The 70,343-nt window shown below is 52.9% G+C and overlaps 1 protein-coding gene across 3 annotated transcripts; it reads right to left on the reverse strand.

The window, feature by feature from the left end:
• Positions 1-35,746: 35,746 nt before the first annotated feature.
• Positions 35,747-59,142, reverse strand: FOSL2 (FOS like 2, AP-1 transcription factor subunit). Of its 3 annotated transcripts, none has more exons than XM_054568414.1 (4): positions 58,238-59,142; positions 48,191-48,442; positions 43,301-43,408; positions 35,747-40,999 (listed from the first exon to the last, which is right to left on the reverse strand). In XM_054568414.1, exons 1-4 carry the CDS (start codon positions 58,337-58,339, stop codon positions 40,481-40,483), a joined length of 981 nt encoding a protein of 326 aa, XP_054424389.1. In that variant the 5' UTR covers positions 58,340-59,142; the 3' UTR covers positions 35,747-40,480. The 3 variants fall into 3 exon arrangements, with proteins under 3 accessions (XP_054424389.1, XP_054424398.1, XP_054424408.1); XM_054568423.1 differs by lacking the exon at positions 58,238-59,142 and adding an exon at positions 57,592-58,225; XM_054568433.1 differs by lacking the exon at positions 58,238-59,142 and adding an exon at positions 56,230-56,935.
• Between the last annotated feature and the right edge of the window lie 11,201 nt (positions 59,143-70,343).

The raw sequence follows: 70,343 nt of genomic DNA on the forward strand, positions 1-70,343 counted from the left end.
ACTTCTCAACAGAAACAATAAAGGCCAATATTTGCTGAGGGGTTAATACCAATATACAAGAAATTTCATACAACTAAATAGGAGAAAAAACACAAATAACCCAATTTTAAAAATGAGCAAAAAAACCTGAATAGACATTTTTCCAAAGAAGACATACAAATAGACAACAGGTGCATGAAAAAGGTGTTCAACAACACTAATAATCAGATTAGTCATCAATATCACAGTGAGTTATTACTCCAAACCTGTTAAGATGATTATTATCAAAAAAATACAAAGAACACATGATGGTAAGGAGATGGAGAAAAGGACCCTTGCATACTGTTGGTGGGAATGTAAATTGGTACAGCCATTATGTAAAACAGTACCAAGGTTTCTCAAGAAATTAAAAATAGAGCTACCATATGACTCAGCAATCCCACTTCTGGGTATTTATACAAAGGAAACGAAACCATTATCTTGAAGAGATATCTGGACTCCCATGTTCATTGTAGTAGTCCACAATAGACAAAGCATGCAAACAACTTAAGTGTCTACCAACAGATGAATAAAGAACATGTGGTGTGTGTGTGTATATATATATATATATATATATATATATATATACACACACACACACATATGAATATTGCAAAGTTCAGACTTTAAAAAGAATAAAATTTTGTCATTTGCAACAATATGGGTGAAGCTGCAGGGCATGATACTAAGTGAAAATAAGTCAGACAAAGAAAAACAAATATTGAGTTGGCCAAACAGTTCATTTGGTTTTTTCCATAAGATGGTTCTAGTAGTGCTTAGTTGTCTTTAACTTCATTCGAGACTATTTTGTTAGATTGTACTGTGACAGCTATCATATCAGCATGCATTAAAAAAACTCATCAAAATTGGTGAATTTTTGTGCATCCACTTTAATATTGAAGATAGAAGAATATATGCAACATTCTCAGCATATTATGCTTTATTATTTCAAGGAAGGTAAAAATGCAACTGAAATGCAGGAAAAGATTTGTGCAGTGTATGGAGAAGGAGCTGTGACTGATCGAACCTGTCAAAAATGTTTTGTGACGTTTCTTGGTACTATTGACATTTTGGCTGAATAATTCTTTCCTTTGCAATTCTTATGCATTGTAAGATGTCTAGCAGCACCCCTGGCCTCTACCCACTAGGAGCCAATAGTGGGAGATAGCTAACATACTCAAAATATTCAAATCAAAAAAATCACTGGTGAAAATTAAAAATATGTCTTTTATGGAAAAAACTAAGTGGACCTTTGGCCAACCCAATACTACATGTCCTCACTTCTATGTGGAATCTTAAAAGGAGAGTGGTGAACTCATAGAAACAGAGAGTATAAAAGTGGTTGCCAGAGAGGGAGAGACTGGTTAAAAAAAATATATAAAGTTTACCTATATGATGAATACGGTCTAAGGAGCCAATGTACAGCAAACATAGTGACTAAAGTTGTAACGCTGTATTGTGTAATTGAAATTTTCTGAGAGAGAATTTAAATGTTCTCACCCTTCCCCACACCCAGAAAAGGTCAATTATATGAGGTGATAGATATGCTAATTAACTCGTTGGGGGAAATCCTTTCACAATGTATACATATATCAAATCATCATGTTGTACACGTTAGATATCAACAATTTGTTTATTCTACTGTAATAAAGCTGGGGGGGAAAAAGGAAAATCAATAGAAGCCAGAAATCTGTAGACCAACATCTCTAAAGTTCTAAAAGTAAAAACTTTCAACCCAGAATTCTATATCCAGCAAAAATATCCTTCAAAAATAAAGGTAAAATAAAGATATTACCAGATAAATAAAAACTTTAAAAAATCACCATTAGCAGATCTACACTCCAAAAAAAAAAAAGCTAAACAAAGTTCTCAGGCTGAAGGAAAATAATCCAAAAGGGAAATTCCAATCAATTGAAACAAATAAAGAGCATGAGAAATGATGAATAACTAGATAAATAGTGAACGAGAACCCTAACTTCCACTCTGCTCCACCCAAACCTGCTTTCCCGATGGCTTTGCCTATCTCAGCGGTGGGAGCCATCCTCCCAGTTCCCTGGGCACAAACCTGGGCATCAGCACCTTCTCTCAGTCCCCAGCAAGTACCCTCAGCTCCACCTTCAAACTGTATATTCAGATTTGACCATTTCTACTACCTCCACTTGCCTTCCATATCCAAGCCACTATCGTCTCTTGCCTGGATTACTGCAATATCCCACTATTCTGCCTCCTTATTTCTACCCTTGCTACCCTGTCATCAATAATAGATGCAGCAGCCGAAGGGATCCTTTGAAAACCCATGCGAGTTATTTCACCCTTCTGCTCAACCCTCTCCACTGGCTTCCCGCCCCACCAAGACACAAAGAGAGTATTGACCACAGTTTGCAAAGGCCCCATGTGATGTGGCCTCTCCCACTTCTCTGCTCTTCCTCCCTCCCTCTCTTGCTCACTCTGACCAGGCCATCTCGCCTTCCTTGCTGTTTCTTAAGTACACTGGCCTTCTCGTGCCTCAGGGACTTTGTTCTAGGCCCAGCAATGTTTTCTGGGACCTACAGGGCTCACTCCCTCAGCTCTCTGACTAAGTGATGCCTTATCAGCGAGATCTTTCCTAACCCTCCTGAATAAACTAACAATGCAACACACATTCCCTTCCTCCCTTATCTTGCTGTAGTTTTCTTCATAACATTCATTGTCTTCAAACTCAATGAAATATTTGTTGAATGAAAGAATGGATGAATGGATAGAAAAATACCTATGATGCAAGGCTGAAGCTCAGATAAAAGGCTATGAGAGTTCATAGGAAGAAAATTATTATTTATGGAGCACCTCCATGTTCTAGCGCTGTTGGTTATATCATTTCACCTTTATTACCATCCTGTTAAATAATTCATTGCCATTGATTTGCAGAGAGATGTTGAGGCCCAGAGAGGTTAAGTGTTTGCTAAAGCCAAATGCATAGTAAATAAAGCCAGAATTCAAAGCTAGGTCTTTATCATTTCACCTGTGTACCTGTTGCCTCACACAGCAATGAAATCCTGTCTGGCTAGGTGAGAAAGAGGGAGTATCTGGAAAGGCTTTCTGGAGGGGGTGGCACTTCAGTTTCTGTGAGCTAATAAAAAATTGTTCTCAGTCCCCTGGCTGGTGTGGCTCAGCTGATTGAGTGCCAGCCTGCGGACCAAAGGGTCTCCGGTTCGATTCCCAGTCAGGGCATATGCCTGGGTTGCAGGCCAGGTTCCCAGTGGGGGGCATGTGAGAGGCAACCACACATTGATGTTTCTCTTCCTGTCTTTTTCCCTCCCTTCCCCTCTACCTAAAAATAAATAAATAAAAATCTTAAAAACAAAATTGTTCTCAGGCTCGAGTTCCTGGCACAGAGCTCCTAAAACAAACAAACAAACAAACAACAAAACCCTTAAAGTTTCCTAAGTGAGAAGAGCACAAGGAACATCTTTCATTCTAATATTTGGTCTTTGACCCCAGTTCCTGACAGAGTTCCTAAATCCTTGGACTTCCCTGAGTGATAGCAGTGTCCTTTGTTCTGATGAGGCAACTTAGTGGGCTCCTGGATGGAAGTCAATTCCCAGAAAGATGAAGCCATCATGAGAAGCTTGGAACTTGCAGACCCACCTCCCATCCTCAGAAAGGAGAGAGGGGCCAGAAATGGTGTTGGTGACCCATCGTGCCTAAGTGACTAGGCCTGCATGAAGTCCTCGAAACAAGGGTCCAGAGAGCCTCCAGGCTGGTGGAGGTGCTCAGGGAGGGCGTGGCCACCCCTAGCCCCTCCCACATACCTTGCCCTGCACAACTCTTCCATCTGGCTGGCCCTGAGTTATAGCCTTTTATGATAAACTGGTAAAAAGTAAGTAAATTGTTTTCCTGAGTTCTGTGAGCTGCTCTAGCAATTTAATCAAACCCAAGGAGGGGGTTGTGGGGACTTGTGATTTATTGCCAATCAGTCACAGCACAGGTGACAGACAACCTGGACTTTCAATTGGCTTCTGAAGTCAGGGAGGGGGACAGCGTTGTGGGCCTGAGCCCTTAACCTGTGGGATCTGACATCACCCAGAGGTAGACACTGTTGGAATTGAGTTGACTTGTAGGACACCCAGCTGGTGTTGCAGAACTGCCGGGGTTGGGGGTGGGAGGTGGCGGAGGAGGGGGATAAATCCCTGCACATCTGGTTGTGAGTGTGAGAGCAGCGTGAGAGTGAAGGAGACACACAGGGCAAGTGGCTTTTTCCTAACACAGTTCCAAAGGGATACAACATGGGCAGGTCAGCCTTGCTCGCGGTACCAAGGGGCTGGGGTGGAGTATGAAGTTGCTAAAGGAGACAGATGTTCTAAGGCATATTTAGAGGTGAAGTGATACCAATGGCAACCTTTGATCCTTCATAATTCTGCCTGAACCTTCCAACTATTAGAGTTGTCCCCAAACGGAGGACAATGTCCTAGGGAGACAATAAGGATGATAATGTCAACAATTCCTTATCTGTATAGAGCGCTTTTGAGTTTACAAAGTACTGTCGCGTATGTCCCTTCAATGATCCTGTGGCGTTCTGTAACGTAGGGTAGGCCAAGTATTATTTCCTGCATTTTTTTTTTTTTTTACTTTTAAAGATTTAATTTATTCTTAGAGAGAGAGGAACACGGGGAGGAAGAGAGGGAGATGAAACACTGATGTGTGAGAGAAACATTGACCCAGTCTGCAACCCAGGCATGTGCCCTGACCAGGAATTGAACCGGCGACCTTTCAGTTCATAGGGGAGTGCTTAGTCCACTGAGCCACACCAGCCAGGGCTCCCCCATTTTATATAAGAGGAAGCTGAGGCTTAGCTATTAAGCACTAGCACTAACACAGATCTTGCCACTTGAGTTTCAATTTTCTTCCAAGGTAGTGAGATCTCCATCCTTGAAGTGGTGGGTGGAAGCCGCGCTACCCCATCAGATTGTTGTAGAGGGAGGTTGTGCGAACAGCCAGGAAAACACAAAATGGGCTCTGTGGACTTTATGATCCCAGTTCAATCAATTTTTTTAAGAATGTTTTTATGGTAGTAAAATATATATAACATAAAATGTACCATTTTAACCATTTTTAAGTATACAGTTCAGTGGCATCAGCATACGTTCGCATGTACAGCTATTATCACCATCCATCTCCAGAACTTTTTCATCTTCCCAAATGAAGCTCTTTTTCCATTAAACACTAAAGCCCCATTCCCCTCCCCCAGCCCCTGGTAACCAGCATTCTACTTCTGTCTTATAAATTTAACTATTCCAGGTACCTCATAGATGTAGAATCATACAATATTCGCCCTTTGGTGACTGACTCGTTTCAGCTGGCAAAACGTGTTCAAGGGCCATTCATTTTGCAGCATGCATCGGAATCCCATTCCTTTTGAAGGCTGAGTAATTCTCCACCGCACGAGCAGACCGCAGTTTGGTTCCCGTTCACTGCTGCCCCGTTCAGCCTTGCCGACAGCGCTATTACTTGCAGCAACAGCGTTGCCCTGGGCAGCCACTTCCAGAGCACAATACACCAGCGCCCTCTCCTCTCCTTACCCCGGGAGGCTGTGCGTTTGTAAACAGCACTATTTGCACAGGGAACTACCTACCTGGGGTCCGATCCCGTTGTGAAGACCAGAATTTGGAAAGTTCCCAGGCTTCCAGAAGACAGGGCTGTGTGAGGGCACTATGACTTCTTGTTCTTTCAAAGACAAAAATGACAAAATGCTCCACTCCAGGTTCTGTCCATTTCCCAAACCATGTAGCTCAGCTGCCCAAGTTGCCTGGAGAAAGCGAGAGAGGGCAGCCCATGGGGAACAACCACTGTTTCTACCTTGGACCCTCCCAGGATGTCCCAAGAGTCCCCTGTCCTGCAGAGCCCCTGCCAGCTGGAAGCTGGGCAGAACAGGGTGGTGTGGCCACCTGCTGGGCGCCGGGGGTAGTGCAGTCTCGGGGGTAGTGCGTCTCTCCCAGCTGGGCCAACTGCAAGGAAACCCCACATCCCTGTTCCCCCACCCCCTCTCCGTCCCCATCACTGAGGAATGAAAGCATTCGCAGGCTGAAATTGCTGCAGAAAAAGCTCGATAAAAGTCCAAATTTAAAAACAAGCCTAAACAAAAGCAGCCCCTATATCCAGACAATGGAATTTTATTCAGTGCTTTAAAAAAAAAAAAAAAAAGCTATCAAGTCATGAAAAGACATGGAGTAACCTTAAATGCAAAGTGCTGACTGAAAGAAGCCAATCTGAAAAGGCTGCACACTGTATGATTCCAGCTATATACTATCCCAGAAAAGGCAAAACTATGAAGACAGTGAAAAGGCCGGGGATTAGGAGAGGGGCGAATGAAGAGGGGGAGCCCAGGGCATTTCTCAGGCAGTGAAAGCTCCTCTGTGATGCTGCAAAAGTGATACAGGTCACCATGCATTTGTCAAAACCCACAGAATGTACACCACCAAGGTGAGCCCTGATGAAAACTAGAGACTCGGGGGGGCAGCGACGTGTCGGCATAGGTTCGTGGACTGCAACACATGTACTACTCTGGGGCTGGATGTTGATGGGGCTGGGGGGGGGCTTTGCATGTATGGATCAGGGGGTATGTGTGCAACCATGGGGTATATGGGAACTCTCTGTACTCTGCTCAATTTTGCTGTGAACCTAAAACTACTCTAAAAAATAAAATCTAAAAAAAAAGAGCAGCCCCAGGCCCCCAGAGCTCGGTGCAATAAGGAGGGCCACCTTGCTCCTCATGCCACGGTCCCCTACGCTCAGGAAACCTTGCTCCGCCAAGGGGGCTGCAGCTCCTTCCCTCTTCTGCTTTTTCTTGTCTCCCCTGGGCAGCGATGGGAGACACTGCTTTGCCTTGTGAGGGTAGGGAGGGTTTCTTCGGAGCCCTTCAAGTCTTCACCTTGGTTTCTCAGCTGAAATGTGCCCTCCTTAGGAGGCCTCCCGTGGCCCCCCTAATCCCCGGTCACCCCCTCCCCATTATCCTGTCTGGTTTTCTGCCCAGCACTCAGCACTGCCTGAAATGAGCTTCCTTGCTTACCTTTTTCTTTTAGTCACCTCCTAACAGAATGTAGACCCCACCAAGGCAGAGCCTGGTCCCCAGCGCCCATAAGAGTTGGGGACACAGAGTAGGAGCTCAATATCTGTTTGTTGACCAACTGGGTAATTGTGTTACTGACCAGTTGCAAAATGTAGGGCAAGGCAGTTGACTTTTCTGGACCCCAATTTCCTCATCTGGAAAATGGGCAATTAGACTTAATTGTGTGTGCTATCTTCGAGCCACGACGCGGTAAATGTTTTGGCAAGTATCAGAATGACCTTGTTTTTCCACTTGAGGGCTTCTGTCAAGCCACCAGGTGACTGTGAGGTACTTAAGAAGGGAGTTCCTCCTGGCCAATGTTGCCGGACCTTTCCAGCTAGGTCTGTGAATACAGGAGAGAGGTCAGAGTGCATGCTGGGCAGATTGGGGTGCAGGGGCGTTCCTCCCCTAGAGTGTGAGCTCCAAGACAGTGGGGCTCTTGTGTTTTAGCCATTCAGATACAGCGCCTGGCACGCAGAAGTCTCAACAGAAGGTCACCAAATGAGTAAAGGAGCAGTGCCAGGCGCTTACGCAGCCCTTGGCTCTCACGTTTCCATTCCTGGGCGAGGGTTCTGTTTGGGTCACGTGTGGTGCGGGAGCCACGACAACCCCGTCCACTGGCAGAGCCCTCTGCAAAGTGTCTGCACGTGCATCATCTCACTTGAGCATCATGGCAACCCCGTGAGATAAGGGCCATTGAGCGTTATTATCCCCAGTTTACAGATGAGATAACTGAGGCTCAAAGAGTTTGACCTGCCCAAGGCCACAGAGCTGGTAAACGGCAGAGCCTGATCCACACCCAGGATTTTTTGCTCCAGACCCAAAGCCCAGGTGTGTTGCAGATGGTGCAAAGCTCCACGTGAGCAGAAGAAAGCCTTATGTTGGAGCCAAGGCCCCGAGGAGGGAAAAGGTGGAGCAGAGAAAGGGGTGCCTGGACGGGAGCCAGGGTGGGGCAGAGCCCTCAGCAGGCACCTGTGGATTGTGACAGCCGTTGGCTGGGGTGGGGTCAGGGTGGGAGCTGCGTGAGGAGCAGGGGGACATTCCTTTGCCCTTTACATATAGGACAGCAGGCGGAGGTCGACCCTCCCTGTGCTGTGGCTCGCGACCCCGCGGCTGCTGGAGAGAGCGCTGGCCTCATGTAGGCACAGCGGCCCTTCAGGCCCAGACATGCATGGCTCCAAACAGGTCGCTCACAGGGCACAGGTGCCAAGGATGTGGGCAAACTGGTTTGAGGAATACAAAAACCAACCCAAATCTTTCTTCCCTTTCCCACACAAGGCACCAGACCTGCCCCGTCATCCCTATGCCAAGGAGAACCCAGCATCCAAATCTCCCTGACTTTGCCAAAGTCACTCCTAACTCTCTCTGAGTCATACCCACACAGACACACATGCTGCGCCACCCCCGATGCCTCCCCTGAGAGCCCCCAAGCTGAGCCCTTTGCTCCCCTCCTGTGGGATCCTCCCACTTCCCTCTTCTGCACTCCACAGCCTGCTTCGGTCCCCCTGCCCTGGCTCTGGCCCGGGGGCTTTCCAGGAGATTCATCTGCATGCGTGGCTGCTTCCTCTGCAGCGGACTGCTCCCCTGGCTAAATGCTCAGGCCCCCACACTGGGCCCCGCGGCCCCGCGGCCCCGCGGCCCCGCCTGGTGCCCCTGGTGCTGGGATCGCGGCCGCTTTCTGCCTTGTCCCCAGCCCACATCTGAGAGCCCTGGGGAGTCAGCAGCTCTCACAGCTCCCCAAGACCTGGTCCTCACAGGCCAGGAGGCAGTGATGGGGACATGGAGCAGGGAGGAGGGGATGGAGGCCAAGGCAGGTGTCAGCCCACACACTTACCTGTGTTCGTCACCAAGGGCGCCCAGCAGAGCAGAGGCCATCTCTAAAGCTGGTGCAAGGGGGACGGGTGACGAGAGGGAGGCCCCTCACAAATCCAGGGTGGAAGGGCACTGTGTCACAACAACCTTCTCTTGCCAGAGTGTTGGTTTTCCTCTGGATTCCTCAGGAGACCCGAGGTCACAAGAGGAGGGAGGGATGTCTTGGGTTCATTCTATCAGCCACCATGTACCGAGCCCCACAGCCAGCCCTTCTGTGAGGCACCAGACTCTAGAACTTGAGAGTCCTCCCTGCTCCACAAGGAGCTTCCTTCCCAGTCCGCCCGGTGGGAAGGCGGCTGCAGAGCTAGGTGATTACTACCACCACATGGAGCTGAGAGCCGTTCTTTGATCACCTGCTCTCCAGACCTCCTGCTAAGGACTTCACACGTCTTGTCTCATTTACTTAATTGGGTGGCTCCCAGAGATGGTTCTGGTGGCAGCTGTCGGCAGGGGTGGGGGGTGCTTCTGACCTGGGTGGGGGTGACCAGATGCCCAACTTGCCTGGGACAGTCCTTTGTGATGTCTGTTGTCCCAGTGTTATTATCCACAGATCCCCTGCCCCTCCCAGGAGTGTCCTGGTTTAGGAGATAAGTGGTAGGTTTGGGGGACTGTCCACAGGGCCTGCCTCAGGGCAGTAGTGTGTGATTGTACCAGAGGATGCGACTGGGGCATGAGATACAGGCACTAGAGGGCGCCAGTTAGCTGTGTTGGCCAGGTGGCACTGGGCGGGCAGCCCCAAGAGCCGCAGGCAGAGGTGGGCAGGTGGAGGATGAGCTTGGGGCGGGCCCAGCCTGGCCGAGGCCCACCTGTCCTCACTCCCCACATCCGCCCAGAGTGACTGAGCAGGGGCCCTCTTGCCCCACGGACGTGGGAATCTGGCAGGAGAGGGGGATCCTGGCATTGCGTCCCCCTCCTCCTTTTAGCCTGGCGGCTCCTGCCAGGCTCTCGAGTGCAGCATGGTCCACCCTGAGCCGGGGCCCGCAGAGCCCCGGGCCTGCCCTCCTGGTGGGCTGGAACGGGGCCGCAGAAAGCCTTTCTGGGAAAACGGCCAGGTGTCAAGGAAATTCCACAGTCCTCCAAGGGGTGAGGGTGGGAGCGGGGAGGGCAGGAGGCAGGAGACAGAGCATTGGGTTAGGAGTCAGATTTGCCTTCTCCTCCTTAACCCACCCTCACTCTCGGTGAGGTCCCTGGCACAACCTCGAAGTCTCAGAGTTCTTACCTGTGGGGATGTTGGAGGGCTAGCAACCCATGAAGAGCCATCTCTCGGCTTCCTGGCCTGGCCACTGCGCCATCCAGGAGGCCGCCTGCAATCAGACATAGGACAGGCCTCGCGGGGAGGGGTGTGGGGCCGACTCTCTGTCCCCACGTGGACAGTACCCTGGCCCCAGCCCTGATAACTACTCTCCAGCCAGTTGATTGGAGGTTACAGAGGCACAAAGCAGGGGCAAGCGGGCATGCTGTTCTCAGTGGGGCCCTCCCAGACCTCTGTTCTAAGTTCTCTCCCCAAGAGAAGGCTCCACAAAAGCAAGTGCGGGGACTATTAAAACCACATACTTTGGTGACCAGCAGTGTTGCGCATGGGTTGCAGCTCTGATATTGGTGGCTGTGTGACGTTGGGCATATTATTTAACTTCTCTAAGCCTCAATTGTCTCGCCTGCAAAAGGTAGCAAGAGCTTCTACTTTGCAAGGCCACGTGAGGATTAAATGCAATGGAGAACAATTAAATGCATCGCTCAGTGCCTGCCAGCTGGGCAAGCCGGGGCGGGGTGGGGGGGGCGGGGGGGACACTCTGAGCAGCACCGGCAGGGCCCCTCGGGCTCAGCCCAGCTCTTCCCTCAGCGGTGGGAGCCCTTGTCTGCAAGGGAAGAATGAAGACAGACTTTAGAACACAGTCCGTACACAAGTGAACTTTCTATCTAACAGTGACATCAACAGATGAGGGAGGTCATGGGTGCCTCAGTGCCAGCAGCCTCAGTCTCCCTAAGAATCATTCATTCATCGTGCACTCATTTATTCGTCAGTCCCAGATTACACCTGCTGTCCTGAAATCATTATTAATAGCCTCCTTTCACTCTTGAAGTGTCCCAGTTTGGATGATAATTTACATGATCAGCCTACCTGCTGTGCCAGGTTCTGTGCTAGGCACCGGGGACTGAGAGAGAAGATTTACACAGCCCGGCCCTCCAGGCTCACCGTCCAGCGAGGAAACAGACCAGGCGGCTGGAGAGCAGAGGGAGAGGCGGGGCCGGGGGCGCTGCTCTGTGCCCAACCAGCACCCCTCTGCCCCTTAAGAACCTACCAAGAAACATCCTTTGGTTTATCTATCTTCTTTGGTTAATTTACTTATTTACAAACCAACATTTAGGGACTAATTCATGCCATACCTTTCCCACCAGATAGACACCTGAGGTAGCAATCCTTTTATTCATTATAATATTATTTTTCTCCAGCCCCAGAAGCTGCCTTCTGTTCAGATATTTGTGGTCTTTTTTAAGAGTCACAAATATCACCTCTGTTCTCTTCATGGTCCCATAAACATCAATTTTCCAGAAGCAGGGCCCTAATTTATTTTTTTATTTTCAGGGACAAGTACACAGTAGGAAAATGGCAACGGTCTGGAGGCACACTCTGAATGACCAGCTCCTCATCACTTGGGCCAGAAACACCTCTGTGACATTTAATGAAGTGAAGAGAGTCTTTGGATGAGAAAAGGGGAGAAAAATGAGCTGAACGGGGCAGTGGCTCAAGTCTGGAGAGGTCGCCTCTGGGCTCTTGCCTGCGCCTCTGAGTTGGGTTGGGGGAGACAGCTGTCCTTCCCCAGGGAATGAAGGCAGCCAGCGTGAGCTCTATGGTTGAGGGTGTGCCCTTCCCACATGCCAGAACCAGGGGTGCCTTGGCGTGTGGAGGCTTTGAGAGACCAAAACCTTTCTGCCCCTTCTCCTTGGCCCGGGCCTTCTCAGTGAGAACACCCTCCTCCTTCCCCACCCCGCTGCCCCCCCCCCACATCCTCCTAGGTCCCTACTCAGTTAGCACAGCATCAGGGTCCCGCACTGGCAGCAGAGTCTCCCTATCAGTCCAGCTCAAGGCATCCCAAGATCTTATCTGTCCCAGCTTCCTATCTGGGGATCAAGCTCATGATTATATCTCACCATTACCCAAGGGTCCTAGCTGGGCGAAAATCGTGACAGCACAGGGGAGGGGGGGAGGCAGGAGACAGCATTGCCTTATTTAGATGAGCCGCCCCCAGAGAAGGAAGAAAAGGAAGGAGGGGGAGGGGGATGAGAAGCAGATAGGAGCAAAAAGAGAAGAAAGACGGCAGGGGTGATTCTGAGAATTAAGGGTAACTCAGAACGTCATCTCGGGGAGCGTTTCACCCAGGTCAGTGGGTGGGGGCAAGGCATGGTGCCTCGGGCCCTGTGACTCATTTATGAGAGTGGCCCCCATATCCAAGAGAAGTCACTCACTGAGTAAGTCATTAATTCTTCCAACACACGTGTTTCGAGCTGTTATGTTTCAGATGCTGGATCGGGCGCCGGGGAGGGAGGGAGAACTGAGAGAGCCTGAGAGAGAACGGCCGAGGAGAGAAAGGCCGTTCCACCGCAGAGGGAAGGTGTGCAGGGCCCGGAGGGACGTGACTGTAGGCCAGCAGGCCTGGCTCCACTCCAAGTGCCTCCAGGAGGGAGGGGGCGGGGGACTGCGGGGGCGGGGGCGGTAAGTCGTGTGGGAGGAGTAGGCAGGAGCCAGACAAGGGAGGGGAAGAGAGTTTGGGCAGAGGAAGGAGCATCGTGCTTGAAAGCACGGAGGTTGGGGTGGGGGGGAGGGTGAGGTTTGGGGAACTGTAAGTAGTTCCTGAGAGGGTGAAGCAAGAGGTGGCAAAAAACAAGATCGAGGAGGTAAAGGAAGCCAGACCCTAAAGGAACAGAGCCGCTGTGCTCCAGGCAGCAGGGCCCCCGGAAGGTGTACACCCCAGAGAGTGGGGACAGAGGCCCTCTGGGGAGAGGAGCCTCCTCTTGCAGAGTGGGCGGGGACGTATCCTTTGGGGACTGGCTCTCAGGAGACAGGGCTGGTTCCGGCTGTGGAGCTTGTGCAGGGCTCTGGCCCGTGCTGCAGGCTTTATCACACATGGTCGCCCCCTGCCACCCTCCAGTGACCCTCGGAGGTCAATCCAATTCCCTGCAGTAGAAGGATGAAAAGGAGCTGGCCCAGGTCTCTCTGCCCCCAAGGGGCTGAGCCCGACTCAGAAGCCTGTCTGAGCTCTAAGCCGTTTCCAAACTCGCCATCACCAGGCCTCCCGAGGACCCCCTGCTTGAAATCTCTTTCCAGGATTTTTTACAGCTCCTCCATGGCCGCGGCCAGGTCCACCGGATACCCTTAAAAGCCGCCGAGCTTCCCTGCAACGCGTGACCCACCCGGCCTCAACGCTCCCACCCCTGCCCTGTCTGATCCCATCACGGGGCTTTGTGATGGGATCAAAGGCTCCCTGAGTCAGGGGCTGGGGGGCGGGCTCCCGGCTGTGTGCTCTGTCCATTTCAAACTCATGAGGGCTTCCTCCTGGGGACACTGGAGCCAGATCCCTCTCTAGGCCACAGCCCATCAAGGTGATGAGGGACCCCCATCCCTGGAATTCTGTATTTCAAACGGGAGACTCTGGTGAGAACCATGAGGATGGGCCCTGGGTACCAAGAGGTCCTTCTGCCTGAGCAGCAAGTCCTGCCCAAGCTGTGTGGCATCTGGTCACGCAGAGGGAGGAAAGACCACTTCTGTGTGGCTAAGGGTGCCAACATTGCCAGTATCTCCCTGCTGGCAATAAATTCCCAAACACATCTTTGCTTCTCATTCTAACATATAACCTTAGGTATATTTCAAGGGAAACGCCACTCTGCCCGCTTCTGATTCATACCCACTGAGTTCATCAAAACCAGAATGATTTGGTAAGAGCTGCCGGGTTTACTGGATGTCCTCCGGGATCTGCAAAAACCTCTGTTCCTCAGAAACAGGAAGTTTCAACAGGCAGGCAGAGGCTGGTTGCAAAAATCAAACTGGATCCTCTCAGCCTATTGGAGGGGCATGGTGTTCGGGGCTCTGACTCCAGCCTGTCAACAAATGTGGATTCAGTGCCTGCTGTGTGCAGGAGCTAGGAGCACAGGGGTGCTTTTTAGAGTGGATTCTGCATGAATTCGCTAGGGCTGCCGGAGCAAAGTGCCGCAGACCAGGTGGCTCAAACAGATGTGTATGTTCTCACAGTTCTAGAGGCAAGAAGCCCAAGAGCGAAGGGTCTCCATGGATGGTTCCTTTTGAAGCCTGTCTCCTTGGCTTACAAAAGGCTGCCTTCTCCCTGTGTCTTCACATGGACTTCCCTCTGAATCTGTGCTCCAATCGCTTATAACACACACCAGCCACATCGAATACCAGCCCTTCTGACCTCATTTTAACTTAATTACCTCTTTAAAGACCCCATCTCCAAATTCAACCATATTAGGACTTCAATGTATACATTTTCAGGGTTGGGGGGCATCAGTTTAGCTGGTAGGAAGCTCTGATCTCAAGAAGTTATTCTCCCATGACAATTCTCTTTGATCTTGATCTGAAGACAGCATCTGCAAAGAAGTGGTTTAGGATACATTTCTCGTGCCGTTGTAGGCTTTCTAAAGCAGGATGATTCAGTAGAATAAGCACTGAGCTATCAGATCTAGATTCAATTTTTGCTTCCTTCACTTATTAGTTGGTGATGTAGCTCAAGTCACATAAGTTCTGAAGCCTCAGTTTCCTCATCAGTATAAAGAGGATGATCCTATCCACCTCACAGGGGATTTTTGTGAAGATCCAATAAGGTAATTAATGTAAAACACAGCACAATGCCTGGGAATGGAGCAGGTGCCCACAAAATGGGAGTTCCTTTTCCAGGGATTTCCTGCAGGGTTACCTCTTCCAGGAAACTCCGGAAGCATTCCAGCCATTCTCTGGGGAGGGGTGTGCCGGAAACATCAGAAATTCAGGCACCAGGGCGAGGGGCGGGGGTGGGGGGGCACAAGGGTTACGCCAATCATAGCTGAAATGCCTGACTGCTGTACCTAACTCCACAGGCTTGGCCAGAAGGGCCTTTGGTCATCTCTCACAGCCTCGGCCGACTGGCTCACCCACTCTCCATTTTGCACGTGGTCTCCTGGCTCTCCCACCTGCTACTGCCTTGGAAAAGGCTCTCCCCTGAAGGCAGCCAAGCCCTGGAGCAGGAGGGGAAACTTTTCTGGGATGGAACCTCCCCAGGGTCACCCACGGTGCAGACCTCTGAGAGCGTGACATAGGAAAGCATGAGGACAACTGTCGGGTCCACGCTGAGCACAGCTGTGGATAGCTGATCTTGAAGAGAAAACAAGTCCAAATATTGGCAATGCCCTCTGGTGAGAGGACATCCTCACAGCCCAGAGGTGGAGATGCTGGACTAGTCAAGAGACCTGGGTTCTAATCCCAGCTCTTCTATTTCCCCAGGTGGGACATTAGCAAGTCACGTGACCTCGCCGAGCTTCAGTTCCCCTCACAGGGACAAATGGGACCTATGTGAGTTAATATTTTGTTACAAAGTCCAAAAGGTACCCAGCTGGCATGCCTCCTTGGGGCTGCCGCACTTTCTCGGCTACCTAGGAATGAAGGGAGAAGTTGCTTTGGTCCCAGTTTCCTTAAACTGCCACCATTCTACACGCATGTATTTTGGAGTAGATTAAGGATACATCTCTTTTCAAAAAGAGTAGCATTTCCAGTTTTGGAGTAAGAGGGATGAGGGCTCATTCTGGGACACACGGCCTCTTCAACATCGCCCCACCCCCACCTGGAGTCCTTTTTCCCTCCCCCGCCCTCCCCGAATTACTCAGACTCCTGGAAACATGACTGATGACTTCAGGATGAGTAAGAGGCCCATGCGCGTCACCGCCCGACTGTTGGGAGGTGAATGGGTTCAGAACTCCCTCGATCAGGGCACTTAGACATGTGCCGGGGCACTGGCTAAGGGAAGGACCCTCGGCTTTATTTGGCAATGAGCTCGAAGTCCTGTGACCCATTCCCCCTGCTTCCAACCCTCGAGTGGGGGTGGCCTTCCCAGAGAGGGTGACAGCCCGACACATGGTTCTGGGGTGACCGAGCAGTGGGTACAGGGACTCTCACTGAGCTCCAGAACATTGTGCTTCTTTGACCCAAGCACCCCTGGCCTCACCCCAGCACAGCTAGGCCCAGGGCAACCCTGAACTTGGCAGCTCAGCCTTGGCTGCTTTCAAAGAGCCCTAATCCAAGGCCCAACCTGCAGGGCGTGCAGTGGGTGGGTACGCTCACGCTCTCCTGTGCGCCCTAATCCACAGTGCCAGGCAACAAATATTTTTGGTCTGTTTTTCACTTTCCATGTGCCTCACTTCTGAACATTTCGTAGAAATGGGATCACAGCAAAGGAATGTATTCATTCAATGCGTTTTGAAATGCCTATTTTACATTCTTGGAGTTAAGGTGCAAGCCGAACCTGCTAACATAAGCAAAACAACATGCAATCTAGACTCCCTGCACTTAATAAGCAGGGCTGAGGCATCAGTTTCCCCATACCTAGAATGGGCGTAGCCAGGGCAGGGATGGCATGAAAAATAACTCCAGGGCTGTGAAGCACGAGGCAGCCCCACCTTAAAGTGCCCTGTACCCAAGACAGGACGGCGTCCTCGCTCGGAGCCTCAGCTCCTCGGACAGGCACTACCTCCAATGAGATGGGGTTTGCCCCCAAGCTGTGCTCCATGAGGGTATCAGGGGTGTTACTCAGGACCTGGAATTGCTCGAACAAGAAGGGTGCATTAAATGGAAAGACTTCGTGAAGGCGTTCCAGCACAGGGCAGCTAGAGATGAGAGGACCATACGAGGGTGAATCCTGATGCAGGCGGGGGGCGGGGGGCTGGAGCAGAAGTGAGGAAGACAAACCAACTGGATGGGGCGCCCTCTCGTTCCTCCCCACCAGCTCCTCGTCCGTCAGAAAGGATGGGTCCTCTCCCCGTCCAAACTCTTCACTAACATTAGGCTTAGTCATTTCAATGTCCTTTGTTAGAAGCTGCATATAAAGCCTGAATAAAGTAATAAAGTCAGGTGTTGAAGAGCGATTACTTTCTTCCGTTCCTAATACTCAGGTGAGAAACACTACCCCCGCCACCGTCACCAGAGTGGGAGAATATTAATCACAGTCACTTCAGGGTCGCCCTGCCCCCTTTTCTTAGCTTCAGGACTGGTTTTTTCTGGGAGGTTTACAGAGAGGCAAAGCCCTGGGGCCACCTTCCGCGGGGCCACCTGTCCTACCTCCACTGGGCGGCCGCTGTTACGACCCCACAGCCCGTTCAGGGCATGGCTGTCCCGGAGCCACAGGAGGGGCCCAGGATTCCCACTGCCACCTCTGAGCCATCGGAGCCAGGAGAGGCTCTGCAAGGCTGCCACATGTCCCCTGAGGTCTTGATGGCTCCTGAGTCTGGGTGTAAGGGCGCATAGTCCTTCCACCCAGCCCAGGGGATTTTCCTCTAGTCTTAGCCGGGTTGTTGACTGGAAGTGGAGGGGGAGCTGCTGGCTATCATTCTCTTTCCCCAACCATTCGTCTCTGTTCCCCTAAGGACTTGGTTTTCAAAGCCCTGCCTCTTAGGATTGTGCTCACTTCCCCTCAGCATTCAGTAGAAAAGTGCTTGAGGGTCAAAAGGCAAAGGATAAATACTAGGGGAATGAGTTGGTATTTCAAAAACATGCTCCCCTGGAGGATTTTCACTACCCGATTTAGGACTTCCTGTAGACCTATAGTCATCAGACAGTGTGGTCTCGACATAGAAATAGACGATGGGATCAAGGGAACAGAGCCACACATATGTGGTTAATTGATAATAAACAAAGGCACCAAGGAAATTCAATCGTGGAAGAAGAGTCTTTTTAATTTTACATGAGGCTAGAACAACTGGATATTCATTTGTAAAAAGGTGAGCACAGACCCTTAATCCCCCATCACACTAAAAAATCATCTTGAGGTGGATTATAAACCTAGGCATACAACCTAAAACTTCTAAAAGAGAACAGGGGAGAAATTCTCATAATCTTATGGAAGGCGAAGATTTCTTACACTGCTCGCATGGATTTCTTACACAGGTCACAAAAGGCAGGAACCATTTTTTGGAAAAAGACTGATAAGTTGGACTTCATCAAAAATTTTTTAAAAAGCAAAAGAGACTGTTTTAAAAAAAATAGGCAAGCCAGTCTACAAAGAAATATTCAGAAAATATATATCTCATAAAGTTCTAATATCCATAATATATTTTTAAAAATACCAACAAATCAATAACAAAAGACCAAAAAAAACAAAAAAACCTCTGCAAAAAATGAAAGGGAGCAAAAAGACTTGACCAGACATGTCATAAAAGAAGATTACGAATGGCCAATAAATAAATGGAAATTGCTCAACGTCATTGTGTTAATCAGAAGATGCAAATTAAAACCACAGTGCAGTAATGTTTCACACCCACTGGAACGGCTAAACCTAAAAGGCCAACAACACCAAATGTTGGTGAAGACCTGGAGTAACTGGAACGCAGACGTCGTTTGTGGGCGTGTAAAATGATACAACCATTGTAGAAAACTATGTGGCAGTTTCTTATAAAGTTAAATATAGACCAACCCTGTGATTCACCAATTCCATTCCCAACTATTTACTCAAGACAAATGAAAACATATGATAGAGCCACAAAAACACTGGTCCAAAAATGTTCACCGCAGTTGTATTCACAATAGCAAAAACTGTAAACAACCCAAGTGTCCATCTAGATGTGGATAAATGAACAAACTGGGAGCCTTCATACAATGGAATACTGCTCAGCAAGAGAAATGAACTAACTGCTGATCGATGCTACCTGGATGAATCTCAAGAAAGCGATGCTGAAAGAAGTTAGGACAAAAGAGTACATTCAGTGTAATATTATTTAAATGAAGTCTTAGAACAGGCATAACTAATCTATGGTGATATAAATCAGAACAGTAGTTGCCTCGGGGTAGGAGGTGGGGATCGACAGAAAAGCTGTGAGAATCTAATGTATAGTATTATAATTATAATTAATAATACTTTTTTTAAAACAGAAAGGGAGGGTAAGGTAAGTTTGTGATGGAAATATACTATATCCTAATTGGAGGTGTAGCTACATGAGTGTAAGCATCTGTCAAAACTCATCGAATTTTGGAGAAAGGAGAAAATGGGAAGTTGCGTTTAATTGGTAGTTTCAGTTTTGCAAGATGAACAAGTTCTGGAGATATGTTGCAAAACAATGTGAATATACTTAACACTATTGAACTGCACACTTAGAAAGAGTTAGGATGGTAATTTTTATGTTAATGTGTATTTGATCACAATTTTAAAAACAAACAAAATATGCTACCACGTACAACCTAACAGACCTTAGTTATGAGGATTCAAACACAATTTCTTATATAACTTATGTAGTTTCTTGAAGTAGAAGAGTCAAGGTAAAGTATGTGTTATGTATATTTTAGCACAATACAGTACAATCTAAAAGAAAACAAAACAAGCCAGTATCTCCATGATCCTACTCTCAGAGCACCCGAGCCCTGGCTCTGTCTGACAGTGGACAGTGAATGTGTCCCAGCAGGGTCCCAGCAGTATCACAGCCTTCTCTGTGGCACCACAATGGGCTTTGAAGTGGAGAAGTTCGCAAACATTGATATGGCTTGTGCAACTGGAAGAAAAAGTTCCAGAAGGACTGCTTGATGAATTCTACCCTGAGGAGCCTGGATTCTTGTGTCTCTGCCCCATTCCTACCCCACTCCCTACCCACATATCGCCTTATGCAATGACAGCTAGCCAAGGTGCCTGGGCCGCCCCATGTCCTGCCCCCTGGGCGCTGCCAGCCGGGCTCCGGGAAGGGCTGGCCTGCGGGGACCCTGGGCCCTGAAGCCCTCTGGACTGTGTGCACCATGTGAGCCTCCCTGACAAGGATGCAGGTCTGGCCCACCCTCTCTTTGTCCCAGACAGAGGACAAAGTCGTTCTGTATGTCTGATTGCTCCCTTTGCTGACATTCAGGAGACAGTGGAGTTGTGTGTTGGGGGAGGGTCTTGAGCCTCTAGAGGTTGACCTTGCTCTCTCCTTCAGTCGTTGCTATACCTCTGCGCTCAGCCAGCATCTTCTCCACCCACAGCGGCGTCATGGCGGTGTTTTACTCAGCTGCGGGCCTGGGAGGTGGTGGAGAAGTAAGACAGCACCAGGGTGGCTGTGCAAGGCCTCTCTGTAGGGTGTCTGGCTCTCAGGCTGAGGGACAACAGGGCCCTGCCTACGTGGGCTTCCCAGAGGACAGAGAGGGATGGCCCTGGAAGGTTCAGGAGACCACTCCGTAGGAACCCATTTCTGACACGCTGGCCCCACAAGCCCAGCCAGCTGCCAGAGGTTAGTACATACGAGGAAGGGAAGGCCCTGTCTCAGGCGCGCGTCCTGTGCAGTGGGGCTGAGGGAAGGACGTAGGTAAGGGTGAACCCCACTGATAACATGCTACGTGGCCTTGGCTAAGTCCCATATCTCTTAATAAAAAGTGGAGTGAGGGGCCTAGTTCTTCTACACCGAGTTCCTCAGCACTGGCTAGAACTCCCTTTGAGCTCTACTGGTCCAGGAGCGTGCAGGGCTGGAAAGCCAGGGGGCTGAGGAGAGCGGATGCCTCCCCAACAGAGGGCTGACTTCTAAGCGTGTCCAAGGGGTGATGTGGATGGTGGAATGGCTGCAATTGCTGGGCGCAGGTGGGAGGAAGGCAAACAGAAAGGACATGGTTAAGAAGCAGCAAATCATGAATCATGCTGTGCGTGAACTCAGGCTCATTAAGAGACAGGCACAGTGACCACGGTGACGGGCAATTTGTTAACACCCAGTTTCCCCAGTCCCCCCCACCCCTGTGGATTAGACCCTCTACCTCCTTGTGGGCCTAAGAGTGCTCCAGGGGAAGTAAACGGTTTGGGGACACTTACAGGCTCTCCCCCCTCTGCCAGGGACTGCTGCTGCCTTATGGGAAACGGGAAGAGAACTGGCATTTATTTACTATGCATCTCTCGTGGGTCAGGCCAGTGTTCAAAGCTTTCACAAGAGTTATGTCATCTGGTGCTCACAATACCCAATTTGTAGACAGGTAATTGAGGCTCAGGATGGGCTGTGGTCTTGCTCAAGGTCTCCTACTAAATTAGGGGCAGGCTCTGCCCCCCCTAACCTCACCCCTTTCATCACAGTCTGTAACTATCTCACTTGCAAAACTGAACCTATTTCTAGATTTTCTACTCTGACCCCACTCTGTGGTTGTCCCCGCTCTAATGATTGGCGTCTTTCCCACAACCCCTTCCTTCCCTGGCGGGAGATGGACGTTCCCTCTACTGAGACAGATTTTAAGGGCGTGGCTGAAGAAGGATCCCCAGAAGAGGGAAGGTGGGATTTTTAACTTCTGCACAGCTTGGGGAAAATAGAGGTAAGGACGGTGAATCCAGTGTGCTGCAAAGGCAGAGAGGAATGAGCTTAGCACGTCCTGGAGTCTGAGGGGGCCATTGTGTTTGGAGCCCAGGGAGGGGTGGAGGGTGGGGGTGTGGACAGGGAAGACGTGTGCATTTAATCCCCGGAGTTTTGAGCAGAGGCGATGGTGTTCCCCAAGGGGCAGCCCGACAAAGACTGGATGTATGGGCAGCGTGACAGGGTCTGAGGCTCAAAAGACAGGTCTGAGCTAGAGCTAGATGGGAAACTCTGCTGACGAGGGCCCTCGTGAGGATCGCTCCGTCTTTCAGTACCTCCAGCGCGCGCAGCAGCAAACTGCACAACTGTTTGGTGAAGGAAACGACTGAGTGTTAGCAGATGCGCTCACTGCGGCCAAGGCACTTAGAACATCGGCAAGGTCCTGGAGGGACAACCTCTATTCCAGGCCCCACACAGAGATCCAGTGTGTCCGTCTTCCCACTCGGCTGCCCAGCCCGGCAGCACCCACCTGGGGAGCAAGAACACACTCTTCCCATCACAGTTTTCTTCTCAGGCCCACCTGCCCTTATTTTCTTCTAAACTGGAAACCTCCCAAGTGAACAGCAGGACCCAGAACACAAAGCTCCTAGCACACAACCCGGAGGGGGTGCCCTCTGCCGTGGTTCCCGACAGACCCTCATCCCAACCAAACGAACCTCTGCTGAAAGGTGGCGGCTGCTTCCTACAAACAGAGGAACGTTTGCGAGACACGCAACCCCAAACACACACAATAAAAACTCGACAGCACCCTGAGTCTACTTGGTCATGACTTGAAACACTGACTGGGTCCAAAACTCCACGCTCTGTTAGGGGTCGGAGGTGACAGCTCTATGCCCAGAAACCAGGCAGGCCCGGGATGCCACCCTCCTGCCCACAGTTCCCACCCAGGAAAGGCCAGCGGGAGGCAGCGTGGCCCTCCTGTTTGCCCATAGAGCCAGAGAGCCGGACGCCTGTCCTGACAGAGGCGCGGGGGACGGCTGGGTGTGAGGCCCAGAGTCCACCGTCGCCCAGTGTTTTCCAAGCTTTCCCATCGAGGTCTCTAATTCCACAACCCAATGTCTAAATTGGAAACCCCCCGAGCGAACAGCAGGACCCAGATCGTGAGGCTCCAAGTGTGCCCAGAGGCGGGCAAAAGTCCCTTCCTTTCAAAAATCATGGAGGAGTGGGCTGCGGGAGACGGGAAGCCAGGCCATGTTTTGGCATCTACGCTTTTTGTAATTGGTGAGAGGCCTTCCAACTTGCATCAGCTTCCCTACTGCAATAGATATGGGAATTTTTAAAATGTTAGCATGGTGTCCTTTTAAATATTTGAAAATACTACTTACTCCCACCACCAAAGTTGGATATTTGTTTTTTTAAAAAATAAACACAAGGCGGGGATGCCGTGCTGTGCCCCTAGCACAGGTGACTGTTGTGTAAGCCGGCCCACCCATCCGCCGTGGGCGGGGACCTGCCCACAGCTGTCACCCTGCTCCTAACAACTCCTGGGGGCACGCCCTGCTCATTAGGCCCCAGCCACACCCAGTCGCCCAGACTCCTGGTTGAACCAGAATGCCAAGAGCGGGTGGCGGCTCCTTGAACCCTGAACAATGGGCTGCAAGGAATGAATCCAGGCCCAGGGCCTCGGGCCTGAGAGAGCTGGGTGCTTGGCCGTAGCTGGGCGCTCAGCGGGTGCTCCCTCAGCCATGCCTGGGATGGGCCTAGGGGACCTGCAGGCTGTCCCTGGGGCGGCGGGTGCACCAGGGGCCTCCAGAAGGGAGCCAGGCAGAGCTCTAGGCAGTAAAACAGACGCTGGGTTTGGAGGCTGCCTCCTTCTGTGGAAGGCTGAGCCGGGCAGACATTATCTCACTCCTGCTCAATGTCCCCTCAGGCAGGTAAGGGATGGGACTTGTTCCTGCTTTATGGCTGGGCAGCCCAACCTGAAAGGACAGGCGAAGAAAGGAGGCCACTGGCTCTGCCCAGCACCTGCCCCGTGTCTAACTACAGCTGGGCAAAAGTCCCTACCAGCCCGGGCTGCTGCCCCAGGGATGGGGGCTGCCCCCTGGGGCGGCCAGCACCCCAGTGAGACAGGCGGCCTGACCCCCAGCCTCCCCGGAGGATAACCCAGACCTTGCTCCCCAACCTCCAGGACCCCCCTGGTTTGCAGCACTGTCACCTCGGGGTGGCGTGTGGCATGAGGAAGGACAGGGCTGCCCTTTTGGCCCCGCCTGGGAAATACATCCCCCGGGAGCTTCTGCTAACTCAGGATAAACCAGATTGGGGTTAGGCGGGTGGCGACATGCTGCTATTTGTGGAGGCTCCTGGCCTTTCCGCTCCCATGACAGAGGGAGGGCGAAGGCAGCGGCCGTCTCTGCCCAGTCACGGGACTCGGCCTGCCAGCGAGCCCGGACAGAGCCACAGGCCGCAGGCTGGAGGCACAGGGCCTTTCGAGAGCAGCAAGCTGCCAGGAAAGAGCCCTGCCTTGGGGCACGGGAGACCCCAATGCTGCAAGCTCAGCCCAGCCACCGCAGGGTAGGGGCAGCCTCCCCGCTCCACCCCCAACGCCCTCCCCTGTCCTGTCCAGGGAGGGGGATGGATTAGATGAGATCCTCATTTCCTAAGTCCCCCTCTGTCATTAGGCAGGGTTTCCCGACTCCTAGTCCCTCCATGCTTCTCTCAATAAAACCCATTCTAATTGGCAGATTAGAATTAACCTCTGTTAAATTAAAGGGTGAGCAGGAGGTGATGGCAGCTGCGATGCGCAGGCTGTGCAGGTGCAGCTCTGCGCGGCCGCCCTGGGGCCTCCTGAGAGAGGAGAGCCGGCGGAAAGCCAGGGGACCCCGCCTGGCACCCCCCGCCCCGCCCCCCACAGCTCCCCCTCCAGACCCAGAGCCGTGAGACTCACCCACTCTCTCCAGGTCTCCCAAGCAAGCGCTGAGGCACTTGGGCAGGATGGGGCCTGTGAGCCCTGCCGTGGGGAGCCCCCGGGCTTGAGGAACAGCCAAAGTCCTCTTAAAAGGAACTCTGCTATCGACACTTATTCACTCTCGCTTCATAAGTCCACCCGGAAGGCCCAGACCAAAGACCTCCCGACTCCACAGCAACTTGAATTGGTTAATTATCTGTAGAGCTTGTTGGGGTTGACACGTGGCCTTTTCCCACATGTGCTGCTGTCCTGCATAACCATACAATAGGATATTTTCTTACTGTATGGAGGAGAAAATGAAAGCTCAGAAAGGTCAAGCAACTCGTGTAAAGGATCCCAACCAGGAAGTCATCCCATAAGAACTGGAGCCTGGTGGTCAAATTCCCAGGACAGCATTTTTTCTAGGACGCTGTGTCCCCCTCTCCAGGCAGTAGGGACCCAGAAAGGCTCCACAGTGGGCGAGACCCTCCCAGCTCGCAAGGCTATGTGGCTGCCATGCAAACAGCGTGGAGCCACCTCACTCTTGCCCTGGGCCCACGTGTGGGTTTCTTTCCTCCTGCTAAACCCTGTGATGTTCTGTCTTAGAGAAAGAGACCCATTAACTGTCTTCAAATCTCTGAAAGCCACAAGGAACAGGGACCAGCCATCTCCTATGGGGACCACAGATGGAAGAAGCAGAAGGCAGATGGGACACAGTTGGGGGAAGGACCAATGCAAGGATGAACTCTCCAGCCATGAGAGCGGCCTAGGACTGCTTTGTAGGGTGGTAAGCTCCCTGTCACTGGAAGGATTCAAGCAAAGATTGGGTAACCATTCTGACTTTAGAATGTTATACAGAAAATTCAACCCCTGGAATGCTGAGAACATGAAAAGAATGGGCTCCATGATATTCACACTTCCTCATACCAAGAGCCTGGTATGAAAGGGGAAGTTTTTCAGATTCTCTTTAGGCCCTGGATTCCTACCCCCCGCCCCCCGCTGCCGCAGGTGCCATATTGGATCGAGATAGAGTTGTTACTCAGTGTCTCTACCTCCTGCTGCTACAGACTGGGATAGAGTTGGGGGTAGGGGTCAGGAGGCAAGGATGAGGGGTGTGTGACAGCCTGGATCGGACCACACAGGCTGAGGGTCTGACACCAGAAGATTCTTCGGGAGCTCCATGCGCTGAGGTCCGAGTGCTCTGAGGCCATGATTATCTGCCCTCCCTGACATGTAACTGGGGCATTCCCATGGATTTGGGCAGCCAGCCAGAGACCTGCCTGGGCCTCTTGAGCAGTTGTCCCCTTTGCCACAGTGACCAAAATGAGTTGTTGGGCTGGGTCAGGATAAGCCTTGCCAGCCACGGGTGTTGACCAGCCACCTGCATCCAGGAACCAGCTTGCCGAGACCTGGCCATCCCTCCTTTGCAACCAGCCTGCGTCTTCCGTGGGACTTCCGAGCACCTGGAGGCCAGAATCTGGATCTGCAGGTAGAGGGCTCCGATGCCAGCATCCCAGAGCAGTTCATGGGACGCCCAGCACCACAAAACTCTCTGCTGTAGGTGCCCCAGGGCTGGAAGAAAGCAGACCGACCCCCTGCTCCAGAAAGTCTCCCAGGATTGCGCTCGTTGGTGAATGGAGGGCCGCCTTTCCTCTCCAGTCACAACCTCCTGGCCCCGCACCTCCTGCTTGGAATGCGGTTCTCCCCGAGGCACTCCCTGCCAGCCCAGGGAGGGGGGTGCATCCAGGCTGTAGGCCTGGCCCAGTGCTCCTAGGGGCCCTGCAGCTGCCCGCACTCATATCTTCCATCGAATAATGCTGCCTGAGTGCTCATGCACCTTGCAAGCCCAAAAGCACAGACAATTAACTACCACAGTAGAAGAAATGTGCCAAGGATACAAATAGGCAATTCCTTGACCAGGCTTGGCCACTTCCTTGCTGTGTAGCTTGGGCAGGTACCTTAACCACTTGGTGCCTGTTTGCATAAATTAGTGGCAGAGCTGAGAAATAGTAGCAGCCCGTGGTTTTCTAATTCCATTGCCGAATGGGGGTGGGGGTAGCTGTTAGCGTGGGACATGCAGGTTATGAACTCATCTGATCAGTTAGGGGCTCTCAGAAAAGGCCTGACCACGCAGGTGGAAGTGATTGCAGAGGAAGCGCCGGCCCGCCTCGAGCTGGCTGGGTGGCCCTGAATAAGCTGCTTCCACTCTCTGGGTCCCACCTTCCTCGTGTTGTAATAAGGAAGGATGGCTGCAGAAGGGTGGCATTAATCATGACGCAGGGCTGGCTCTGTTTGAGTCACCTTGAGTACTTGATGTCACATGATCCCTACAACAACCCTATGGAGCAGGTATTTCTATCCTCATTTTGCAGATGAGAAATAGGAAGTTCAGGGAAGTTAAGTGACTTGTCCAAGGGAACCTACCTAATGAGTGACTCAGAGGGGACTTAAAGTCTTGAGTGCCTGATGAATCCTGCCATCTGGTCCCCATGTCTGAGAAGCTGCGATGCTCTTGTGCAGTGCCCAGGTGCCTGCAGGGGCCAGTGTCCTGGTGTCCCGAGCTTATGTGTCCCTAAGAAAGAAGCTGGTGGCTCTGAGAGGCCCTTTCTCCTGTCAAAGCAGACCCAGCGAGCGCCAGAGTCTGAGGAGTCTCACCTCAGGACCAACAGGGGCAAAGAAAAGACACCCACAGCCCCTCCCTCTGGCTCTATATCCTTCTCTTTCTCCTTCTCTCCCTCCTTCCCTCCCTCCCTTCCTTATTGAGGTGAAATACACATAACATAAAAGTAACCGTTTTCAAGTGTACAATTCTGTGGCTTTCAGTACATTCACAATGTGTATGTGGCATTCGCAATGTTGGGCAACTACTGCCTCTACCAAGTTCTAAAGCATTTTCATCACCCCCAAGAGAAAAGCTCACACCCGTAATCTGCCTCTCCCGCTTCCTTCCTCTTCCTAGCCTCTGACAATCACCAACCTGCGTTCTGTCTCTGGATTTACTTATTCCGGTAACAGAATAAACAGAATCGTACAACATGAGACCTTTTGTGTCTGGCTCCAGGCCCACTTTGCAGACCACACTTTCTGTAACTCCCTGAAGAAGGAGGAGGAGCAGGGGCCTCTTCTTTCGTCTTTACCTCCATCTCTGTCCCTGGCCCACGTTGTCCGGGTCCCGGCCCACAACCTCGTATGGCCCGGCTCATCCATTCTATGCCATTTCCTATTTCTTGTAACTACCCTGAGCAAAGGACTTTGATGGTGCATAGATTCATTTAACAAACAGCTCAAGGACAAGCAGGGGAGATGGAGAGGCCAACAGTCATCACAACAATGTGACAAGCCAGCATCCAGGGTTTTTCCGAGAGTGGAGAAGCCCAGAGGAGAGACGCATAGCCCAGCCTCAGGGTGAGAGTGGTCAGGACAAGTAACGCAGAGGAGACCAGGGGCTCAGTCTGTCTTGTTCACTTTGTTTCCTCTAAGTGACAGTTCCTGGCACCCAGAACAGGATGAATGAATTGTTCAATTCAATCAACTAATCAATCAATCAATCAATCATTCAATGCAGCTCTCAACTAAGAGCTAAGGAATGAATGAGAGTTGTCTATACCAAAAATAAGAGATCTAGAGACTTATAGGCAAAGGTTCAGCCCCTGTAATACACTGAAAGACGGTTTAGCCTGGGTCAACGTGGAAGGCTGGGGAGGGGGGCAGGGCAGTGGAAGGAGAAGGGGCCGGATCAATACAGGGCCTTGGGAGCTACATAAAGCAGCTTGACTTGGACCTGAGTGAAAAGAGGAACTTCCAAAGGATTTCAAGCAGATTTGCATTTTAGAAACTTGTCTTTTTAATCTAGATGAGAGATTATGATGCTCTAAGGACGTGCCAGAAGACAGGACAGACGTTGTCCTTGCTCTCCTGCAGCTGATGTTCCTGCGGGCAACAGAGGGGCCTGGTACGTCCGTAATCACAGGCAGCAAGGTACTCCGCGGGGCGGCATGGGCTCAGGGAGGCCCTCCCCAATACAGTGGCCTCTATTTAAATTAAACCCCAAGACATGACTAGGAGTCTGTCAGTTAAAGAGGAAGGGAAGAGCTTTCCAGACTACACCAAAGTTTCTAGGGAGGTCCTGAGCGAAGTGTGTTGAAGGAACTGAGAAAGTCCAGGGTGGTTGTGAAAGTGTGAGTCCGGGAGCTTGATCAGATCAGGCTGGTAGATAACCGGGGTCAGACCCCAAAAAACCCTCTTACACATTTTGGACTTACCCTAAGCAAAGTAGGAAGTCCTTAAAGATATAAGATCCTATTTTGAAAAACAGGATAACTTGCATTTCTCTTTTGCATTTCTGCGCATGTGACATTCTTCCTCGTCCATGCAATAATCTGCTTGCCGTGGGAGTAGAGTTAAGATTATCGAACAAATGTGTGCAGAGGAGATAGTAATATGTAGCTTCTGACATCCAATATAAGATTTTTTCAGCTAGACAACAGTGTTGAAGGACAGTCTTTGTTAAGAAAGAGGATATTTTGGATATCTTTAACTTCCTCTTGAAATTCCAAGAAGCAGGCCTGACAGATTGACTCTAGAGCTTTACCTAAATGAGAAAACAGACTAGAAAGCCCTGGTCTTCGGTCTGAAGGAGAGAAGGGAGGAGACAGAGAGGAAGCATGTATGGAAGTCAGGTGTGCATCCTGATTGTTGTCTTGCAGCTTAAGTCCCAGGGAGCGAACGTGTCTTCGATGTGAATCTCAGAGATTTCCTCATGTATCTCCCTAGAAGTCTTTGCATCCAAGTAAACTTGGGGGTTTGGTGTGGCTAGGCACAGGGAAGGTTTGAATTGCTCCTTCTCAAGCCACCCTGGGTTCCCACATGGTGTTCAAATCTAGACCTTTAGCTGTGGGTTTTAGATGAGAAATAAACCGGAAGCAAACAGATGGAAAGCCTGCTAAGATTTTTTTTTTCATTATTTTAACTTTTATTTTAGGCTGACCTTATGCACTTGTCAGCCAAGCACCTGCAGCATTGTTTTTCTAACATTGCTGACAAAAGTCACAAGGTCTAGTCTCGATGTGGCTGTTTCTTTATATCCTTGTAATGGGGCTTCTGTTCAGCTAGTCTTCAGGTGGCTCTTTATTTTTTTTTTTTTAATTTTTATTTATTCATTTCTAGAGGCAGGGGAAGGGAAGGAGAAAGAGAGGGAGAGAAACATCAGTGTGAGAGAGAAACCTCCATCAGTTGCCTCCTGTATGCCCCCTGGAGACCAAATCAATTGCCTTCCTGTACGCACGCACCCTGACTGGGGACCGAACCTGCAACCCAGGCATGTGCCTTGATACGGAATCAAACTGGCGACCCTTCACTATGTGTGGCAACGCCCAACTCACTGAGCCACGCCAGCCAGGTCTCAGGCGGTTTCTGAATGATGGTTCTGTCATTTAGTCGCAATTTTTATGTGGTTGTGGAAAGAGATAAACACAGCATTTCCATACCCCCCATCTTGACTGGAATCCTCCTAAGCTTTTAAAGAAAATGCACTGGACAACAAAAAGCATTGACAAGGGCCTGCCGTAGTCTTAACAGGTAATTCCTGCTCTACCCCCTGGACCCCGGAACGTGCAGCGGCAGGAAGTGAACTGAACACACACAACCAGGCTGAGGAGTGAGGACTGGAGGTGGCGATCCTTGTCCAGGTGAGGGACGCTGGGGGCTTGTGTGAAGATGACGATGCTGGGGCTGGATGGAACGTGCAGACGGGTCAAGGGCAGGCAGGCTGAGATGTGTCTGCAGGGCTTGATCACAAGGAAGTTGTCGCAGGCCAGTGGGGGTGGAAGCCAACAGGAGTGGGTTGAGGGAAGAGTGGGGGGTGAGGAAGTGGTACAGTGAGAAAGATAACTCCTCTGAGACTCCTGCCTGGGAGGCTGAGGTGGCGCTGGGGTCCAGGGAGGGTCTTTGTCGTTTTAAAGATAGGCAACACTGGACCTCGTTGAACACTGACAGGAAGGGGCCCCTGTCAGTGGCAGCAGAGACCAGTGGCAGGAGGAGAGGAGGAGGAAACTGGCTGAGAAGGGTCCCTGAGGATTTAGCAATGGCAGGTTGAGGAGATCCCCTTCTGATAGCTTCCATTTTCTGAGAAGTGGGAGGCGACCTCATCTGGGGAAAGCAACAGGGTTGAGAGAGAGGAAGCAGGCTGAGCACCCCTTCTGGGGAACCAGAGAAACAACTGGCCAGGAAAACACAGAGGGCCCCGGCCAGGTTGGAAACGTGAACTGATACCGGCGCCAGTCCGCAGGGGTCTGCGGCTTCCTCCAGAGGGAAGATCCTAACCGGACTCCCGTCCTGCCCGCACTCTGAGCTGCAGGCCTGCCTCTGCCCCGCGGCAGAACATGCACAGTTGCAAATCCGGCAGGTTCTTAACCACAGGCCTAACACTGAACTCAGGACCTGGGCCTCCCTACCGGCACGCAGCTCCTTGTCTGCCTCCAAGCTTCCATTCCTGGAACCAGACAGCTTGGACTCCCAGGAGCACCTTCTTGCCCTCCAGCTCCACGGCCAGCTCTGCGCCTTCCTTCCCTGGGACATCGCCTCGCAGATGCCTGCCTCCAACATCCCTCCTCCACGCGCCCCCCTCAGCCTGCCTTCCGAGGGCGACTATGGCTGGGTCGCCCACCTCCCGCCCACTCCACAGCTCCTTGCAGCTCCCGATACCTCAAAATAAATCTCCCCATTTTAGGAAGCATCTCAGTGGTACCTGCACCAACGACACTGTTGACGCAAGAAACGTCCAAACCTGTAGAGAATTTTTATGAGTTTATTTGAGCCAAACGGATGACATATGCCAGGGAGAAGCTCTCAAATGCTGCCGAGAATAACAGTTTTGCAGCTTCTGTCATGCATTTGAAAATTAAGGAGGGAGCCAACATGGAGGTAGAAGAAAGCGAGGTGGGACTGGATTACAGGATAGCTAACAAGACTGCGTTGTCTGGAGAGTTTACACCCCCTTCGAGGGTATTACTTCTGGCATTTCAAAAGTGTGTTAACCTAGTTTTACAGAAATAATGGACAGGACTTGCTTAAGGCAAAGATAAACCTTCTACTGAAAAGTTACATGCCTGAGGCGTGTCTAGGCACCATGACCTGCCCAGTTAGGAATTTATTTTCAGATCGTCCTGTTGGGTTATTTTCCTTACAACCCCTTTATTTTCTCCGCAGCACCTTGTATATCTTCTTTGAGAGACTCGGTGCACTTATAATTAATTGACCCTACCCCCCATTAGCAGATGGCAGGGCTGTGTGTGTCTGTCTGTTGGTCTGTCTGTCAGCTCTGTCTCCCCAGCGGGGAGGACAATGCGTAGCACAAACAGGCCCTATGCCGGGCTGCCGGACCAGCTGATGGAAAGATTCAAGCCTGTCATTAAGGCCCTCAAAGTCTCAGATTACACTTCCATCATCCCCTAGAATCAGCCCATGCCCCCAATATTGGGGACTCCTGCCCGGTCCCCAAAGGTGCCCCACCCTTGTCTTTCCCACCAGGTCTTTGCACACACTGTTCCCTCCCGGGGCCGCTTGCTCTCCACGCCACCTCGCACAGACATCGGCCCCTGCCACTGTGGAATCTTCTTCAAACACCCCCACTTGCCTCAGGCCAAACCACACAACAGCCTTCTGCCATAAATGTCTACCTTCTCTGTGTCACCACCCCTATCAGATTGTAACCTCCTGGCGGGAAGCTTCTGGTGTGTACTTAACAGACATTTTAAACGAAAACATCTGACTGTGAAGCAGAGACGCCTTATGTACATAACACTCACATAAATAGTGTCTTCCACGGTGCCCTGTACTTAATAGGGACACAACAATATCTTTGAATGAATGAGGTATCTCCCCCCTCAAACCTGCGAGAATATGATGGCGACAGTCTCCGCCTACACGTTCATTTTTAAAAGTAATTTAAACGCCGTTCTCCTGTGTTTACAACATGGAAAAGGTGTCTGTTTTCACTGGTGAACAAAGTCTGTCTTTTCAGGGTTATTCCATCTTTATTGGAGAAACAAACGCAGGCCTTATGCAGCAGATCAAGGCAGGGACTGTAGCTGCTGGTGCACCAGACACGCCGCTGCGTAAGGGAAAAGGAATTTCTCCCAGAGCTGATAATTGCCAACACGCTCGGCCGCGTTTGTCTCTCAGGCTTCTGAGCGAGACCACAAATGGGAGGGCATGTGAAATCTATGAAGCACTGAAATAAGGAGCAAACTATATTTCTAGTCATAGCCATTAGTTTATTTTCCATGCTAACATTTCATGATTGTTTTTAGTTCAGAAGATAGAATCTCTGGATGCTCAAAAATACTACCTAAGTATAGATCCGCAGAGACAGAAAGAGGTGCCGGGGACTTGGGGGTGGATGAGGGGATGGGGAGTGCCTGCCTCGTGGGTCGGGGTTTCCTTTTGGGGTGATGAGAATGTTTTGGAACTAGACAGAGGTGGTGGTTCCGCAGTACTGTGATTATAGTCCTAAATGTCACTAAATTTTTCACTTTAAAATGGTTGCTTTTATGTTATGTGAATTTCACCTCAATAAAAAAAAAATGACGTATCATCTAAATAACACTGAACACATTCTATATGCCCTACAGGACAAGGCAGGGCTATACTCCAGCAGAGTCCCCGGACCTAAGGTCCCACAGCCCCCTGAACTCGGATAAAGAATGGGCTCCCCCAGGTGGGAGCAGGGCTGTGTTCTCCAGGTGTCCTCGTAGGCATCCGCTGAGCCCATTACCAAGTAGGCCAAGCGCTGTGGAGTATTTATGTTTTGGTTTGCTTCTCCTCTGGCTGCCACAAGGACGTGGGAAGGTGTTTAGTTCGATTAAGGACTTTCTAGTTCCAGAGGTGTAGCCTGAGGCAGGTTTATATTATTTTTCCTTTAAACACGTGGAAGTTTCCAGAGACAATTCGCCGACAGTGGACAGATGGACACCCTATAGCTTTGCTGAGGCGTCTGCCTCCAGGGCCAGCGCAGAGGAAGGAGGGGGATCTTGCCCGCAGGGCAGAGTCGCAGGCCCCAGCTCCCCTCTCCGGCAGGCAGCGTCCGCAAGGGCTAAGGCTGGCTACATGTAAAGAAGGGTGAGTGGACTTGTCCTCAGAGCTCACAGCTTCTCAGGAAACTGTCCTTTGTTGTCCCGTCAGGAGAGGAACACACTTTGTCAGGGAGAGCAAGGGCAGGTGTAAGAGCAGCGTCCTGGTGGGTGCAGAGCCGGCCTGGCGGGGAGGCCGCCGGCCCTCCTCCCCTCCCCACCCGGGCCTGCGGCCTGTGGGTCCAGCAGGGCCTGGGCCAGCGGAGGCTGGGCTGCCCACGGACAAGCACCCCATCCACCCCTTAAACACACAGAGCCCAAAGGGAAATCACACCCTACCATTTCCCATGCGGCTCTGGAGCCCAGGGCCCAAGGGCTGTGCTATAATCAAGTTGCATCAGTCAGCTTTATAACCAAGGTCTGCGGGGTTGAACCACGTAAGCGTCCTCATTTTTTTAGCACCTCACCCTTTTTTATACGCCTTCACATGCATCGTCTCAGTCGCCCAAGAGACAATGTTGCTGGACGTCTTGGAAAATACTGACTCCAGGAGCCATTTCCTTTTCCCTTACGTGGTGGCAGTCCAACGAACAGAGACAGCCTGGTGACAGAGCTGTGCTCACAGAGGGAACCCTAGGTTAGGCAAAAAGGGACAGTCCTCGGAATCCCTCACCGAGACATCTTTCCTGAGGGACTGGACTCTGCGTAATCCCAGAACTCCACCTTTGTTGCAAATGCAATCTGTTGAGTTTGCCACCAACCCAGGCTCCTGAACAGGTTTGGACCACGATAGCTCAGACTGAGAGGTGACCGCAAAATTTCCTGATGAAGCCTGTTAGGTTTGGGAACCCAACAGAAATGGCCCCTTATTGTTTTTTTTCCTCACGAAAAGACTAAAACGCCACCGGATGCCTTTGAGGCATGAGCAGCTGCAGAAAGCAGGTCTGCGAAGCCTTTCGGTCTAATCAGTGCCTGGCGATCACCGACCTCGCTCCAGGTGCCGCAGGGATGAAGAGGTGGGAATTTGAACTGACGAAGCAGATTTCAAAGTGTTACTGGAGGGTGAAAAATGCTGTGGGAGCGCCTAGACAAGGGAGGCAAGCACAGACACAGGCACGCCGGCTTCTCCGCACGGCCGAGTGCCCGGCTCACAGAAGCCGGAGCGACCACTGGGGCAACTGCGTCCGGGACGCTTCCACCACAGGGAGGCACAGGGACCACTGCGACGCCCCAGACTCTTTCTGTGTTGGCTGCTCAGGCAGAAGAGGTCACTAGGAGGCCTGGGGCTGAGACTTCTGAGCGCCCCGTCCCCTAATGCTCCAGGTCCTCTCAAAAGGGACAGGTGGGGATATCGTAATCCTTCCGATTACGCTCAGGATGCCATTGTTACTCTCCCCCTTTACAGGCGAGAAAATGAAGGCTCAGAGACATTAAATGGCTTTCTCCCAACCTCAGCAGCCAGTGAGCAGTGGGGGCAGCCTCGCAGTCAGGGCCCCTCTGACTCATGGTCCAGTGCTCTCAGGTCCCCCTCTGGATGAGGCCTGAACACCAAGCTAAGCCCGCTGAGCTTGTGTGAGCAGATCTGGAGCAAGTGGTGTCAGGTCGGGGGCGAATTCTCAGACAGTTGCCGACCACGGACGAGCATTAACTAATGACAGGTGTGCCTCCCTACCATCTACGCTACAAGGCAGGAGTACTCAGAGCAACATCCCGTTTACCCCGGGGTCTCCTGGTTGACAGGACAGTGGGGGCTGGCTGATACTCCTGTGCGTTCCACACCTAACGACCTGTGTTTATTGAAAAAGGAAATCTGGGGATGTGATTATTCTACTTAAGTTGCACGCCTTTATTGTTTTCGGGGTTCTCTCCTAGGCATAATCTCATTTGACCACTTGGACCATCTGAGTGATACCTTTACTGGTTCTTTGAAGATTCTTGGGTTTCCTGAGACAACCTGTTCAAACAAAGTACCCCCAGGAAGGGACAGCACCTTGGACTTTTATTGGCTCACAGCTTGGTGGTAGTTGGCAGCTGGCTGAGTACCAGGCCCTGAGACTAGGGAACAGGGTGGGGCGGAAGCAAGCAGGAGAGGAGGCAGGGGAGCTCCAAGCCCCTCCCAGGGGCCCACCTCATGTTTTGCAGATTCCAGGCAAACCATTCCCTGAACCCCTCACCCGCCAGAGACACCAACTCTACCCACAAAGCCAAAGGGAGAAAAGATCAGAAGGAAAAGTGACAGGAGCGATGAGAAGGTGCAATAAACCAACCATAAGAGGCTCTTCAATCTTAATCCATTTTATTCTACAAAATGCTACTCAATTAAAAGTGGAAAAGCTAACAAAGAAAATGCAAAGGAAAAACAAGTCTCAGTACGTCCTTTCTTCCATAGCAGCAAGCTTTTTCCAACAAGCTTTCGTTAGTGCAAACACTGTAGGCTTGTATTACAGTAAAACCAGACAAGAAACACCCCAGAGATGCTTCAGAGCGGAGACACTTCTCAATTTTCAAAACTGTACAAAAATTTTTGAGCTCAGGGTCCTGCCTGGAGAGGCCTTTTTAGAAGCCTTTCCAATGGGACCATTTCACCAATACTTGGGGGAAAAAAAAAAAGAAAGAAAAGAAAGGAGACAGAAGATGCTCAGGAAGGTAATTAAATTCCCCATAGGGCTGTAGGAATCCAAGTTGTTTGCCTCTGGGATCTCAGAGCAGACTTTACTCCACATCATTGACGTATCTCAGATACTGATAAACAAAGCTCATCATTTTCCACTATATACGGAAATACTACACATACATCTCCCACGGCAGAAAAGACACCCCGATATCTTACTCTTTATACAAAGGTGACTATTTTCTTCTTTGACATCAAGTAACCACAAACTAAAATAACTGGAATAAACTTTTTAATCATACAGAGAAGATACTTTTTAAGGGACAGGGCAGGACCTTTTGTTGTGTTCTCTTACAATGCAGACTTCTTGGGGATCTCTGTCCCCAGTGGAATGACAATCCATCTTTAAAAACAGGACCTTTTTATACAGTTTATATAGCACAACTCACAAATCATTTCAGGAACAAAAGAAAAGCATTATTAGCCTAAACTTAAAAAAAAAAAATCAAGGAAGAAAGAGAGGGAGGAACTGAGTACTTTAATGCTATCTGTTTCTAGTCAGGCTTGGTACAACACAAAGATGTAAACATTTAAAATAAATAATAAAATAAATGTCAATTTCTTCTCCCCCTCCCCTTCCCATACCCTCCTCAAAATTCGACCCGGCCCCTCCTGAACTGGAAAATTAAAACCCTTTGTTGATGTTTGGCCAAAACACTAGAACCAGGAGAGGATGTCAAGTTAGTGGTGGGATGACTGGGTTTCCTTTGTGAGAGCTGCAGGAGGACACGGGCACGCCTGGAAATGCACACGCACACGCACACGCACACGCACACGCACATCCCAACCGGTCAATAAATAGTGAGATGCTGGCTTTTAAGAGGAATGCCAAAGACTCAACAAGCAGAAATTAGCAAGACCCCTTTACTTCCATTTTTAAAAGAAAGTTATCCACACCACATGTCCCATTGGTCCACAAATTCTACAAGGACTCAAGTAACCCCCCCACCCCCAGCCATTTGAGGAGTGCAAAGGAGTACATCACGGGGTAGAGAGAAAAGAAGAAAGTTGGAGGCGAAAGGACATTGTAGGGGGTGGGTCTTTGGGAACAAACCTCAGACTGAAGACAATCTTGTCTTAGATTTTTGAAGACCTTCTCCCCTCCAAGTTTTTGTTTATCCGTGTTTGGGGGACCTTTAATAAGGGATGCCCTCATTCCTTAGTCTCACCGTAAAGAGGGTATATATAAAAGTGCCTAACACAGTGCCTGGCACATAGTAGGTGCTTACTCTTTTCCTTCTTAAAGGGGCCACATAGATATCCGATCAGGAAGGAAATCAACCTGAAAAGTTAAATGGCGAGATTACAAGGGGCACTGTTGGTCCGTCAACCAACGGTAGAGAAGTCTCGATACATATGGAGTTGAGCCCACCCTTACACTTGGAGCCACGTGGGAGCAGAGAGGAAATGCCTCTCCCCAAAGCCTGAGAGAGGCAGCAGCCTCTGGTGGCTCTGGGCTTCGAGGAGCCTGTGTGACTGACCACAGTGGACTCACCTGGCCTTTTACACAGGCAGAATGAAGACTTCTTTCTGAAAACCTCCCGAGTGAATTCTGTGCTTGGAGCTGGCCCCAGCTATTTCCCAAGCTTCACCTGGGACCTCCTTTCTTTCCTGTGTCAGCCGCTGTCCCCCTCTGCCCAGCCAGGAAGAGGTCTGTTCCCAGACGGGCCCGCCAGGTGGCCACGAAGACTGTATTTCACACTAGCTTGTCGAGGAGTGCCTGCCCTATGCTGTCCCAGAGCTGCCAGCAGCCCCGCTGGAGTCCACCCCAGCTGCCTCACGGCTGGGGACACAGGGGAAGCACAGCGGCTCCCAGCCAGGTGCGAAGCCCCCCACGGCAGCTGCTGTCTCAGCTGGAGCCACAGGGGGAACAGCAGGGCCTGGTGTCTGGTGATCAAGAGTGAGGGGGGTGTGTGCACATGAACTTGGAGAACAAGCCAGAGGAAGTAACTGAGGACATGCTCACGACTTAGGTGTGATAGCCAGCCTTCCCCAAACAACCGCCTACCACTTCCTAGAACAAAGCCAGAGGGCCTTGAATGGGAACACAGCTTGGTGGCCTCTCAGGTCCTGTGAGGTGGTTGGGATTCTGCCTTCTGCTGGTCCAAAAGCCAACACGGCTTGAAGTCTGCACTAAAGCCAAACTCCATCTCAGGAAATGACCAGCCTGGCCTCAAGTCACAGATTGTGACCTGCCTTGGGATCAGTGCTGTGCAAACTAGGGCATAAAGGGACTTTCAGAAATGAAACACCAGAAAGCAGCTTCATTTAAGATACATATATATGCAAAGAGTTCCCACTTGGCCGCAAACACCACTTGAGATGATTAAGCTCTTCAGAGCAGAGAGCACCCCAGTTTTTTTTGCCCGGCTCCTGCCACTCCTGGCTGACCTCAGCTCCTTGGGTCAATCTGAAGCCAGAAACCTAATTGCCCATTCTCATCAGGCACGCCTCTCCCAGGACCTCTGGGGGACTGGGAGGGCAGCATCACTGCCAAGGGACGTAGCAAATAACATTTAAAAAAAAATTTTTGGACAAAATCCCTTTTCATCACCTCTCCTTCCACACGTCACTTCCAGTCACAGTGGGCCGTTTTAAGCATACGCCATTGCATTGTGTGTCTAGTGCGTGGCAACGGACGTTAATCAGTGACCAGCACAGAGGCCTAGGCGTGCGAAAGGAACAGGTGAGCTTTAAGCAGTCACTGCTCTCTCCTTTAGCCCCCACTGGGTTTGATTTAAATAACAGCTACATAGTTTTAAATTACCATACAATAATCTGCAAAGCTGAATCACAACAGCGAGGTCTCCCTCCGCGCTCGCCCAGCAGCGGCCAGCCCTGGAAGACCGGAAGAGCTGTGCCCTGCGGAGGAAAAGGCTCCGAGGGGTGGCAGGCGGGGACCACGCTGAACTCTGCTGAGCTCTGCTCTTTGGGGCCAGGAGGAGCCCTTCCCCACCCTCCACCTGTGGGAAGGGGGGCAGCCAGAAACATCACCATCTTAGCTCCCATTTCAGCAGCCCCCAGGAATGGTGCATAAGCCCCAAGCCACGGCAACAGCTCTGGGCCAGCTGTCGGACCCAAAGAGCACACTGGGCTGAGGAGGTTAGGGAGTATAAAGAGAAAGCACTTGATCCATCAGTTGGCAATGGGCACTTCAGAGACGCGAGTAGCCAGGACAGGGCAAGCCAGGCACCAGGGCTGGTGTGAGGTGAGTCCTACTCCACGGGCCTCCCCCTGCCCTCCTCTGCCTTCCCATCTGCAGCAAAGGCGCCTTGGAAGCTTGGGGAGGGGCCATGTGGCAGCAATCTGGGGAGGGGCCAGGCCCACGCTCATTAAATCTCTGTGGGTGGCATCACTCTGAGAGCCAGGGTGGGGGAGGGCGGAGCCGGCAGGGACAAGGAGTGATGTGTGGTTCTTAGGGAGGGACACCTCCCTGGTCTGGAGAGAAGGGTCCAGGGGCAGAATGGCAAGGCAGTAATTACAGGAGATGTCCCGCTCAAGACAGCAGGTGAAGGGAAGCCGGCTAGGACACCGTGTGGCTTGTTGGCACTATTCCTGGCCTGTTAATTAGGCGTTTGGCAAACACAACCTGTGCCCCGGCTGTCACTCACACCCTGTCTTCTGGCCACGCCGCTCCTCCAAGAGCCGACTCCGAGGATGGGGAGGAAGGGTCCTCTGCGCTTCCCAGCGATGGCGGCATCTCCTCGAGGGCTCAGGGAGCGCTGCCGGTGCCTCTGGAGGTGGTAGTGGGTCGGGCAGTGTCAGGAGAGGGAAGGTTCTGTATTGCACATTGACTGTCCCCTTCTGGACAAGTCAGCCCCAGCGGAGGGGCCACCTGCGGCCCCATCTCCAGAAATGAAGAGTTTTAATATTCAGACCACCCAGATGAAATGTCATGGCAAATTTGATAAAAACCAAGAGGAAGTGAAATTGACACTGGGGGATGGAAGGGGCAAATAGAGGGAAGGTGAAATCAAAGGCACCGAGCATGCTTGGTGGGGCGGGGAAGGACACCATCACTCCGGAGACATTTCGTAGTAACAAAGGGACAGGAATGGTCCACACCAGCTTCAGGCTCTTCTGAAGCCAGAGATGCACGAGTCCACTACACTAAGTTCTCCAAGGCTTTTCAAGAAACAGGATTCGCTTTGCAAGGTGAACGAGGGAGGAGGTTTCACGACTTCCAAGAGATCATCGCAGTCCTCCAGCGCCTCACTGCCAAACCCCACCTAGGTCTCCCCAGAGCCCGGAGCGCTCCGGCAGGATCCCCCTCGTGCCCTCACAGCCCTGGAGCGCTGGAAGGTGCTGGTCCCTGGGAAGGAGGCAGTGACGAGGAGCCCCTGGCAGCTGGGCTACAGAGCCAGCAGAGTCGGGGAGTTCAAGGAGTCTGATGACTGGTCCCCGCTGCTACTGCTTCTGCGGTGAGCCTTGGAGCAGGACTCGGAGGGCGAGGCCGGTGACTCCTGCTCCAGGACGCTGGGGTAGGTGAAGACGAGGTTCGCGGTGCCCGGAGTGATGGCTGGCGTGGAGGTCACCACGATGGGGGTGTGCAGGGGCTCCTCCCCATAGAAGCCTCCCGCGATGCTGATGGGCTTGATGACTGAGCGCTGGGCCTTGTCCAGCCCTGCCGACGAGGACGAGGGGCTGTCCTCTTCCAGGGGCTCCTGCTTCACCACCACGGCGCCCACACCACTGCCCCCGCTGCGCATGGCCGGCAGCCCGGGGGCTGGGGGCGATCGGCGCTCCTCAGGGCTGATCTTGCACACGGGCCCGTGGGCCACCAGCATGAACTCCAGCTTCTCCTTCTCCTTCTGCAGCTCAGCAATCTCTTTCTGCAGGCCTGACTTTTCCTCCTCCAGTTCCTCTGTCTCCTGTGGGAGAAAGAGAGGCACGTAAGGGACAGCAACCTGCTAGGGACCTGCTTGGAGGGGGCAGAGGTGGTGGCTCAAAGCCGACAAGGAAGGGAAACCCAGTGGTGTCCTCAGAGGACCAACGGTGAGAGCGGCCAGCTCACGCCCAGCCGCAGACCCCACTGGCTGTGAGTCATCCGGAGGCTCCAGATTCCTTTGATTTCTGAAGCTCCAGACTGAGAGAGGTGGCCTGGAGGGACGGCAAAGTAACAACTACAGCTGCCGTGCGTGACCGAGTGCTTACTTTGGGCCAGGCCCTGTGTTAAGCGCGTCATAGGCTTTATCTCAGTCAATCCTCCAGCAGTTTTTTGAAGCGGGTATTATCGTCGACCCATTTCGCAGATAAGGAAGCAGGTTCAGAGAAGTGTAGTAATTTGCCTGAAGTCACAGAGCCAACAGGTGGGGAACCTGTTGCCCTCAGATTTGACCTCCGTGTGCCTGACGCCAGAGCCTGTTTGTGGATGCAGACACGCTAAACTCCAAGCTGCATGACAGCGGAGACTGTGAGGACCCACAAGCCCAGGATGCCGCTTGGCTCGTAGGAAGTGCTCAGTCAGCCTGGTCGGATCATCACAACTGCTCTTCCGTCCTTCACTCTGATTTCAGTAGCATGTGTTTCAGGACCCGAAGAACCCCCAGCTCAGCTCCTGGGCTTCACCGAGGAGGAACCTGGCAGCCTGGGCGAGCACGTGAGGATGGCAGGGTCCAGCAGCAAGGACCTCAGCCCCCGGTTTTATACAAAGCCAGAGAAGCGGCACATGCACGTGGAAGGGGTGGTCACGGAAGACGAAAAGGTGTGTGTCACCAGCCTCCTCCTCCCCACTTCTTCCCTAGCACAGGTTCCCGTTCAAGCATGAGAGGATATGGGGCCCGGGCTTCACTGAGTGGAGTGCAGCATATTCCGGAGTGAAAAAAAGTTTCCATCTATCTCAAGGGTCTGATGAACGTCATGAGCTTATGAGAGGTTTCCTGTGGAGGATGTGGCTCAGGGGCCTGGGTGGCTGGCCTGGGGGTGGGGAGGCGGGGGAGTAGGGTGTGAGGCTTTAGGGGAGGGCAGGGAGGGAAGCAGAGGGGCCACAGAGGGCGGGCTATTCTGGGGCTGGCGGTAAGGAGTGCCCAGGGTAGACCCAGAGGGCCTGGCTCCTCCACGGGCTGGCAGTGAGGAGGGCTCTCCTGGGGGAGTCTGTCTCCCCACGGAGTGCTGATCACAAGTGGCTGTGCCTCCCCCAGCAGCAGGGAACTCCACTTGCCCTCCCCGACTGTGACGAACACCTCCAAGGGGCGATAGCACAGGCATCACAGAACTCACGCAGCGCGCCTGCGAGGCCCGAGAGTGCGGGCTCCAGGCTGGACAAAGGGGGACGCTGAAGCAGGGGAATGGTACCCGAGAGGATTAAATGCAGTGATGGGACATGCCAGGTAATTTGTGATTTCAAAAGCCTCATACTGGCTGCTCACTGTAAGGACCAACGACAGAGTCTCCCTCATCTCCTCACTTTGAAGACATTCTACCCAGGGGGGCCGGTCCTAGCTTTGGGCTCCCCCTGCACGGCCCACAGCCTGTCCTGTAGAGCTAGGCTCTGGAGGGAGTTATGTGATGTTGGTCAGGTCAAACTTTCGGGCAGAGGCATGGGCCCCCAGGTGTGGGCAAACAGGCAGCAGCGAAGAGTGACTCACAAGGGCAGAATGAAGTACCAAGGTCACAGCCTCAGGCTCATAGCAGAGGCAGAGAATCCTCCTGCCCAAGAAAGTTTCCAGAAACCCCAAGACGGTACCTGTGGGCCGACATGTAACCCATCGGGCACCAAGTCCCCTGGAGAAGAAGCCCAGAGAGCAGGCCCTCCCCTGACCCAACCAGCCAGCGCTGCTGCTGGTAGACACAGGGGGCGGCCGGAACCTCGGGAAGCAGCCCTGGAGGGGGCAGGTGCAGGCCTGCCTTGGCCCCCAGGGCCCGGCACTGCCATCCCTCACTCGGGGGGCCCCGGCGGGTCTGAGAGCAGGGACGGCTCAGGCACTGAGCGAACAAGGGCAGCAGGCCCAATGAGGTTGTCCAGTTCTCCTCTCTGGACACAGGCTGCTGCCAAACGCCAGGCCCCTCCGTCCCCCTCTTTTCTTTAATCAGGCCAGTGCTACCCCATGTGTATCTCCACTGCCTCAGCGGAAGGCCACTAGTGGGTGCAGAGGGGGTAGAAGCGCCAGGAGCCCTGGGGCGCTGGCTCGGGCCCACCCAGAAGTGCCCCCACCCCACGCAGAGCTCCTCACCGCCTGCAGCTTCTCCGTCAGCTCCCGACGTCGGTTCCGGCACTTGGCGGCGGCCAGCTTGTTCCTTTCCCTCCGGATTCGACGCTTCTCCTCCTCTTCAGGGGACAGCTAGAGGCCAAGGGAGAGGACCACGATGAGGTTTTGTAAATGGCTCATCAGCCTTCTGCACTTGAAGTAGGGCAGGAAGCCCCTCTGGGACTAGGGAGGGGAGGGAGGAAGGCAAGGGGAGCGCGGCCCAGCTCAGAGGCCCCTGCATGCGCAGCTCACTATTGTCTGGCCACCTGGGAGGACACCTCCAGCGGAACCCACCCACGTCTGAAGGGAGAAAGCAGGTCAGGGATGCACCAACCCGGGCACGATGGCCGCAGCATTTGTCACATCAGCCCTGATTCAGTGCCCAGGCCAGAGAAGAGCTGGGACTGCTTCCCCCAGAGAGTCCCCTCATCCCAGACTGGGCCTGGCCCACCCACTAAAGCAGCTTCTTCCAGCCCTGGGCTAATGACTCCTCCCCATCACTCAGTCTGCTGGGCAAGCCTCATTATCCCCATTTCTTTAAGTGGCTGGGCCCAGAGTTAAAAACCATCCGGGGTGGGGTGGGGGGGACGTTCTGTTGCCAGAGGGCCGGTCAAAGATGCCACTCAGTTCCCGACTTCTTCTGCCAGCCCTGCCGTGCCAGCTGCTCAGAGTACCAGCCGAGGAGCCGGCAGCATCCTGGCATAGTGCTGGGCTGCACAGGATGGGCGAGAGGAGGGACAGCCCTCAGGCACATTAGCTCCTGTTGCTGCCACATCCGATCACTCGGCAAGCCAGCCCCCTCTACGGGCCAGGGGGCCAGGCGCAGTCTGCGGGCTTTGCGATTTATCCGAGAACCAAATGAGAAAAAATCCCCTGCGAAGCTTGCAATCTAGCTTCTTACAAAGAGGCTGGTGAGGGGCCGGTGACTCGCGCTGCCAGGCAAGGGCTCGGCTCCGCTGAGCAGTGCTGACGCTCCGCTCCCGCACACAGCCTTCCCAGGCTGCGACCCGATGCCCCTTGCAGGCAGATGTGAAAAAGGAGTTGGCTGTGCGCCACGGCAGAAAGCAGCTCAGAAGGCAAGGCTGTCCCATTCCATTATCGGACCCTGACGGCCCACCCAGGAGCGCAGCGCAGCAGTGGGGGCTTAGGAGACTCTGAGGGGCGTAAGATCTGGGTCCTACACTCTAGGGGCACTTGGGCACAAAAGCCAAAGCCACTTTTGGAGGAAGCCAAAGAAGCTGTCCCACTGAGGGACGCTTCCGGCCACCCTGTGGGGAGGGAGCCACTCTCCTAGCTGGGCCCATGTCAGCGTCCCTGGGACAGCCGCTGTGATGTCCGGGACAGCAAAGCGCGGCACAGCCTCAGAGAGGACAAGCCCATCCCTGTCTACACTGTGGTCCTCCCCGGGCCCCGTGGCGCCAGAGCCCTGTCTCTGCATCCCCCACACCCTGGCGTGAAGATGCGCCAGCTGACCACTGACTGCTCAGATGAGAGTCTCTCCAGGGCCACCTGAGCACACACAAGTTCATCCCACCTCCCTGGCTTTCAAGTCCTGGCCCCGCAGTCACGGTGCACCAGGCGGGCTGGGGAGACCTGCAGGGCCTCCTGGTCGTCGGGCCCCTGCTCCCAGGGCTCAGCAGGGCCAGGCGCCCGCCCATCTGTGTCAGGCCTGGGGACCGCCTTTCCTCCCAGGACGTCCTGACCAGGCTCCCTCACCACCCTTGCCTCCCCAGGGTGAAAAACCAGGCCCAGCTTCCCCCTCACCGAGATTCTCATGCCCTGCAGCGGACTCCAGCTGGGATGCGCCGAGCAGTCCAACAGGCGACACCCCTGTGTGACCTCAGGCCCCTTCTGAAGACCTGGTCCCAGAGTCTAGCCCTGGCTCCACTCCCCACCTCAAGCCTCGGCCACACTTCCAGCCTCTGAGCTACTCCGCTTCCCCCAAGAGCCAAAGGCTCCATATTCTCTTTTCTGAGAGCTCTCAGGCTGGCATTTCCATGTGGCCCTGAACAAATCACCAACGCTTCTGGGCCCCAGGTTTCCCATGTACAAAATGGGGTTCACAGGACCTGCCTTGCCTTCCACAAAGCGTCGTGATCAGATGAGATGCAGTGTGAGAGCCCTCTCTAAACTCGAAACTGCAAGAATAGTGATGCAAGTCGGAGATCTCCTCTCTGGTGCTTTTTCTCAGTCCTGATAGACTCCAAGTGGCCTGGAGACCCAGAGTCCACAGACTTGGGCACCTTGTGCTGTGCAGGGGTCACCTGCCAGGCCGAGGTCATGAGGCCCCTTGGCCAAGGCTCTCAATACTTGCTGCTCCTAAACCCGAGCCCCAGAGGGTTACCAAGAGTGTCTGAAGGCCCTACTGCTGTCCTGGGTTCAGGGCGCCCTGGAGGTCCAGCCAGGCTCTCACTCCCATCAATAGAAGACTGGCCACGGTCCACTGAGGCCTCTCTGACCCCTCGGCTGCGTCTGGACTACCACTGGCCTCCCGCCCGGCCTAGAAGTCTCTTGTCTATCTGGTGAGGTCTGGGGCAATTCATGGGAGCTGTTGGCATAGGAAGTGTTCAGGGGTGGTGACATCAACATGGTTACAGCTTGAGTGTGTCAGCACCATGGTGTACCCACCCACAAGCCACACACACCCTCCCCTCCCTGCCACAGACCTCAGAGGGAGCCTTGGGGCAGGCTCCGGAGGAGGGTGGCGAGGCACCAGGCTGGCTCCCAGTACCGGCCCCTCCCCCAAGTGCACGGCAGGAAGGCAGGAGCAAGCTTCAGGGAAAAGTCCCTGTGGCTTTTCCGAGGTGCGAGGATGCTACCACCCAGGCTTCCTCCAAGCTGCCGGATAACTGTCTGGACTAAGTGACAATGACACGAAATAAAATGCTCCTGGCTCTCTCTCCCCTCTCAAAAAAGGAAGGAAATTTTCCAGACAGATTGTCTCAGGGCACGCCTCAATGGTGCAGTGGGAAAACCACAGAACTGGAGGTCAAAGGAGGCGGATTCTAGTCCCAGCTCTGCTACTAGCTCACTGTGGGGCCCTGGCCAGGGCCCTGCTCTTTTCTGGGCCTTAGTTCCCTCGTCTGTAAAATGGGTGCAGAGGGAAAATTTTAAAAGCTGGTCTCCAAAATCCCTACCAGGTATCAACCTCTAAATTGGGTATGAGCTAGGCCCAGAAAAGAATGAAGAGTGTTCAGCACATCTTGCTTTGCTGTCCTCCTAGCCCCAGAGAGTCCCTCTCCCAAGCCTGGAGGTCCCTCAGGAGTTGCTTACACACAAGGGAGAATCCAGCCCGTGGGTGACTGTAAAGCGCGGCACCTTGGGCTCCCTGAAGGAAGCACATTTATAAAGGACATTGAGATCACTGCTACTGCAATAGCTACTTGGAAATTGTGGAAAGTGACAGTGAGGGGAATATGGGCCACTTGCCCCAGCAGCAGAAGCCCAATAGCCACTGTGAGCTGTATCCATTACAGCATCTATGGACAGACACCTCCCCATGTCGCCCTGCATGGGTCCTGCTGTTAACAGAACAAGCCAACATGCAGTGGATACAAGGCCCGGCTTTGTCCTCAGAGGAAGAGGGCTCCTGCAAAAGCTGCCAGTTCCTTGGAGAGCAATCCCTGTCATTCTAAGTATCCTGGGGACTACCGGCCCCGGGTCCATGCCCATCCACTGGGGACCACACATAAAGGCCCTTGTACGGGAACACTGCGGAGCTGAGGATCCCAGAGAGGAGGGGTTCCAATGCTGTAATTGGAGTTCTCCGGGTTAACACTTCATTTGAAAAACGGAGTCCACTGCTAAAGCACCCTCCCTTCCCTGGGCTCACGGTGGCATGGCGCTGGAGGAAGAACACCGCACGGGGAGTCCAGGGAAGTGGGTTCTAGTCCAGACTCCCCCAGACTCCCACTCATTGCTGAGTGGCCAGGCAGGTGTGCCTGGGCTTCGCTTGTGTCCTCTGTGAAGGGGGACAGATCGGGGCCCTGTGACATCATGCATGATGCCGAGGCCCCTGTCTGGAATCCGGGGGCCTGATGCTGCCCTAGCTCACTGCAGACGCAGGCAGTGGGCCTTCTGAGTGCTGGGCGGATGCTGCCAGAGAGCGGAAGCCCCACCGTTTTCTGGTGTCCCTCCCAGCCAGGCTGGTTCCTCCTCAAAGCGGAGCCCCTTGAAGAAAACAAGGCTGACATGGGATCTCCCACCCTTAACCCGGGTCAGCCAAGCAGCTGAGCGGGCTCCCAGGACTCCAGTCACGGCGCTTCTGGGACACACATTGCAGGCACTCGAAACGGGCTCCTGCGTCCCACTGGAGGCCTGGGACACCGAGGTGGAATGGGAAGTGCTGTGCACAGCACCAGCCTAGCGCGTGGCCCTTTGGGTCTGCTAGGTGGCTTGTCTGCCCCAGCTACTGAAGAGAGCAAGGGCTAATCCCAGAAAACTCCTGGCCAAGGTCCGCTGGCTGCCCATCCTGCGGCCACTCTGCCAAGGATCAGAGGAGGACACTGCTGTAGGCAGGTCCTAACAGTCCTTCCCATTTGCTGACACCTCGTCACTCACAGTGTGCTTTCCCACGCCCGATCGCATGAGCGGCAACAAGTCTTGGCCGGCAAGGACGGTAGTCCCCAGTCTGCAGCTGAGGCAACTGAGACTCCAAGGTTCTAAGGGACACGGGTGAGATGATGGAGCTGAACCTGGCCCTCAGGCCTCCAGCTCTGCCTCCAATGATGAAAGTCAGGTGCCCCTGGCTCCTAGTTCCCTCCTCTTCCCAGCGACCCCAGCCCCCTGACTCCCCACCAGTCTGCAGAAGACACACTGTGTAATGAGGCCCTGAAAGCCACCTATGTGGCTTTTTGATGCTGATCTGAGCTGTACCTGTTCATCTCTCCTCCTGCGACCCACGGTGGTGCCGATCGTCTTGATCACGCCAGGTCTTGGGAGGGCCATGTGCCCAGGGACAGAGGCCAGGCCCGGCAGGGGGCTGTAGGGGTGCGAGCGGGTGTACGGGTTGGACATGGAGGTGATCACCGTGGGCTGCACCATCCACTGCAGGTCCTGGCTGGTCGTGATGGCGTTGATGGTGGGGATGAAGGCACTGCCTGAACCAGGCATATCTACCCGGAATTTCTGAAATGAGGAGAAAGGTAGGATTGAGCCAAGAAACACTGTGCGCAACAGGACAAGCAGAGACAGAAGACAAAAACCAGCAGAAGCCAGGGTCAGCGATTGGGGGACCAAGGTCAGGATGCTGGTGGTCTCCCCCGGACAAGTCCCGCACCTCCGAGAATCAGGGGCATCTTAATGATTCCTGGGGCCCTGCGTCAGCCTGGCTTCATGAATGAAGCCCCAGGAACTCATCCCTTGGTGGCTTAGTGAGGACGTGGTCCTATCCCATATGACTTCTAGGACAGATGGGGTCCCTAGCCGCTCACTCTCAGCAGGCCCTCTCTGCAGCCCTCCAGCGCCTCCGAGCCGCCCGCCAGCCATTCTCCAGGGTACACCAACTCCGGACCCTGAGGGCAGCCGCACAACCCACAGCTCTGGAGCAACAAAGATCACAGGAAGCTCATGGTGCCTGCTTTTATTCCTCTTCAAACAGGATCAGAATGGGGCTGTGACCCCATCAGGGTGTGATTGGGTATGTGAAAAGGTGTCCTCCAGCCCATGAGACGGAAAAGTGGTAGCGTTTGCTGCCAGACTTCCCCTTGCTGTCCTTGACCTCCTCCTCGCCCTTCGCCCCCGGCTTGCTTGGGACCGACAGGCCGTGGCTCTGCCCATCCACACTATCTCTCTGTGTTCGCAGAGGCATCTATGGGGAACGCTGATGCTGCTGGCTCAGAGTTTTCTCTCTGCCCCTTCATTTACGCCCAGACCATGCTGCAGGGCTCTCCGGAACATGCTGCAGGAAGCATTCTATTTCAAATATAAGATGATGACAGAGTACAAAAGCTGAACTTGGCCTGGCTCCTCAGCAGTTGGGCTGGACTGTTCTTCAGGGAAGCTACTACAAAGTGGGAGGAGGGAGGGAGGGAGGACCCCCACGTCTTACAGTGTTCGGGGGAAAGCACCCCAAACGGAACTCTCAGACTGAGGTTCCTGTTCCCACCAAGAGTCTGCAGGTTCCTTCTTCCCTAATCTGGTGGGTAAAATGACGACAGGATGATAACAAACACGTACTGAGCATTTAGTAAACGACAGACACACGGTAGTGCTTTACCTGGATTACTCATTCTTTCTCCCTCTCGAGTAAGAACTACCATTATCTCCATTCTAGAGGCAGGAATTTGGGCATGAAGAGATGAACTTCTCCCAGGCCATGCTGCCCATAAGCAGCAGGGTCAGGATTCAAACCTGGGTCAGCCCGACAGAGAGGCCGACGCTCTCACACGCTACCCAAGCTTCTGCAGCATTACTTCCCTTTTCCCCAGTATTCTGCCCCAAGTGCCGGCATCCACCCCCGGCGCCCTCAGACGGGGCACCCGGTCCTCACTGCCGCAGGCCCTGCAGCCCTTCCCTCTCACCCAGGAGGCCCTACAGGCTGGTCTGACCCCAGATGAAATCCCGCTATCGTGAGCACTGCCCCCCGCTTCTGGCCCAATCACACCGACGCAGATCACAAGTACTGGCAGCAATGGCAGCTGCCACTGCCACTGTCTTTGCCCCTGGTGATGACATCTAGGCCCCTGTAGTACAAGTGAAGTGAGCTTAGAGCACCTCACTGGATCTGAGGGAGCTGAAACCATTCCTTGCTCATGCCCCCCTCAGCTGCCTGACCTAGTCTGGGTGGCAGAATCTCCCAGGAGGCCTTGGAGCCCTAGGCCAAAGACCTTCAGCGAAGAGAGTGACCCAGCCCAAGGGATTTTGGGATCCCATGAGGAGAGCTGCCCAGTGCAAGGAATTCTGGGATCCCATGAGGAATGTTACCTGGTACAATAAATTCTGGGATTTTGTGATGCTAGCGGTGCAAGGAATTCTGGGATTCCGCACGGACATCTGCTCAGTGCAAGGGGTTTTGTGTCAACTCAGAAGGCACAAACAACTGGGTTGTTTTTTTTTTAATTAGGAGATGATTGAAAAGAAGGTGTATATGGGGGGGGGGCGGTGAAGGATTCTACTGAGAAATGATCTTCAAGGAGGAAAAACAGACAACCAGGGCTAGGCTTCGCGGAGGCAGGGTCCTGAGAACATGCGCCGAAGTACTAAGGCCCAGGCAGCTGTTCTGCGGCGGTCGGGGGATCAGGGCGGCGGGGCCGGGTGAGGAGGGGCTGGCAGGGAGTCAGCACCGCACTTGGAGTTAGGAGGCCTGGACTCAAGGCCTTGGCAGGTCACCGAGGACCCAGTTTCCCCGCCTGTAAATGGGAATATTAATACCAAACTCTCCGCACTGTCCTGAGGTTAAATTAGTAGCTACCTGTAATCACAGGCTATAAAAAAAGCACACTCGTGGTTCCGAACCCTGGCCGCGCATTAGCCTAGTCTGAGGAGCTTTTTAAAAACACCCGTGCTGGGGCCAGCCTCACCATTAAGAGCGCTAAAATAACTGGTTTGGGGTGCAGTTCTGATAAGGTATATATATATATAAAAAAAAAACCCACCTGAGGAGATTTCTAAGGTGCAGCAGGGTTGAGAAATGCTGCTCCGAACAAACAGAAGGCGGCACCATCACCCCGTCACCCCCACGTCATTATTCATCATCATCATCAGCGGCGCACTCCGCACGAGGTGGTCCCGGGGGACCGACTGCCAGCTTCCCATCCTGGGAGCACCCAACACCTTCCCTCCACTTCTCTCCCCAAGTCAGGCTCTGGGTCTGAGGAACACCTGAGCACCCTGCGCATCAGTTTACTGGGACTGCTGGCTTCCCTTCCAGGAGAGCACCCAAGAAACTTACTCTTCATTCCAACCAACAAAAGAGCTCCCATTTCAGTGGAGGGAAAGCAAGCAAAAGATCTGAAACCACGCGTGGACACTGAGAGCCTCTAAGGAATGACTGGGTGACTCTCAGCCCTTCACAGGGCCCGCCCCCCCCTCCCGTCCCCCACCCTGTGACGGCAGGCTGCAGAAGTGTTCCCCGGCCACCAGCCAGATTCCTTGCAGCAACTGCTGGGTCTAGACAAAACAAGACAGCAATAAAAGCAAGACAGCAGGTAATGACTGCCTCTAAAAGTGTGTGCAACTTGTTTGAGAGGGAGGTGAAGCCATCTGGATAACACACTGGCTCCAAAGGCAAGGCAAACAATGTCCCATCCCCAGAGGGGACTAGGGCTCTGATAAAGAAGGCCTTTGTCTCGAAGAGGAGCCTGTCTGAGACACACAAAGTCTAAGTGAAGGTTTATTCAGAGAGCAACAGGGGTAGGAGAGGTGAGGCTCGGACTTTGTGGCCCCAGACATTAGCCGGGCATTCGTCTCTGCCAACAGACCCAAGGCTCAGTCAAATGTCATGCTGAGGGTAAATCATGGTTCTCTGTGAACAGGTTAACACTGACCAGAAACTCAGATGAGGTTGCCCAGCCACAGGCTTAGGTCCCTGCTGCAGCACCAAGTGCGTGCTGGGGGTGCGGGGAAAGGGGGGGACTCAGGACCCGGCTTGACTCCTCTGGGGCTCTCCAGTGCCCCTCGAAGCTCCACTTCTAGGGCCAGGACCAAAGATGCTGGACGACTGGGTGGCATTCCAACCTGGCCAAACCTCCAACTGCTGTATTTAACTGTGCCATCCTGGTGATTTCCAGGTGGGCAAGAATGCCCCTAAAAGGACACACCAGCCCCCACTGACCTCTTAGAGGAGAGTGTGGCAAACTTTTGCTGTAAAAGGCCAGACAGTAAATATTTTAGGCTTTGTGGACCATACCAGTCTCTCATCACTACTCAAGCCTGCCACTGTAGCGTGAGAGCAGCCACAGACAATATGTAAACAAATAGGCAGACCTGGGTTCCATTAAACCTTATTTATATTAAAAAAAGAAAAGAAAAGAAAAAACTTAGGCCACAGTTTGGTGATTCCTGTTGTGGAGGATCATTTTCATCTCCATTGCTCATGTTTGAGGGAAAAGAACAAAGAGAGGAAACACGAATGCCGAAAATCAGACCTGAGGTATTCCTCTATCCCCGGGGGATCATGGGGCGGGTTTCCTCGCTCATCGGCGCGAATCTCCAGGCCCTGAAGCTGAAGTCTGAACCCTTACAGGCCTCGTTGTGGGTCTTGGGCATCAGAACTCCTTTGCTCCGCAGCACCCTGTACTTACGGGTGCCACGGGCTCCTCAGTAAGTATGTGTGTCCTCCTCCCACTGCCTATGAGAGACAGCTCAGAACACAGGGCCCCTGGGCCACCCAACTTCATCAGACATGAGAGGTCTGCCGCCCAGCAGTTGCTGATTTGGGAAAATGACCTTTCTGAACTTTACACCAGAGCTTCGGGTTCAGAAATGAGGGTTCTAACCACGGCCTTCCACATAAGGGCCTCAGAACCGGGGTTTGGCCTCCCGTTGCCTGTACACATGGACCAGGCAGGCCTTACCCCAGCAACTCCCGACCTGGGCAGAAGTGAGATGGAAGTGGGGTTGGCCTATGCCCTTGGCCAGACATTTCCCCATCGGGCTGATTCTGGAATAAGCCACCGAGCACTCAAGCCATGAACCCCATGAGTGCCGGTGCCCTGTCCCCACGGGCGGGTGGGTATGATTGTGCATGTCCAGGAAGGAACTGGGTTCTTTCTCTTAAGAACCCCCCCTCTTTTTTTTTTAAGATTCCCAGCACAGGAAAAGGAAAATTCCAACATCCCAGAAGTCTGGCCCAGGGGAAGAGGAAAGGGTAAGTGCAAATGTTCCCTCATACACCCCAGAATCCCCTGGTGAGGCCCCGTTTGACTCAAATGTTCTATTTTTTTAACTGAACTCGGGACGTTCTCCAAAGCCTTCCATGTGGAATTCAACCACTCTCCACAGCTTCAGCACCGAACATCACTCTGACCTCTCCTGACTATCTGAGGAAGGCCACTCTGTCCTAGTGGAAACAGTTACTAATAACCCATGGCTTCTCCAAATATTATAGCATAGGCACGCTGTCTCAGGTAACCTACCTCCGTTCAACTTCCTCTTTTTGCCCAGTCCACTTGAAAGAACCATTCTATCCTTTTTTACCTATCTGCCAGAATAATGAAAATCAGGGAAGAAAAGAAAAAGGAACAGAAGAAAGGGGCTGATAGAGAGTTATTCCCTCAGATTCCCGCTTCTTTCCTCCTGGGCCACTTTGGCCAGAAACCCCACTCCAGAACGCAGGGAATTCTCTCCACTCCTCCGTGGACCCCTTCTGTTCCCTCACCCATCCTCAGACACACCTTCCCTCAGTGGGAAGGGCCAGCCCTCTCCCTTGCAACCTCCGCAGCGTGAGCGTGGCCAAGTCATTGCTGGGCGAGAGAACTCCTATCTTCCCTCTCCAGCCCAGTGAGTTGAAGAGGGATAGAGTCACCAAGTGGGTTTTGGAACAGATATCCTTGCCTCAGTCAGGGCCGCTGCCATCCTTTCGAAATGGTGTGGCCACCAAAAGATACTATACACAACATGAAGGAGACAGACATATCCACAAAGTAAGGACACCATTGTTTTCTTTCTTTCAGCAGATCAGAAAGTCAGCTTCCTGAACTCTCAAAACCAGTATTTTTATTCCTGTTTTAAGAGAAAAGAAAAAGAAACAAACCCAAAGGTATAGATGACAAAGGTGCCTTTGGTGAGCTCTGTCCTGGCAAATGCCCTCCCAGGCAGACGCCAGACACGGAGCCCAACAGGACTCGGGGTCCCACTCTGCTTTGGACCCAGCCGGACCACCCAGACCTTGTATCTCAGATGGGGTTCCTTGTATATCGCATCTCTTGATAATTTCCAAGTTATCAAACTTACCCTCAAAGGACAAAGATTTGTTAGCAGGAAGGATTTTCAAAAGAATTTGCTGAAGGCAATTCCAAAAGAGGGGCGCTATAAAACCTTTCTGAATGTGACTAATCCCCTCAGCATTCAAACAAGTATTTAGTCTCAGCAATTATGAAGGGACAAGAGTGATCTGAATGCATAAGGTCTGGGGTGTTTGTATGAAGATAGACAAAGGAAAAAAAAATGAGGCTCCTAAATCCACACTCACCTTGAACAATAAGGCGGGCAGGAGTAAAGTGATGGAAATGCACTCGGGGGTTTGGAAAAGGAAAATTCAACGGCCCCTCAGACAATACATGACTGCTGTTTCACCCTACTCACTGTGATGAAAAAGTGACGCTGACTTCCACCGTCAAGAATCAGCGGAACAGACAAATTCCTGGGATAACATTTTGTTTGATCCTAATCTCCGACGGCTGGGGTAGGATCAAGGCAGAAAAAGGGAAGGGGCACCAGACCCTTCATATATACCTCCCACCTCCCCACCAATTCTGAAGACCACCCCCACCAAAACAATTCTCAGTCTCCCAATACAAACACATCAACAAAACAAGCCTTGGGAATTTGCAGACAGACATCAAAATAGGGAAAGGGGAAAAAAAGCACCGCTTTTCAACCAGGTTTCGTTTAAAAGAGTGTCCAATGATTTGGCGTCTCTGGGCCACACTGAAAGAAGAAGAGTTGTCTTGGGCCACACATTAAATACACGAACACTAACAGAAACAACAACAACAAAAATCTCATAATGTTTTAAGTGGGTTTATGATTTTGCATTGGGCCACATTCATGGCCACCCTGGGCAGCATGCAGCTGCGGTTTGGACACCCAATTTAGAACAAAAGAAAAAACATTTTTTTAATTGCATCTCAAAGTCAAGCAACTCCTAGTTAACCACTGTTAAATGTATGCCATTTATTTGTCCTGAACTAAAAAGAAAATAATCCTAAGAATTCCAAAAACTCACTAAGTTAAATCTTGGGAGCTGGAAAAATACATTCCCCAGATGGTTCTTCTAAGAATGTCCCGTAGGGGGCACTAGAGAGGTATGATTAGGGCTGACTTGGGAATCACAGTCATTTCTGGTAAAAGTTCTTTGATGCGAGGAATGTCCCAGCCTGGTACAGTTGGCAAAAGTTCACTCCGGGAAATTTTGTGTGCGCGTCTGTCTCTTGGGAAGGGTGGCTCCTGAAGAGAGGTAGTCTGGTATTCCTTGATTCCAGAAAAGAACTGTCTCCCTTGATTTATTTTCACAAGTTATCTAAGGTAGAGATAAATGGCAGCCTTGGAAAAGTTCTGGGTTTTGTTTTTGTTTTCTTTTGTTTTGTTTTTTTCATTAAAAGGGGGCCCAGCTGATGAAAACAAGTTATGAAATGACCTATGTTTGTGTAACTGGCTGGATTGCGTAATGCTCAGGCCCTGAAACCGTAATAGCCGAGCAGCCAGGCAGCGCATATATCTGGGAGGTGTTTTCCTAGGAAAGTCAGGAGAGAGAGAAAACAACAACACAAAGAAAAAGCCAGGAGGGGGAGGTATGTGCAACGATTACTGACAAAACAAAATCACCAATGACCAACCTCTGAGATTAAAACTGTAACTGGAACAGGAAATATTTCTCATGCTTCAAGTTCCGGCCATATACAAGAGCAGGGGTTTTAACAAAAAGTTATTTCTTGCCCCTCACCCCCACCCCACCCCCTTCACTGGAACTCATGACCATGTTACGATCAAGCTTTATGAAGCTTGAGAGGAAAGTTCTGGGTTGAATAAACAGCAACAAACATCAGGAATAGTAGACCTCACAAACAAAGAGATCAGGAAAAAATAATATTCCCTCGCCCAAAGAAAAACCAGAGAACAGTGGTTTACAGTGATTGGTCCATTGAGATGCCATAGAGGAGGAAGGCCATGTCTAACTGCCAGCAGACTCCCCTTAAAGGAAGCTGAGAGAAATAAAATGATTATAGGTTTTATCTAGTATGTAACAAAGTTACCTTGAGATAGGGTGGGGTCACAGCACAGGCCTGTTAAGTAACAAACGCCTCTCAAAGAGTCAGTCCTTAGGATGGCAGAACAGCTTTGCTCAAAGCCAGAGAGATGATGGAACCTCCCATCACCCCCCAGGAGCGGAGAGGCTGAGAACAGTGCCTCAAATGGCATTACCTTGTCAATCGCTCTTGTCTGAAAGGCACCTCACTCCAGCTGCTGGGCCAAGGGGCAGGCGTATATTCCAGAACCCCGTGCACTAGTTATTACTAATTGCAAAATCCTCATGTGTTACAGCATGCTAGGAATTAGCCAACAGCTGCTTTTTGCTTCGGTAATGAGGCCCCATTACACTCTGCTGGACTGAGTTCTCTTCCTTCTTCCTAGCACTGGTTTCCTGTCTGATTTTCTTCCAAAACAGGGAATTGCCTCCACTCACATCCTGGGCTCAAAGCCCTAGTGACACAGATTATTCAATCGGGACGCTAATGTCCGGTCTGACTTCCCATCCAGGCCCCAGGGTCTGAGCAAAGCCAGGTGGCAAGATTGTCATATTTCAATGATGACTGCCACAGAAACGGCAGCCAAAGCACAAACGAGAAATCAAAAGATCCCTTCCTGATTCGGGAGGGAGGGGGACAATTGGGGATTTGCTGAATTGGAGAGTGAAGGAATGGATATCAGTAACTACAACCCCTTGCCTAATGATATTTGGATTCCATACAAACCGCCAACAAGGCTGAAAAGCAAATAATGTCAAACACTTTCACGATAAGATTTTAAACTCATTGCCTTGGTGCTCGTTATTAAGGGCGCACTGACTGCACCCTCCACTCACAGACCAGTCTCCCTATGGGGACACTGGGGAAGATGGCTGGGGACTCACCAGCTACAGGGAATCACTGTGGAACAAGGTGATTCAGGTCCCAAAGAGAACCGTGTTTCCATTTTTCTCTCTGGCAGGGTCCATCCCTCCCTGGAAGCTCACCCCAGCCCCTCCTGGCTGCTGGCTGGCTGGCTGGCTTCTAGAGGCTAAGGCCACTCTTGCCTCTAGAGGCAGAGGCAACTCTTGCTGCAGCCAAATTGGCTAGAGGCTCCGCAGATCCTGACCAGCAGGCTTCAGGTTGTGGGGGCCTTGTTATGCCAGCTCCCTCACAAGTCTGAGGGCACGGGGTGGGGGGCTACTGCAGGCACCCCACCAGCACCTTTCTGGTATTTATAGACACACATCTCACACACACGATCCCTCCAGTGCAAACCAGTCCGGCTGCTTTAGAAACAAGTTGTTTTTCTGCTTCCAGAACCACCCAGGAACCTAAACGAGGTCTCTTCCCCCTATTTCCCTCTGTGTAAGTCCTTGCCCCAGGTACCTCCAGACCCTCCAGGCGCCTCTTCTGAAGGCAGGGCAGGCTCCTGCTGCGACCCTAACAGGAGATGGAAGGGCGCGGGGCACACTGGCGCCACCGGGAGCCAATCAAAGCTGACCTCCTCCTTTCTGACCTTCGCACCTGATTCCCAGAGCAGCAACCCTCACCCTCACTCCGGAACCCAGCCGTGTTTTCGAGTCCCCAACGTCTTTCAGAAATTAACTAAGATTGGTGTAGAAAGAGAGGGAGAGGGTTTTCCCGTGGGAATAGGGTCCCTGGATGTCTGGAGGAAGGTGCAAACATTTTTTTTTTTTCTTTTTTGATCCACCAAGGAGAGATGAAGGAAAGGGGCAAAGGGTTCCTGGGAGAGGAGGTAACAGGCTTGGTGCCCAAGGAGCGTGTCTGGATAAGACGTAGTGTGAAAGGAAGGGTCTGCTGGTTTTCCAGCCCACTCCTCGCTCCAGTTGTAAAAACAGAAAAGTGATGGGAATGGGCAGGATAAGACGAAAATCCAGAATTTACAATGCTGGCCCGTGGAATTTTCTCACCAAGCCAAGAAAGGAGTAAGAAAGCAAAAGAGGCAGTGGCAGCGAGTGGAGAGCACGGGGGTCCGCCTGCACCACCAGGTGTGCCCGGGGCCCTCACATACCTGCTGGCCGCCGCCGCCGCTGGAGTAGGACTCGGCGTGCGCAGGAGAGCCGCTGCTGCCCCGGGACGAGGTGTCAAAGTTCCCGGGATAATCCTGGTACATGATCCGCGGTGGGGGCCCGAGAGGAAACAGGGTGTTTTTCTTTCCCCGCCCTCGCCGCGGCCGCGCACTGGCTGCTACGCGCTCGCTCCCTGCGGGCCGCGCCTGGGCTCTAGTCTCTGCTCCCCGGCTTGTTCCGCACGGCGGCGGGCGCGACGACACGCGGGATAGGTCCTCCCTGAGAGCCGAGCGCTGCAGTTCTTTCCTGCTCTACAAGCGCCGCGGGACCGGTTGTCCACCCAGTCCCTCCCTCTAAAAAGTCAGCGCGTCCCTCGGTCCCTCCCCTGCGCGCGCTCTCCCGCCCCCGCGCGCAGCCGGAGCCCAGCCGGGATCGCCGGCTCAATAAAAAATTGGAAATTAAAAAAGAACGGGAGCCCGGCAAGTCGCGCCTGCCGGGTCTTCGGGCCCCCGATTTCGAGCAAAGCAAAAAAAGAAAAAAAAAAAAAGCGAAAAGAAAGGCTGCCTGCTTGGAGAAACTTCTATTTCCTCCTTTTAGAAAAGGAGCTGAAAATAAACTTCCTGTGGCCGACGCGCCGCCTGAGTTTCGGAGCTGCTCGGACACTTGACTAGAAGGAAAAGGTAGCCTGCGCCTGTCCCGCAGCCCGTGGGGTTCGAGCTGAGAGAGACGTAGCCCCGCTCCCTGTGCCGCGGCTCCGACGCTCGGACCTGGACCCCTTCCCCGGCGCCCGCTCCTGGACCGGCCTGCCTCGCCGGTCCGCGTCTCTCTCTCTCCCTCTCTCCCCGCCGAGCGCCGCTCACTTGCTAGCTGGTTAGCTCTGAACCCCTGCGCTGTGCCTGAGATGAGTCACTACAATGGCACGAGTTCAACTCCACACTCTTTATTCTCCAGCCCAGTATCATGTGGATTCTCTCACGTCAACCCAGACTCCACCTTGCGGGGAGGAGCGCGTGGGGAGGCGGGGGGAGGAGGCCCAGAAGGAGGAGGAGGAAAAGAAGCGCGGGAGGGGGCGGGCGTAGCACTCCACTCCCTGCCCCGGCTCTGGGCCACGCTGACGCCAGCATCACACCCCGCGCGAGGAAGGAAGGTGGTGGCGGGGATGGGAGCGGCCGGCCGGCGCGGTTTGGGGGAGCCGAGGCAGCCCTGGCCCGCCCCCGCCAACCCCCCGAGCCCAGCGCCCTTGGTGTGTTCCATTGGCGCACGTTGCCAAAGATGGTCATTTGCGTTAGAGGACGCGAGTGCGGGTTCCCTGGCTTTCGGGTGACGTGGAAGATGAGGGATTCCCTCGCCGGCTCCCGAGCGCGCCGCAGGCTTTCTTCCCCCAGGTCCTGCGAAGGGGCGCGGCCTCTGAGAGCGGCCGCGCGGGTCTCGGCGCAGTGTTTTAGAGAATAATCACAGCCCTGAAGAGCGAGACGGACGGTTCAGTGCGGCGCCACCGCCAGGCCCAGAGCCTGGCGCAGGGAGGGCGCGGCCGCGTGGTCGTCGGCGCCCTCCGCGGCGCCGCCGGGTGCAGCGGCCGCCCTGGGCACGCAGGGTATCCGCGCCGCCCTGCGGCCGGGCCGTGGCGAGGCGCGGCGCCGCCGGGCGGAGCTGGCCTGCCTATTTTTCCCTGTGACTGGCTATCCACTGCTTCCCTCCCCCGCTCCCCATCTCTCTCTCCCCCCACCTTTTTTTTTTTTTTTTTTGGTCCCTGCAATTAATTTCTTAAGAGTAGCCTCAAAGACAAAATTAACCAGCCGAGACATTCGGGCTGCCCTCTATTCCGAGCAATTAGGACGTATCTAATAGGAGCAATCGGGCATTATAAGCAAACTCGACTGTTACAAATTTAAAAAAAAAAAACAAAAACCGGGAAGGAGGGAAGCCCCGGAGAGGGTGTGGCCCAACATTGTCTTCAGCTGTTTTGGAGCGAAGTTCAAGGAGCAAGCAGTCCGGACTCCTAGATCTTCCCGCCTCATGGAGCCGGGCGGGGCGATGTAGGGGGTAAAAAGACCTTGGAGCACCAATACCAGGCTGTGCTATTTATGAGCTCTGAGACTTCATAACCTCTCTTAACCTCTCTGGACTTCAGTTTCTCCCTCTAAAATGAAGGGGTTGGGCAAGGTAACCTTTTAAGGTCCTTGTCAGCTCTGGAGCTTAAATCTATCTGCAGAAGTGATCCGGAGGAGCGCTATACTAGGAGTCAAGGAAGGTGGGCTCTGGCCCATGCTTTTACCTTACACACAGTTTACCCAACTCGTAAGTGGCGCCATCTATATCCCAAGAGGATCCTTGTGGGGACCGAAAGGGAAGATACATGAAGACTGTGATACGTCATGCAATATAGCACATCACAGTTCCGGTCCTCAGTTTCCTTATCTGTAAAGTGGGGGTGTTGCTAGGAAAGAATAATAGAGCCGGGAACTCAAAGCTTTCCCGGGGCTCTATATAAAGCGCTGGCGTTTCCGGGACGGCTGGCGGCATCTGGCCGCCCCAATGGCCCCAAGATACGGTAATCCCAAACAATACTCGGGGTCATTGTTTACAGTTATAAAACACATTCTGTCCTGAGCTCCATCCCCAAGGACGCGCGCGGCGGAGGCGAAGCTGGCTAGACTCCTGGAACCCCCACCGCCACCCGCCGCCAGCCAGGCAGAGTCCCCAACTCTACAAGCCCGGGCGAGGGGTGTGGGGCAGGCGTGTGCGCGCGTTGGCCACGGGGGCTTAGGGGTGTGTATGTGTATGTGTTAGTTAAAAATCCCTAAGTCTTGCCTGCCAGGGTGTTTACGTGCCTCTCCCAGCAGGACTGAGTAAAAGCAGTTCTTTGACGCAAAACCAATCAGCCCTTTCCCCAGCGGCAGCGGCAAAACCCAGAAAACTGGAGGTGGGGACTGTGTGGGAGGAAGCGCAGGAGAATAGTGACACTTTTTCACTCCCCTCTCTGGCCTTTCCCGCGCCTCCCGGGCCCCCTGCCACCTCAGTTTAGTCTTGGGGGCGCCAAACGGAGGCGCGATCCCGACATCCAGGGCTCTCCCGAGAGCAGGCGCCTGTCGAAGAGGCGCGAACAAGATGCACTTTTGGTTTTCCTTTGAGCAGCAGTGGCTGCCCGGCCCTCCCCCACACCGCGTTCGAAAATCCGGGTGCTTCTGGGTCTCTCCCACACAGTCCTTCCAGTAACGCGATGGGGAAAGGAGGAGGGGAAAAGGGAGCGCGAGCGTCCTTCACGGCCTCCGCCGTCTTGGGCGCGCCCAAGCCCCGGCAGGCGCCGCCGGGAGCGCGCGGGCGGGGAGCTCACCGTCGCGCCCTAGCCCGCCCCCGCCCCCACCCCGCCTGCTCCCCGGCCCTTTCCTTTCTTGTGGGTTCCCGTAAAGCCCAGCAGCCCCGAGATGTCTGCAGAGCATCACGGAATCTGTGCTGATGCAAGTCGCTAGCCTCCCTTCGGTGCGCCCCGGCCTGTTTCGGAGCGCTTTGATCCCGGCCTGCCACTGCTGCAGAACTTGTGCTGCCTTCCGCCTCCTGCCTTCACCTTCCAGTCCCCTGAGCGCCAGACACACAGAGCTGCGCCCCGGTGCTGCGGGCGCTGACCTGCTGGTCCGGCCGGTGCCTCGGCCGAACTGCGTCTGCCAAATCTCCAGTTCAGCCTCCAAGCTCAGTTCACGGCTTCCTCCGTGGGGAATCATTCTAGCATTACGCGGTTAGAAAGGGTCCTCTGGCTCCCCGGAATAACATACTAAGAGGAAGCGAGGGCAGCCTTTACTGAGCGCTTACCGAGTCAGGCACCAGGCTGAACACCTTACAGAGATTGTCTCATGCGGTCTTCCCCACAAACCTTTGAGGTAGGTATTATTCCCTGGCTGAACATCAACAAAGTGAGACTCAGGAACCTGTCCATGAGAACCGGCTAGTGGGCTAGATATCCATTGGAAGTGCAGCTGGGCCTCTATGAGAACAGGCTCTTCCTCCTACCCAAGCACTGCCTGACCGCCTCCTGCTGGAATGTCTTTGTTTCTCCTACCGCAGAAAGCAAGGACTTCATCTGGTCCACGGCTTTGTCAGGCACTTGCAAGGGCTCCTTAATTCTCCGCTGACTAAACAGCCTACCACCACCACCCACCCTAAGGGAAGGTCACAAGTGAGGGTGGGGAGAAAAGCATAGTCTGCGCTGTCTTCTCATTTTGTCTCTGGGTCTCGGGGACCTCCCTGCCCGGCACTCGCCAGCTGTCTCTTTCGTCCCTCCATCCCCAAGTCTGGTTCCTGACTTGAATCCCAGAGTGGCCCACCCGTCTGAGGGCTGCACGGTTCACGCCGCCCTTTCTCACGTGTGGCCTCTCGTCCTCACACACACCACCCTGGCTATGTGATGGCAGTTGGGGTGGCCCCAGATTGCCAAAGAGGAAGCCGAGGCACAGGGTGGCAAGGCAGCCTACTCAAGATTCCCCAGCCTGCGGGTGTCAGAGCCCAAACTCGGACCCAGTTCTCCTGACTTTACACCCAGCGCTCTGCCGACTACCATGTTCCCAGCCCTGATTCTGGTCAGAAGCAAACTCTTAATGATAAACAGCCCTCTGCCCACAACACCTGAACAAAGCGGCATTTCTCTAGAGTAAGCCACACACTGCGTGAGGTTTTAACATTTCTGAAAGCCGGTACGCCTGGTAGTCAACGACTGTTTCATATGTAAGTGTTTTTCTGGGTGTCCCGAAATCTCTGGATCAGACAAGAGTCTATCAGGAAACAGACTTCAGCCCAATGGTTCCGAGGGAGAGGCTTCGATGGAGAAAATCCATATAGAGGTGTGGACAGGACTAACACAACACAAGGATCGTGTGACGCCCGGAGGCTAGTAGCAGCTAGAAACCGTGACCACCCCTGGGGTTAGAAAGGGGAGGAAACAGTGGTATTAGAGCTGAGTGGGCACTGGGGCCATGGAAGGAGGCCATGCAGCAGGAGGGGAAGGGGCAGCCACTGCCAGAGAGAGTGCTGAAGGGGCGGGGGCGGGGGGGCAAGGCCCGTCTCTCCCATCCCCTCGCCCAAAGGCAGCCCTCCCAGGTCAGAGAAGGGCGAGGAGGGGTGTGGACAGCGGGCCTGGTTGGGGGTAGGGAAGGAAGGCGCACACTCAGCAAATGGGGACTAGCCAGCGCAGAGGCTATTAAACCCCAGTGAATCTTCTCATGGGCGGCATTTCAGGACAGGGAAGTGCAGTCAGTCAGTGAGTCTCACGTCTCACCCCAGGTAGGGGCAGACATCAAAACAACCTGCGCAGCTTTCTCAACCTGCACCTCCCCTCCCTTTCAACGTCACCAATACACTGAGCCACTAATCTCGAGGTGAGGGGTTGTATCCTTCAGGTGTGGGGGTAGAAAAAACCGCTGAGATCCACTGATCAAAAGAGATGAGCATCTGGAAAAAACAGCTGGGTGAATAAGCAGTGTTTGCTCGCTCTCCTGTGGCCTTACTCAGCCTCCCTTAAATTCCATGGGGGACCCTCCCAGCTTAAATATTCTGAGATGTGACACATGCCTTTGCCCACTGCAATTCCCATTGTAAGTACGGGGTATACACCAATGAGAAGAAATGCAAAGAGGGAAGTTAAGATATGGTCGCTCTAGAGGAATTGTAGTAGTAACACTGAAACTGAATGATCTGATATGGCTGGTGATTACACCTGTGTGTTAAAAATTCATCCAACTCAACCCTTAGCTGAGTTGCCTTCAACTAAAAATAGAATAAGCAAACAGCAACAAAAACCATTTCATTCCCTTAGATCACATTCAGAGTTATATCGAAGTTTGTGGAAGAATTCTCAGAAAGCATATGCAAATGAGGCCTTTCTGGCCACCGCTTACACTGCCCTAGAAAGACTCAGGCAGGAACACGGTACTTCCCCAGTTTTTTGTTGTTTTTCTTTTTTTTTAAGCCGGATACATTCCAGAGATAAAGTGGCTAGTGCTACTATTCAGAAATATCTTTATGAGTCAGAACAGAAGTTACCGCTGGTCTGAGTTGTGTCAGTCCCGACAGGGGGAACAGGACAACTTCCCTCACTTCCCCTCCTGGGTGTAAGATCTGCCCAAGGAAAGAGCTGGACTTCGAGGTGGGAAACAGGTCCAAGGATGGCCTTTGCCCTGGCTGGCTGTGGGACCTGGGCTGCGATTCGACACCTCCAGAACCCTGTTTCCTCATTTGCCACCAAGAGGATGGACTGAACCTAGGGCCTGCCCTAGGGCCAGGGAGGCACAGAATCCTATGGGGGAAACTCTTCTCCCACTGCTCCTCCACTGGGGGTGGGTCCCCTGCCCGCCCCCCCAAGTCCCACCTGGAAACGTGTCTCTCTCCCTCCTCTCTGAAAACCCAGGGGGAGGGCTCTTCAGGCCCTGGAATGGGCGCTGCCCTGCCTGCTCCTTTCCCAGGCCAGAGGCTCCAGGCAGGCTCTAGCTGCTTCTAATCTGGTGGTGGCCAGGACCCTGCCAGGCTGTCACAGCCACCCGTCAGCCTAGCCCCAGGATTTTTCCAAACCCTTGCTGGGGAGGGGAGAGCATCAGAGAAGCCTGAAGCCTGAATGGGCCCTGCCCTCAGGCAGCTTACAATCTTGCTGAGAAGAATAAAGAGTAACACACAAAATAGTGGGGGCATGAAGCCATTAACAATGGGGACACCTATAAAAACCTTTTATAGGGCTTCTCTTAGGCCAGTGTTTCAATTGAGTCATACATATCAACTCAGTGAATATTCACAACAACTTTATGAGGTAGTTACAATTATTACCCCCGTGCAATAGATGAAGAAAACTGAAGTCAGGAGGGGTAAACCCACACAAGGTGGCACAGCGAAAGAAACAGACCTGGGATTTGAACATGCACATTTAGGCCCTGGACTCTTCAGGACAGAAGATGTGAACAAATCTTCCTGCTAGCATAACTTTGAACCATTACAAACTATGTCTCCATACACAGACACATCACTTGCACAGGAGGTCATCGGGTCCTCCCAGCAGCCTCTGCAGTAGCCAGGGCTCAGGTGAGAGGCCCTGTTTTCCAGATAAAGAAGCTGAGATTCAGGTTAGGTAAGTAAGGGACTCAAGGCCACAGTGACCTTGCATGCAGGGTGGGGTGTACCCAGGTCTCCTGACTCCCCCTTGCCAGGCCTTTGGCGTTCCTTCTCTGCTACGTCTCTCTGTCTTTTGGCTGGCCCATCGCCCATTCCCCCTTCTTCTGGTAAGAGCACACTGACTTTGTTTTGGAGAACCTCCGCTTTCCTATTCTGTGTGCCATGGGTTGACTGCACCCTTGAACTCCAGGGGTGGACACAAGGGCGTGTGATCCAGTGCTGGCTGGACACGACGCCTCACTTCGCTGGCTGCCATTGCTGATTGGTTTTGGATGGTACAGATGGCCTGAGGCTGGCCTTTGAGAGGCAGACCTAAGGCTTTGGCTGCAACCCTTGGAAAAGAAGCACTCTTTCCAAATGTGGGGCTACCTCTTTGCTACTATTTTGGAGAGAGGCTACGAGGAAGAAAGCCAACCCTGAAGGAACCAGGGCCCAGCAATGGAGAGCAGGAAGTTTCTAAGGACGTTGCTTGATCCCCTGACCCCCATGGTGCCTAAGGTGGTTGTGCTCCTAAGTTTTCCATTGTATGGCAAGAAATTCCCCAATTCAAGCCAGTTCGAGTGGGTTCACGTACAACTAAGAGAGGCTTGACTAATGCACCAGTGTGCACATGAAGAGCACCTATAGTTTGTTCACTGTTTCAAGAGAAGCAAATACAGGTAGGGGAGTAGATTCTCAAATAACTTTAAAACAAGTCAGAACACAATAAATGCCACACGGCAGCTACCAGGGTTCTCTGGTTAATGCAGACAGGGAGGACATACCGGATGGAACACATCAGAAAAGGCCCCCTAAATGTGGCGGCAGGGACATTGGCCCCAGGAGTCTGATGGGACGTTGACAGGGGAAGGCAGGGAGGCTGCAGGGCAGACAGCATCAGGAGGGGTCCCGGGTCCAGAACAGTATGCACGTGCAGGAGCAAGAATGAATCGGCGGGACTGACTGAGAGCAGGGAAATGGTCTCAAAGGTACAGTCTGCGAGGAAGGCAGTAAATCCTGCCTGAGAACATCACGGAAAGTTTGGGGGACACGTTCAAAAAGAGGCTGTGACTTGGTGGGCGTTGTAAAGAGGTTTCAGAAACCACACGGGAGTCCAGGCAATTCTGTGAGTTTGGGCCAGACATGGAAATGCGCTGGGCTGACCTCGAGGGGGTTCGGATTTCATTCCACAGGCAATGCTAATACGTACCAAGTTGAAGGGCAAGGGGAGGAGGCAGGAACAGTGACGGGAGAAAGCTTCGCCTGTATCTGTGAGTTCCTTCTGTAAATACACAAGTTGGGAATTTTTACTATGGACTGGGTCGCAGATGATGCCCAGGAACTTTGCTAAGGGGATGATGGCATTGATTGTGCTTCTATAATATCCATATTTTTTAGATGCATGAGAAGAACGCAGGGGTGAAATGATAGAATGTTTGAGTTTTGATTTAAACTTTCAGCAAGGGGAAGAAATTATATTTTTCACACACATACGTGTATATGTGTGTGTTTATGAGAGAGGGAAAGATCTGAATTGTGATATACCTGATAGGGCAACCACAGGTTTACAGTTGTTTGTATGAAAAATGATATAATAATTGATGAATAATAATATAAGAATAAACTGTGTTTTGCATACTCACAACCATAAACCTACTTTTGCCCCACCCTGTATATGTGAGAGGGAGCTCAATCTAAAGCAAATATGACTCCTCCATTAATAATTCTTAAGACAGGAAAGACATGATCTGAACTATGCTTACAAGTGTGAGTTTTCCAAATAATTTTGAATGCTTTCCTGGGGGCGGAAGGGGGGATCTTTTTTTTTTTTCCATGACTCAGGGATATATGTAATGGGCTGCAACCTGGATTTGAAAAAACCAGCTTTAGGCCGATCGCCTTGATGGCAGGATAGAGGGCGGGAGAGCAGGAAGAGCCTGAGTGGAGACCGAGAGGAGGGGGTGGGGGGGCCTCAGCGGGCCGGGGACCGGAGGAGTCCAAGTTCAGTGCTCGTACCTGGGCAGCTCCCCACACTCCAAGCGTCTGGGGCATGCGCAGGTGGAAAGGGCAGACCCGCACAGACTCAGCCAGACGCCCCGAGTAGAGCCATCCAGAGGGGGCCAGGTGCTGCCTGCGACCTCATGAGCACCCCCAGCTGTCAGCGCACCCTCCCCTCCCACCCTGGGGACCAGCTGCTGTGGCCACTGGGCCCATGGGCTGCCCCATGAGATTTGCACTTCTTCCCATGCCCAGCCCCCCAACCTTTAAAAACACAGAGAGCCTGGGAGTGGTGGCTCTGTTATCTGCGCAAGTGAGCACATCATGCGATTTCCTGCCTGGGACACAGAGGCACTTAGAGGGTAGGGGGTGCTCCCGGAGAGAAGGAAGGAAGGAAGGAGGGAGGGAGGGACTCTACTTGTCGTTTGGGGCAGTTGTGATGTTTCTAGAAATAGCCCTAAGTCTGTAGGCAAAAGATGAGGTTGGATTCCTGGGTCTGCCCACTCAGAGCTGCAACATCTCCATGCATGTAAGTCATTCATTTGCCAAGTGGAGTGGAGGGGGCTGATGTGGGCATAGCTGGATGCACCCAAAGGGCCACAGGCTTCGACCGAAGAGGCCGAGGTCCCCTCCTGGCTCCGCTGCCTGAGAGCCAAGGGACCCGGGCCATCACTGAATCACTCGGTGCCTCCCTTGGCTCCCTTGTGAAGCCGCGGGGAGGACTAAGCACATATGCAGTGACCGAAATGCCCATGCCTCATCCATTGATTTATACTCTGCCCTATTCCCGGAAGTGTTCCTGAAGCAACAGGGGAAGGCTCGGGCCTGTGGTTCAAGCTGAATGCACGGCACTCCTTCCCGTGCGTGTCCCACAGGCTCAGAGGGGCTGGTGTTTCTGAAAATGTCTCACAGGCTGGGACATTCCATACACCTGAGAGCTAGAGAAAATGGGAAAGAAGGGGAGGGGAAGCTGAGGCAGGAATGGACGTCCCGCCACTTCCCAGAGGAAGAGCCTGGCATCCTGGAGCTCTAAGATCACCGGTGAGGGACCCATACGCTTGCAGCAGCGTAAAGCAGCTCGGGAAGAGGGTCCAGTCTTGTCAGGGCTGGAAGGAACATGAGTGATCGCTTGTCTCAAACCCCCATTGCACAGATGCGTAAACAGAGGCTCCCGGAGGGAAGCAGGCTTGCCTTGGGTCAGAGGTGGCAGAGGCGGAGGTGGACCAGGCCCCAGCGTCCTGATGCCAAGTGCAGGGCACTACAGCCACAGCCCTGGGAGCCGCAGAGCCCGGCGTGTTTTGCTCACTCTGGTCTGGGGTCCCCTGCGGCAGGTCTGTAAGAACCTCACTTCCCCGGGCGCATCCTGGGCACTTAGGGCAGGAAGACTTGCCTTTCTCCCCCAACTCCTGCGTGTGTGCCCAGGGCCCCGCCCTGGACGGCATGCCCAGGGGCTCCTGAGCAGTGACTACAGCCGAGAGCAAACACAGAGCCCTATTGTTAGGGACGCTGATTACTGCACTGGGCTGGGCATTTATTTATTATCACATCTATTTCTTTTCATTAACAGAAGGCAAACATTCCCCACCCCGAGACCTGGAAGGCTACTACTGCCTGCCGTAGAGGACAGGCGATGTCCTGCGGCTGGGCGGGGAGCAAACCGGCCTCCTCACGTGGTCCTGCCTGCAGATCCCACTCGTGCGAGGGTAGGGGAGCCTCCGGGCAGGCGCAAAGGCAGAACCATCCACACCATCAGGTCCCGGGGCTGCGTGCGTTGCTAATTCACGGGATGGGATTGGGAGCCCACTGAGCTGGCTCTGCTCCTCACATTGCGTCCTTGGGCGAGGTTCTTAACCTCCCTGAGCTTTGGTGTGTTCCCCTGTAAAATTTTAGAGGTTGTGAGGATAGATAATATAAGTGTGAAAGCAGCTAACTTAGTGCCTGCTACACAGGCACTGGATAGCAAACAGCCTGGAAGCTGTACCTGAGAGCACAGGAAACCCACGTCAGCCGAGGAACGAGCGCCGGGAGGGCTGGATCTGAGCTGGCTGCCTTTCTGAGGGTCTTAAAGACAGGAGAGGACAGCAGCCAGCTGTGATCTCAGTGAGGGACCGGAGAATAAATGTGGTTGCCTCTTCAGTTCACTCCATTCTCCTTATTTAATGTTCATTTCAAGGTTTCAGTCTTTCTCTTGGTCCCAGGGTTGGTGCCCACGCCCACACCCCGACCCCGCCTCAGGCTCTCCCCTTGAGACATACCCCTCAGGGTCTGACCTTCTCCCACCAGCGCAGTCTTTCCTTCGCGAGGTCCAGGTATTCTTCTTGCTTCCGTTTCATAAGATCCAACTACCCTGAGTTGGTTTTTTTTCTCTCTCAGATGGAACCCTCAGCAAAAACTTCTGGAAGAGCCAGGTTCGGAGGTAGCGTTACCTAATGAGGGAGGGCTGAGCAGGTGGAGTCTGGGGTCACGGTGATCCCAGTGGGACCTGCAGGATAGAGCGGAAATGGTCCTGCTACCCCCGGCTGCCCCCCCCCCGCACCGGCCCGGCTCTACAGTACCAGGCAGGGGCCCTGGCCTGGGGAGGAGGCCAGAGCCTACGGCCATGCCCCCCGCCCCCCGCATCTGTGACTGCGGGGAGGGGCATCTCATTTTCCACATTTTTGACTCTCATCCTGTAATGGGTCGTTTGTTATCTCCAGCAAAACGCTTAGCCACGGCCGGACCTGGGACCCGAAGACTCTGAACTCCACCGTTTGGTTCACCTCAACAGATGGTGCAAGCTGGAAGGGACGGCCAGCCTTCACGGAGACCGCGTTTGCACAGCAGCACCGACGTTCTGTGGGGCGAGGAAAGAAGGTGGGAGTCCACGAGAGGACGGTGTTTTCACTGTTTGGAAAATATTGACTTAAGTAGGTCTCTCTACTCAGGACTTCTCAGTGCTTTTCATGTGCCAGTGCAAATCGCGAATATTCAGGATGCATTTCCCAA

The sequence above is a fragment of the Pteronotus mesoamericanus genome, unplaced genomic scaffold, assembly GCF_021234165.1.
Source record: "Pteronotus mesoamericanus isolate MK-2021 breed Mesoamerican mustached bat unplaced genomic scaffold, CSHL_Meso_final contig_101, whole genome shotgun sequence".
Classification (NCBI taxonomy): Eukaryota; Metazoa; Chordata; class Mammalia; order Chiroptera; family Mormoopidae; genus Pteronotus; species Pteronotus mesoamericanus.

What these genes read in the sequence shown, in the direction of transcription:
- FOSL2 (XM_054568414.1), bottom strand. Translation starts at nt 58,339, where the DNA reads ATGTACCAGGATTATCCCGGGAACTTTGACACCTCGTCCCGGGGCAGC. An exon ending in GCGGCGGCGGCGGCCAGCAG is followed by an intron (nt 48,443 to 58,237) that starts GTATGTGAGGGC and finishes TCCTCATTTCAG; the next exon opens with AAATTCCGGGTAGATATGCC. An exon ending in TGACGGAGAAGCTGCAGGCG is followed by an intron (nt 41,000 to 43,300) that starts GTGAGGAGCTCT and finishes TTTCTCCCACAG; the next exon opens with GAGACAGAGGAACTGGAGGA.